At 42.9% G+C, this 72,089-nt stretch overlaps 1 protein-coding gene across 1 annotated transcript; it reads right to left on the reverse strand.

Annotated features, from left to right (window-relative positions):
• Nucleotides 1-23,674: 23,674 nt before the first annotated feature.
• Nucleotides 23,675-40,085, reverse strand: EDN2 (endothelin 2). Its single transcript, XM_033957339.1, has 5 exons — nucleotides 39,823-40,085; nucleotides 38,237-38,381; nucleotides 29,363-29,482; nucleotides 27,710-27,808; nucleotides 23,675-25,463 (listed from the first exon to the last, which is right to left on the reverse strand). The coding sequence occupies exons 1-5, from the start codon at nucleotides 39,905-39,907 to the stop codon at nucleotides 25,373-25,375; spliced, it is 540 nt and encodes a 179-aa protein (XP_033813230.1). The 5' UTR covers nucleotides 39,908-40,085; the 3' UTR covers nucleotides 23,675-25,372.
• Nucleotides 40,086-72,089: the final 32,004 nt, after the last annotated feature.

Below are 72,089 nucleotides of genomic sequence, written 5' to 3' on the forward strand. Positions count from 1 at the left end.
TGAGAAGTTTTGGCCAGTGAAGAAGTTTAGCAGCCAATACTCAACGAGAGCAAATTGCCCTGTTTGAGTGCCGCTTCTGAAGGCCACTTTAACAGGAAGTTTTTGATTTGCTGAGATGTTGTTCTGATATCGAAAGCTACAAGGATGCTCGGGTGCATAGGGAGGGGTATAGCCAGTAGGAACAAGGAGGTATTAATGCCCCTGTATAAGACTTTGGTGAGACCTCAATTAGAATATTGTGTACAATTCTGGAGGCCGCACCTTCAAAAAGATATACAAAGGATGGAGTTGGTCCAGAGGAAGGCTACTAAAATGGTGTGTGGTCTTCATGATAAGGCATATGGGGACAGGCTTAAAGATCTCAGTCTGTACACTTTGGAGGAAATGCGGGAGAGGGGAGATATGATGGAGACATTTAAATACCTACGTGATGTAAATGCACATGAGTCAAGTTTCATTTGAAAGGAAGCTCTGAAACGAGAGGGCATGGGATGAAGTTAAGAGGTGACAGGCTCAGGAGTAATCTGAGAAAATACTTTTTTTTTACAGAAAGAGTGGTAAATGCATGGAACAGTCTCCCGGAACAGGTGGTGGAGACAGAAACTGTGTTTGAATTCAAATGGACCTGAGATAGGCATATGGGATCACTCGGCGAGAAAAAGAGATAATGATTACTGTAGATGGGCAGCATTTGGCCTTTATCTGCCATCATGTTACAATGTTTCCATAACCATAAAGTTATATGACATCACAATACAGGTGTAAAGAGCCTTAACCTATAGGAAGAGGAGATGCAAATGTTAAGAGCCTTAGCCAATAGGGAGAGGAGGAGATAGTGGATGCTGCAGACTGGATGGGCCATTTGGCCTTTATCTGCCATCATGTTACAATGTTTCCATAACCATAAAGTTCTATGACATCACAATGCAGGTGTAAAGAGCCTTAACCTATAGGAAGAGGAGATGCAAATGTTAAGAGCCTTAGCCAATTGGGAGAGGAGGAGATAGTGGATGTTGCAGATGGGCAGACTGGATGGGCCATTTGGCCTTTATCTGCCATCATGTTTCTATTATATTTGACATAGTTTGATTTATGGAAGCCAGATTATAAGAACTGTGACTGAGTTTAAAGGCAACCGAATGAGGCAGCCAGCAAAAGGCTAAATATGCCACACTGGACTAGAGTTGTCAGATTTCCTCTTTAAAAAAGAGGACACCTGGCCCCACCCCATTCTGCCTCCAGCTCCACCCCATTCTGCCTTAGCCCCATCCCCATACGACCCTTCAGTTTCCTTCCCCGAGCTCGGGGCCACATCTGGAGGGCCCCTGTGCATATGCAGATGTCGGTGCGATGATGTTGCGTGCCTGCACTTGTGCGTATGATAGCGTCACATTAACTTCCGTGCATGCACGGTGGGCCTCCAGAACAAGCCCCGAGCCCGGGGACTTCCAAGACCCGGACATGTGCTCAATAGGTTCGAGCAAAGGTAGCAACGGGACCATTATAGCACTTTGTAAGTCCCGTACTGCCAGAAAAAAAAAATATGTTTTATACTTAGCTCGGTGTAGCTGAAACTTTGTAACAATTGGCGGTCTCCCAAACTACTGCTACTTTGTAACAAAAAATGACCTGCTCAAGGTGGTTTAAGTGGGAAGGAGCTTCTCCTGCTTGCTTAAACCATGTGGAATATTGACCCCTGGGTTACTTGGTGACACACTCTATGAAAAAGGTTTTGTTTGTACAGTCTAGTCTACCATGTGAGCCCAACCTTGTAACATGTCTGCTACCTTGTAAACAGAAGGATTTTGTTGAGAAATTGAGTGTAGCTGACTGGAACTAGCAAAACTGAAGCTGCCCATATAACAGCGGGATCTGAACATAAGAACATAAGCAGTGCCTCCGCCGGGTCAGACCATAGGTCCATCCCGCCCAGCAGTCCGCTCCCGCGGCGGCCCGAACAGGTCACGGCCTGTCTGAGTCTCCAGAAGGGGCCCCCTTGCCACCTTGGTTTCCCATTGAGTCCTATCTTCCCATCGAAGTCCTAACCCTCCGGTCTTGCACATCCACGACCTGGTTGGCTCTCTATACTTATTACCTGGTTAGCTTTCTATACCTGTGTTACATCCCAGAAACTCTCTCAGTATCCCACGATCCCCCTATCCCTCAGGAATCCGTCCAATCCCTGTTTGAATCCCTGTACCGTACTCTGCCTGATCACTTCCTCCGGTAGCGCATTCCAAGTGTCCACGACCCTTTGGGTGAAAAAAAAACTTCCTTGCATTTGTTTTGAACCTATCTCCCTTCAGTTTCTCCGAATGCCCCCTCGTACTTGTTGTCCCCTTCAGTCTGAAGAATCTGCCCCTATCCACCCTCTCTATGCCCCTCATGATCTTGAAGGTCTCTATCATATCTCCCCTGAGCCTCCTTTTTTCCAGAGAGAAGAGCCCCAGCCTATCCAACCTCTCGGCGTATGGGCAGTGTTCCAGCCCTCTCCTTTGGACTCTCTCAAGTACCGCCATGTCTTCTGGATAGTTACTGCTGCCACCCATACACACACACACTCTTCCACCTACGCAACCAACTAATAAAACAACACACAGTGATATGGAACATAGCCGCAGCTCTTTATTAATCCACAATATTAAATAAATTAACTTTGCATATATTAACATCATTAACATATTGACCTCAATTGAACAACATCAGCAAGCTCCTCCTGAGATATCCAGTGTAAACATCAACATTTGCCCCCCAACCCCGCCACAAACAGCAAGAGTCTGAGGGGGTGGCATGACCTCATGCCCCTTTAACCCAGGTCACCTGACCCCAAGGCACGGCTCCCAGCCGGCCCACCGCTCATCGCCGAATGAGCCCCAGCACCTCGGGAGACCCGCCCTCCCGAGCTACGAGATCACCCACACAAGGGCGGGCAGGTGGGAGAAAAATCGCCCTGGAGGATTCTAAAACTCAAGCCCTCCGAGGTCCCCGATTTATAAATTCTCCCGCGCCGTCACTCAACCCGCTGGCCCAATCCTTTTCACGCCTTTTGGCGCAAACCACTTCCCCCCCCCTATTTCCTCCCTACCTTTCCCTCCTGCAACTTTCCCTCCCCACCCAGCTTGCCTCGCGGGCGACCCAGGGGCCTCCCAGCCCTGTGTTATAATACGCCCTTCGAGACAAGCTCTCTGGCTCCTCTTTTCTGCTTGTTTCTTAAGACTTTTTTCTCTCTTCCTGAAATACCTCCAGCAATGTCATTCCAGTGAACATATGGACATACCTCCACCTATCCTGTCAGGCAGGGCCAGAATTGTGATCATTTTTTTCTGGATAGCTGGAGGTGAAGAAGTCACAGTGCTCTGAATATCTTGTGTAATCAAAGAACTAAGAATAGCTCTTATGTGATGAAAATTATTTCTCAGCTTTTTCAACCACGGTTTTCAAATGCGGTCAGAAACTCTCCCCCCAGGAGGTAGACTTAAGTGTCAGAAGTGAGTGGTTTGGGGCTGACGTGATGTCTTTAATGAAAGATCCTTGTTTGTACTTAGCCAGGTAGGAATGTGGTGGGAAACATTGGGGGAAAATTTTTCAAGCCTACTGTCCTGTGTGGTCAATCCAGGCCAAAGGTATCTCACACGGGATTACAAAGAGCAAAGACATTTCAGGCTGCCCATGCCAAGGTATAACCTCAGCAGCCTGAGGTTGTGGGCTCAATCCCAATACTGCTTCTCATGACCTTGGGCAAGACACTTAATCTTCCAGGTACTTAATATTTGTACATTTTGTTCACTAATCTTATAAAATTAATAAAAAATTAAAAAAACCTTCCAGGTACCATAGGTAGATTGTGAGCCCAACAGGACAGATAGGGAAAATTGTCTAGAGTACCTGATTAGATTATGAACTGCTCAGATGGTTGTGTTGATAGGAAGTATATTAAATATAAAAAAAAAAAAAAAAATACCTTGAAACTTTCCCCAAGTCTGCCTAGTTAAGACCAGTTTATAGACTTTTCTCCAATAACTTGTCCAAACCTTTTTTAAACCCAGCCCCGCTAACTGCTTTTACTACTTTGAGAAGGATATCTATCACTCATAGGGAAATAGGACTCTGATCCGAGTTCCTGATGTGACTAAAAATCTTGATAGGTCTATCAGGAGCTGCCGATCAGTTGACTTTCCAGAAACACCCAGCAGTGCGAAAGGAGAGAGAGCAGCACAATCAAGTCCCAGAAGTCTAAAGGAGTCCCACGATGAAAAAAAATTAAATGGGGGAATTCGGCAATTTACCAAAAAAAATAATAATAATATATACAAAAAGAAGTCCAACACCAGTCCAAAAGGACCAAAGATCCAAAGTCAGGAACATGAGAGCTTCCGAGAAAAGCATGTGCCCTAAGCAAGGACCGGGATTGGTTACTGTTGGAAGCAGGATACTGAGCTAGATGGACCATTGGTCTGACCCAGGGGTAGACAATTCCGGTCCTCGAGAGCCAGAGCCAGGTCAGGTTTTCAGGATATCCACAATGAATATGTATGAGATGGATTTGCATGCACTGCCTCCTTGAGATGCAAATTAGAGAATGACACGGTGACAAAATTCATCACCGTTCCCGTCCCCGCGGATAACCGCGGGAAATAATCCCATGTCATTTTCTAGTGTCTATTTCAACCTCGGTCCTTCTACACCAGCATTCTTCAAAGCAAAGCTTGAGGGTCAGTGGTTGTGGCCATTCATACTCTGATTCTTATGTGAGCTAAGGATAATGAAGCCATTGTGACATCACTGATGTGATTGGCTCTCAGGCACTGGTGGAATGAGGCATTATGACATCACAATATCTGCTCTGGATACCAGAGACTGTCATTCTGTAGTGTCTGTTTCAGCCTCAGTCCTTCTACACCAGCATTCTTCAAAGCAAAGCTTGAGGGTCAGTGGCTGTGGCCATTCATACTCTGATTCTTCCCTCTCTCCTTAAAGAATGACATGAAGATGGTTTCCCGCGGTTATCTGCGGGGACGGGAACAGTGATGAGTTTTGTCACCACGTCATTCTCTAATGCAAATCTATTTCATGCATATTTATTGTGGATATCCTGAAAACCCGACCTGGCTCTGGCTCTCGAGGACCGGAATTGCTCTGGTCTGACCCTGTATGGCTGTTCTCATGTTCTTATGTTATGTTCAGAAACCCCTATTTTGCTTTGAAACTGTATCTCCTGCATCTTCAACTAAAATTACTACAATTTACATGATTATACCTTAAAGTATCTCTTAAACTGTGTGCCCCGAAGAGATTCCAGGTTTGCCACGAGAGATTCCAGAATTTTACTTTATTTTTATAAATTCCCTTCATAAGTATACACTAGAATAGATGATATGTTCGTCACGTACGGAATAGTTTGTCAATGTTATGAGTGTCTGTGTGCCTAAGGATACAACCGCTCAGACAAGCATCAATCTGGATGTGATTTGGTCCTTGAAAACTAACTAGCAGTAGGCAATTTTAGTTTATTTTCTTCTGCAGTAGTTATCCTGACTTGAGCAACAATGCAAAGAAAGCTCTGCTATCATTTGGATCTTCTTATGTTTGTGAACTTGGATTTTCAGCTCTGACAGAAATTAAATAAAAAAAAAAAATGACTGCACATGGATGGATAATGAATGTGTGTTTTTGCTTGTCGACTATCGAGCCATGTTTTGAGTTAATTTGCACTCAAAAACAAGCATATCCATTGCATTGATTAGCAATTCTATTCCATCTACTTTGTTTCACCATTGTTACAATTACCCCCACATAGCTTAAAGAATTTTAAATAAATAACTCTCAAATTTAATTTTTTGTTGGTGAGGTGGTGGAGAGGAAAACGGTGACGGAGTTCAAAAATGCTTGGGATGAACACAGAAAATAATAGTAAATAGTGACGAACTAAGGCCAGTACTGGGCAGACTTGCACAGTCTGTGTCTGTATATGGCCGTTTGGTTGAGGATGGGCTGGGGAGGGCGTCAGTGGCTGGGATGGTATAGATGGGCTGGAGTGAGCTTCAGTAGTTGGAACCTAAGCACAATACCGGGAAGAGCTTTGGATTCTTGCCCAGAAATAGCTAAGAAGAAAAAAATTTTTTAAAAATGTAAATTGAATCAGGTTGGGCAGACTAGATGGACCATTCGGGTCTTTATCTGTCGTCATCTACTATGTTACTATGTTTTATAATTTCGATTATAAAGTGCTGTGAAAAACATTTGCTCCGTTTAGTGTGCCAGAGCTCAGAAGGGAATGCCAACAATTGTTTCTCCCGACCAATGCGCAAAACCTATGCTTTTGCCACATTCAACTTCAACTGATTTTCACACATCCAATTCTGAAAAACCTGAAAACAAATGGGAAGACACACTAAAGCTTCGGCCAGTGATTTATCTACAGGGATCAAAAACTGGAAATCATCCGCATAAAGTTGAAGTTTCGAGTTTATTAAAAATTTGTTGTACACGCAATGTCAAGTACTTATACCTAGTTCTCTCAACTTCTTACACAAAGGTAGCAAGTAGATTTTAAACAAAACTGCAGATAATGCCGACCCTTGCGGAATCCCGCACTTCAATGGAGACAAACTAGACTATTCCTGACCTGATTCCACACAAAACATTCTATTTTCTAAGAATGATCAAAACCAACCTATTACTACTCTTCCAATGTCCAAGGCACTCAATCTAACCAACAGAACATGGTGATACACGGTATCAAACGCCACAGAGATGTCCAACAAAATCATGACGTAAGAAACCCCCATGATCTAGTCCGGAACGCACAGTATCAAGAACAGAGAGCAACAATAACTTTGTTGAATACTTAGGTCTAAAACCGAATTGAAAACCATCCAAAATCTTACGGCTGCCCAAGAACTGCTGCAATTGGTTTCGGCACAACCTTTTCCAGGACCTTAGCCAAAATATTTAACGATGAAATTAGACGAAAATGTTTTAACACCGTCCCATTCATACAATTTTTTTTTTTAGCAACGGACGAACCATAGTTTTCTTGAAACGAGAAGGAACGCAATCTGTCTCCAATGATTGCACAACAGTCTGAAAGATTGTTGGCAAAACCCAAATCCACCATAGAGAACAAGGGTCAAGCAAACAAGTCGCCTCACTTAAACCATGAATGATAAATTTCACATCCACTTTTGATACAACTTCAAACTTAGACCACAGCATTTTCTTGTGGAAATTCTATCGATGGTAACTGCAGATTACCAAGCTCTGGTGGAAACCTTTTGCATCTTAAAGTAAAAAAAAACTGTATGAAATTTTGACTAGATAAAGTTCCACGTTGAAGCCACAGTAAGCCTCCTAATGGCTTTAAACAATTCTCATGCTGAATTAGCGGCAACCCCTATTTTACAATTTAAATACTCCTTCTTAGCGTCTAACGTCAGACTTGTAAACCTTAAGGAAGTCCTGAGTCATGCTATCTGGCTTTTTACGCCACTTACATTCTGGAAAGAGACTTGGGAGTGATGGTAGACACGACATTGAAGGCGTCGGCACAATGCGCCACAGCCTCGAGGAAAGCAAACCAAATGTTAGGTATCATTAAGAAGGGTATCTCGACCAGAACGAAGGAAGTCATCCTGCCACTGTACCGGGCTATGGTGCGCCCGCATCTGGAATACTGTGTACAGTACTGGTCACCGTACCTCAAAAAGGACATGGCAATGCTTGAGGGAGTCCAGAGAAGAGCAACTAAACTGATTAAGGGTATGGAAAACCTTACATACACTGACAGACTGAAGAGGCTGGGGCTGTTCTCCCTGGAGAAGCGGAGACTCAGAGGAGATATGATAGAGACCTTCAAGATCCTGAGGGGCATCGAAAAGGTTGACATGGACAGATTTTTCAATTTGAAAGAAACCACAAGAACAAGGGGTCACTCGATGAAATTGAAGGGGGACAGGTTTAAAACAAACGCAAGGAAGTACTTTTTCACACAGAGGGTGGTGGACACATGGAACACCCTTCCGGAGGCCGTGATAAGAAATAGCACAGTACAGGGTTTCAAGGATGACCTGGATAGGTTCCTGGAAGACAAAGGGATTGAGGGGTACAGATAAGAGCAGTGGAAGGTTTAGAGATAAGTGTAGAGGTAGGCAATAAAATTAGTCAGGGACCGCTGACCAGGCAATATGCCTGATGGGCCGCCGCGTGAGCGGACCGCTGGGCTGGATGGACCTCTGGTCTGCCCCGGCGGAGGCGACTACTTATGTACTTATGTACTTAAATCTGCGCAATTCTCGCTTTGATGTACAAAGCGTCTCTGAAAACCATGGTGCAACCTGCTTACGGCAAATGCATCTCTCCTTTAAGGGAGCAATTTCATCCAGAGAAGACAATTGTACCAACATTCAACTACCTCACCATTCTCAAGCCGAGCAAGAGCGTCTAATTACATAAGTCATTTAGACTTCAATTGCACCATATCAACCTCTTCTCTGATCTTATCTTATGCTCTGAAAATCAACCTAAAATACTAACCTAGACTAAAACACTTTTAATATAAAAAAGCCTAACAAAGACTCTGAAGGCCTAAACTGACTTTGCTGAAAAAGCAGAGTACTGAACCAAAAAAGTAAGAGAAGAAGAAGAACCTACTGAAGTCCAAGTTTTACCTTTTTTCAAAGTTTGAATGCCAGCAAGTAAGATATCCCCATGGAGTTTTTCTTCTCCTTAGCAGATCCTCACTCAGCAGATCCTCACTCTTCAGGATAAGAAGCAGTTGATGTTTGGGTTACCTCTTGGTTAGCTGTGCTTCTAAAGGGAAAGTAATGTCATCTACTCCTCCTGGACGAGTCACCATGCACCGATCCTGACCTTTTGACTTTTCCCTTTAATCAGACACTATTGTTTAACTGAAAAGCAACTTTTCCAGAGTTTAAATGCCAGCAGGTAAGATATTCCTCACCCAGCATCTTTTCAGGACAAGAAGTTGAGATCTTTGTTACCTTTTGGTTAACTGTGCTTCTTTTACCAAGCTTGAATGCCAGCAGGTAAGATATTCCAACGCAATTTTTCTTCCTCTTAGCAGATCTTCATTCAGCACCTCTTCAGAATCCTATACTCTGCCCCGGGAACTCCTTTCATTGGGCAAGTCTCTTGTCTGTACCCCTCTCCTCTACTTCCAACTCCCAACTCTGTCCCTTTTGCCTTGCTGCACCGTATGCCTGGAACAACCTGCCTCACTCAGAACATCGGGCTCCATCTCTGGTGGAATTCAAATCAAGGGTAAGAAAACACACTTTCTCGATGCTGCGTTTAAGTCCTAACCCTACCAACTGGTAAAAAAACGTATTTGTCTATCAAGCCCTCTGTAGTCCACTAGCCTCTCTACCCCTTCATCCCTTTGAATTTTCCTACATGAGCAGCTCATATCGATTCACCATTTTGTCCACTGTTTCTGTCATAATTAGATTGAAAGCTCTTTCAAAAAGGGACCGTCTCTTGCGTGTTTAATGTACAGTGCTGCGTGCATCTGGTAGCACAATAGAAATAATAATTAGTAGTAGTAGTAGTAGTAGTAGTAGTAGTAGGTGTTATGTCATAACAAAATGAGAACGAGAGAGCACTTGCTAAAGTTAGAAGGGAAAAGATTCCGTACAAAGGTAAGGAAGTTTTTCTTCACCCAGAGAGTGGTAGAAATCTGGAATGCTCTTCCAGAGGCTGTTATGGGGGGAAACACCCTTCAGGGATTCAAGAAACGGTTGGATAAGTTCCCACTGGAACAGAACATACTTAGGTAAGGCTAGACTCAACTAGGTCACTGGCTTTGACCTAAGAGCCACCGCGTGAGCGGACTGCTGGGCACGATGGACCACTGGTCTGACCCAGCAGCGGCAAATCTTACATTCTTAGGTTCTATAAAAGAATAGTTAACATGCCTAACATTTAGACACAATCACTTACACCAACCATAGAACTGGCATGACTATGAATGCCTAAGTGACAGAAAAAGGAACACAGGCGGGATAGTACGCCTTAGAAGACCGGACGGAAGTTACGTGGAAGCAGATTCCGATAAAGCCGAACTACTGAATGAATACTTCTGCTCAGTCTTCACCTGTGAGGCGCCGGGACACGGTCCGCAGTTGAAGGCAACACAAAGCACAGAAGACCCGTTTCGGAATTTTGAGTTCACACCAGGTGAAGTTTACAGTGAACTGGCAAGACTCAAGGTGGACAAAGCCATGGGACCAGACAATTTGCACCCAAGAGTGCTCAGAGAATTGAGCGATGTCCTGGCGAAACCGTTGGCTGAGCTATTCAATCTCTCCCTAAGTAAGGGGAAAGTTCCCCTGGACTGGAAATTAGCTAATGTCGTTCCTCTGCATAAAAAGGGTTGCAGGGCAGAGGCTGCGAATTATAGACGGTGAGTCTCACATCAATAGTGTGCAAACTCATGGAAACACTAATTAAAAGCAAATTGGACACGATCTTGAATGAAGGGAATCTTTGGGATCCCAGTCAGCATGGATTCACCAAGGGTAGGTCCTGCCAATCCAATCTCATCAGCTTCTTTGACTGGGTAACAAGAAAGTTAGACTTGGGAGAGTCTTTGGACGTCGTGTACCTGGACTTCAGTAAAGCTTTTGACAGTGTCCCACACCGCAGGCTGCTAAGCAAGATGGAATCGATGGGGTTAGGAGAGACACTAACTGCATGGGTCAATGATTGGCTGAGTGGCAGACTTCAGAGGGTGGTGGTTAATGGTACCCTTTCTAAAACATCAGAGGTGACCAGTGGAGTGATGCAGGGCTCGGTCCTGGGTCCACTCCTTTTCAACATATTCATAGGGGATCTGACTCAAGGGCTTCAAGGTAAAATAACACTATTTGCCGATGACGCCAAACTATGTAATATAGTAAGTGAATGCAGTTTATAGAATTATATGGCGTAGGACCTGCTTACATTGGAAAGTTGGTCCTCAACCTGGCAGCTAGGCTTCAATGCTAAGAAATGTAAGGTCATGCACCTCAGAAGCGGAAATCCATGCAGGACGTACTTCTTGAACGGAGAAACTTTAACTAGGACTTCAGCAGAATGAGATTTAGGAGTAATCATCAGTGCAGACATGAAAACTGCCAATCAAGTGGAGAAGGCTTCATCTAAGGCAAGGCAGATATTGGGTTGTATCAATAGAAGTTTTGTCAGCCGAAAGCCTGAAGTCATAATGCCGTTGTACAGGGCCATGGTGAGTCCTCATCTGGAGTACTGTGTGCAATTCTGGAGGCTACATTACATGTGCGCAGAATTGAATCGGTTCAACGGACGGCCACCAGGATGATCTCGGGGCTCAAGGGTCTCTCGTACGAAGAGAGACTGAACAAATTGCAGCTCTACACTCTTGAGGAACGTAGGGAGAGGAGAGACATGATCAAAACATTTAAGTACCTCACGGGACGTGTCGAAGTGGAAGATGATATTTTCTTTCTCAAGGGACCCTCGGCCACAAGAGGGCACCCGCTCAAACTCAGGGGCGGAAAATTTCATGGCGACACCAGAAAGTATTTCTTCACAGAGAGAGTGGTTGATCATTGAAACAAGCTTCCAGTGCAGGTGATCGAGGCAGACAGCGTGCCAGACTTTAAGAATAAATGGGATACCCATGTGGGATCCCTACGAGGGTCAAGATAAGGAAATTGGGTCATTAGGGCATAGACAGGAGGTGGGTAAGCAGAGTGGGCAGACTTGATGGGCTGTAGCCCTTTTCTGCCGTCATCTTCTATGTTTCTATGTTTCTAAGTGTGGCAAGGATGCACTAAATTAGAATAAAGTGGAGTCCCATTTGTGGTGTACGCCCCTTTGCAAGTACATGCTGCGTAAGTTATGTGAGTATTTTCAGATAGGATTTAGGCAGCATGCTAGTATTTTTGCATGTAAGTGCACACATATGCAGGTAAAAGCTACATAAGAATAGCCTTACTGGGTTAGGCAATGGTCCATCTAGCCTAGTCTCCTGCTTCCAGTAGTAGCTAATCCAGATCACAAGTACCTGGCAGAAACCCAGAGTCCCAAAGAGTAGCAAGAGTCTATGCTACCAATCCCAGGAACAAGCCATGTCCAAACCTTTTTTTAACCCAGATATGCTTACGGCTGTTGCCACATCCTTCGGTAATGAGTCCCAGAGCTTAGCTATTCATTGAGTGAAAAACTATTTCATCCAATTTGTTTTCAAAGTATTACCATGCAACTTCGTTGAGTGCCCCCTAGTTTTAGTACTTTTGAAATAATAAACAATCGATTCATATTTACCCATTGTACACCACTCAGGATTTTGTAGAGTTCATCCATATCTCTCTCCCCTCCCCCATCTCTTTTCTAAGATGAAGAGCCCCAACCTTTTTAGCTTTTCCTCATGAGCTTTATCATTTTAGTCACCCTTCTCTGAATCTTTTCTAATTCCATTATATGTTTTTTGAGATATGGCGACGAGAATTGCACACAATACTCAGGTGAGGTCATACCATGGAGCGATATAGAGTCATTATAGTATTCTTTGTCTCATTTTCTTTCCCTTTCCTAATAATTCCTAACATCCTGTTTGCTTTTTTTTTTTAGCTGCCACCACACACTCGGCTGAGGATTTTAGCGTACTGTATTATCAAAGATGACACCTAGATCTTCTTTCCTGGGGTGCGGCGAAGTGGTTAAAGCTATAGCCTCAGCACCCTGAGGTTGTGGGTTCAAACCCATGCTGCTCCTTGTGACCCTGGATAAGTCACTTAATCCCACCCCAGGTACATTAGATAGATTGTGAGCCCACCGGGACAGACAGGGAAAAATGCTTGAGTACCTGAATAAATTCATGTAAACTGTTCTGGGCTCCCTTGGGAGAACGGCATAGAAAATTGAATCAATAAATGGTGTGAAGAGTTTCAGCCTCTGATAACCAGAGCTGGTATTGTGACATCATAATGCCTCATTCCACCAATGCCTAAAAGCCAACATTATCAGTGATGTCACAATGGCTTCATTGTCCTATACTTGGCTCACTTCTACTACCTTTTGATTTCTAATTTTGATTGAGCTCCCCTAGGAGAATGGTATAAAACATTGAATAAATAAAAATAAAATAAATAACATCGGGTAACTATAATTTGGATTGGTTTTTTTTCCAATGTACATCACTTTGTATTCTAAACATTTATGTGCATGACACACATATAAATGTGAGCACCTAAATCAAAGAATTGACTTGAATATTTGCTTCGAGTAGTTTCAAAGAATGTCTTCTCTTGTTCCAGTACAAGACATCTGCACAACAGGCACATTCCTTTGGATCCTAAAACAATAAGACAGCTCCTCTTTCACTGTTCCATCCCTAATCGGTCCGGTTTCCAGTTGAGATAAGGGAGGCCTGTGGGTGTCAAGATTTGCTGTGGGCAAAGCAGGGTCTCTTGGATTCTCTTAGGCAAATCAGACAAATGTGTCAAGAGGGAGGAAATGTTGCATTTGCAGCGTGGAAATAGTCTGTGATAATGAAGCTGGAGAGAGGGCAGCCTCAAGGGAAAAGAGTTTCCTGTTTTCCATTACTCATTTGGATTTAATTACTTGTCTTATCAACCTCAAGTTCAAGGCAAGTCCCATTTCGGGTATAACAGCTATTCCCCTGCACCAGAGGGCATAAAGCCTAAGGGCTAGTAACATGAAGTGCAATATACCCCCGCGAAGTCACGGTTCAGAGTTCGTGGTCTCAGTCATTCATGGATTTTCCCTTAGAACCATAACTAATCATTTTTTTTGCAGAAACCGTAACTATTCTCCACAATTTATTTTTTCTTCCATCATGTTGCTATGTTTCTGCTCCAGCCCCTCCTTTCCAGGCAGGAGGTCAAGAATAGAACTTAGAATGCTCTACTCCCTAACCCTGTCCCCCTTCTCCTGCTGCACTGTCCCAGGCCACCTGTCCTCTTGTCTCTGAAGCTGCACAGTTCCAATTCCTTTTTTTCTACAAATTGAGCCCTGCTTCTAGCCTTTTTCCTCCTATAAGGAGTATATCCCATTCTGAAGAACTCTCTTTCCCACTGTTTGTAAAAGAAAAAAAAGGTAGTGATTTCACTGCATGAAATCCTGAAAGATCTTTAACCAAAGATCATGAGGAACACTACCCACCACACCTGTGATGGAAAAAAAAGTGGAAGTCAAATAGAGTACACTCAGTTTCTAGTTATGACGCAATCCCTCTGTTGCAGCAATCAGTTATAGTAGAATCAATGCAAAACAAAAATCTTTGAAAAACTGAAGACCATATACTTAGATTTTGCCAGAAAGCGATCCACCAATTCTGCACCTTGTGTACAATTCAAAAAAGATATAGGAGGTTGGTTCAAAAAATTCCAGGATAATTTGAGTTGCATGCTAATTTTGAGACACGCTAGATGGCCTTGAGTAGCTTGAAACCTCACAAGTAACTTCCTTCTTTCTGTTTGTTGATATCTGTCTTTGTCTCTGAGCTACAGCAGTTTTTATGAAAGTGTTTTCACGATTGGCTATTTTTCATCATGTGTGACCTCAGTGAGCAGCGCTGCAGCATGAAATGTTGAAAGTAGCTTACAGAGAATATGTCATGAGTCATGGAAGGTGTATTGAATGGTATTCATACTTCAAAAGTGGTCATGAATCAGTGGAAGATGATTCGCAAACTGGAAGACCATCAACGTCAACTGATGATGATCATGTTGATAGTGAGGGTTCTTGTGTGCGCTAATCGGTGATTGACTGTTAGAGAATTGGCAGAAGAATGCGACATCTCCATTGGTTCATGCCACAACATTCTAACAGAGAATTTGAAGATGTCTTGTGTTGCAGCAAAGTTTGTTCCATGGTTGATGACCGACGACCAGAAACAACCACCATGTCTTGATTGTCAGAATCTTCTTGAGCAGGCAAATGAAGATGAAACACTTCTTGATAAAGTGGTAACTGGTGATGAGACAAGGGTCTACAGTTATGACTTAGAAACCAAAGCTCAGTCGTCTCAATGAAGAACCAAAACATGGCCAAGACTGAAACAAAGCTCGGCAAGTTTGGTTAAACATCAAAGTGACGTTAACAGATTTTTTTGAGAGTCGTGGCATTGTTCACTATGAATTTCTGCCACAAGGACAAACTGTCAAACAAAATTACTATCGGAAAGTGTTGAAACGACTCTATGAAAGAATCAGGAGGAAGCAGCCTGAACTTTGGAAGGAGCAGTCGTGATTCCTGCATCACGACGCGCCCGCTCACACCACTGTCAAAATTCATGAATTTTGCACAGAAACCTAATGACAGTTCTTCCCCAGCCACTTTAATCTCCTGCCTTGGCCCCTGACGATGACTTCTTTTTTCTAAACTTAAATCCACACTGAAAGGAAAGCGATTCAACACTATTGAAGACATAAAGCAAAATTTGACACAACAACTTTTGGCTATTCCTGAAGATGCGTTTAAGGACTTTTCCCAGAAGTAGAAATGACGTTGGGAAAAGTGTATACATAGGGAAGGGGAGTACTTTGAAGGGGACCCAATGGAATAAGTTGTAAGATTGTTTAATACATTTTTATAAAATCAGTCCCGGAATTTTTTGAACAAACCTCGCATCAGAACTAGAAAAGGAACAGAAAAGGACAATTAAAATGAAAAGAATGGAACAGCTTTCCTATTAAATGTAAATAGATTAGGGATCTCCAGCCTGGAGGAGAGACAACTGAGAGGAAATATGACCAAGGTCTATAATCATGAATGCAAAAACACAAAAGAGGGAAAATACCCTATGCAAAATGTAACCAAATAGTACACAAGTGAAGTAAAAGAAAGAACCAATACTGTCTTCCAGTCAGTTATTTCTTTGTTCCATCAGTATATATATGAAGAATCATGTGGTTATAAAAACGAATACCTGGCACGACTGTGTTTCGGCAAAACAATGCCTGCGTCAGGAGTCCAATTACTCAGGAAATGGAACGTTGAGCACAGAAAACGGATGATTAAAGAATAAACCCCCCAAACATTGATTCTGGTAAATAAAACAGACAAGCGTCTTACCACTGCGGAAGAACCCACGGTAAAATAAAATGGCTCTTGTTTCAATCTATTCACACTAGGGTTGACTAAAAGGTTGACCATATTGCCGGACTTAGAGGATGCCATGTCAACAGGAAATCCTGTCTACCAGGAGTTCATTAACTCCACCCCCCTTTTTTTTACTAAGCTATGGTAGAGGTTTCTACCACTAGAATGCCTATGAGCATTGGAGAATTTAGCGCTCTGTGCCATGGTAGAAACCTCTACCGCAGCTTAGTAAAAGTGGGGATTAATGTTAATACAATTAAAAAATTGGAATTATTTTGCAGGAGCTCTTCCCTCAAGTTGCCATCATGCTGGAGATCACAAACAACCCCCCTCCTGCCCCCCCCCCAAAAAAAAATCCATTCTTTAGTTCTCACATCCAGAGATAAGTGGTGGATATCTTAAACTTTGCTCCAGTATTTTATTTAAACTCTCTTTAAACCCGGCTTTGCTAACTACCTAGTTCACATCTTCTGGCAACAAATCCCACAGCTTAATTGTATATTGACTGACTATCGGCCCCAGTAACACCAACAAAACAATATCTCGATAAAGGGAAAATTTGAAAGAAATAGTTCTCTACATGTTGTGGCTTACAGAAGCATATTTTTTTTTAAAATGGGCAGTTTTCCAGTGAATAACCACCATTTGATTCTCCCTCTATTCGATTGGGTGCTGCTCTGCAGATTGCTACACGCTGAAATGCTTGCTGAAGTAGACCTGGAATGCAAGAGAAAGGTGAAGCTTTAAAAGGCAAAAGAAAGAAAAACAGGAAAAATAATACAAGGCAAAGTAATGCCTTAATTCCTTTGGCTGTTGTGTAGTGTTAACAGCAGAATGACCCTCATTGTAGAGTGGGCCAGCATGAGAGGAAGTGGAAACAGTCATTAAAGAAGGGATAAGATTAGTCCCAGAGCTGCAATCTAACAGCAGATGCAAACAGAGATGACCCTTGACCCCCTACTCGTGTTATTATTATTATTTCCAGTATTATTATTTTGGTCTTTGTTTGGCTTCCTACCCAAAAGGGGAGACAGACTCCAACCAGGATGGAATATACATGAAAACGGTACATAATTAAGAGGGACATGGGCCAAAAGACCTGAGAAGCCCAAAACTGTAGATCTGGAGAGAGGCCAAGGTGTAGTAGGAGGGCTTCAGCCAGAAATGGAAGAGAAGGGGAATTCTGAACTCGTTTCCCTTCTATTTAGACTCATTTCCATTTGCTACATAAGCACATGGCCATTAAACGGAAAATTGGCCATCTTTTTCTGACTGCAAGAAAGAATAAAAGCTCAACTATGGCTTTTATACTTTTTTGCCTTTTCCTGTGTTCATCCAAGTATCATATTTTTGATCCACCCTTTGTGCTTTTGATTCCAAGGGGGGGGGGAGGAGGGGGTCCCAAAGGTAATCTAAAACCCCAGTTACAGAAGCAGGAAGGAATAATGGGCTCAGGTGAAAATAGGCCAGAAGGCAGCTTTCCTCTGTGCGGTCCACACAACAGACCACACCTGTTTCAAAACGGTTTTCTTCATAAGTCACTGCCACCACACCACCTTTGGTCTCAAATGTGGGACCAGACTGACAGCAGAGAGTGAAGGACAGAGGCAAGATTGGGGGGGGGGGGGGGTGTCAACCCTGGCTCCCTGCTGATCCCTAGCAAAGTACAGTCCTGCAACTTATTGCAAAACTTTGGAAGCCCCAGCACACTAAACCAAGCTGGAAGATTGCTATGCAAATAGCACTAAATCACTTTATAGCACTGAAAATAAAAACAGAGACCATGACAACGGTACCAGACTGACGTCCTTAGCCAAAGCGATAAGGACCTACAGAAAGTCACAGAATTGTCCTTTTACTAAAAAGCATTATAAAATGAGCTTAGCATATTTTAATGTGGGACTTTCATGCAAGCGAAGGGGACAAATTTATAAAGGGCACCCGACATCTGGACTTTGAGATGCCATTATAGATTACTGTCTGTCTTTGAGGCATAGCTAGACCTATTGGGGTTGCAGGGCATGTACAATGAATATGCATGAGATAGATTTGCATGCACTGCTTGAATTGCATGCAAATCTAACTCATGTATATTCATTGTGGAGATCCCAAAAACCTAATGAAACCAGGTGTGCGCCAAGGACCGAGATGAAAATGGCTAGAATAGAGCTAACTTGGCATTTGGGCACCAATATTTATGGACTAACATGTACACCATGGGCTCCTTTTACTAACCACTAAAAGATAGTCATATAATAAATCTCCCTTCCAGAGATTTTAATTTAGCAGGTATCAAAAAAAAAAAAATACGGAGAAAAGACCTCAGTGTTCCAAGAGAGAAAAAAAAACCTCAAGGAACCACTAGGACAACTGCAAAATTGTCATAGGAAACGCATCCTTTTGTCTTTGTTTTGTTCTATTTCTATCATTTAAATTTCTCCAGAATTCTACTGTTCAACGGTTCCCCCTTCTGCTTCTATTCCTTTCTCTCCTCTCTTCTACCTTCCAAAGTATTTAGATCAATGCTGTCTTGTTAAAATGTTTATTTTATTTTTATTTTTCCTCTAACTCTACTTTTCACTTCTCTATTACCCTCCAGGTACTTTAGTTAGATTGTGAGCCTTCGGGACAGTAAGGGAATTTTTCAAGTACCTTTCTTATTTCTAATCTTAATGTATATTTTCTGTAAACCGCTTAGAACCTAACGGATGGAGCGGTATATAAGAAATAAATTACATTACATTCTTGGTCTAAGAAAAACTCTGTTCAATAAACCCAATATACAAAAAAAACATATTTCCAAAATTCTTTTAGGTGAAAAACCTGCACTTAATTTTAATGGCATCTTTCTGTCCTCTGGTGTGGGCAAAAATCGCTGCAGGTTTATTGAACTGAGTTTTTCCTATGACAATTTTGCAGTTGTCATAGTGGTTCCCCGAGTTTTGTTTTGTTTTTCTCTTGGAACACCGAGGTCTTTTCTCCGTATTTTTTTTTTGATACCTGCTAAATTAAAGTCTCTGGAAGGGGGGATTTATTATATGAATATCTTTTAGTGGTTATATATTCTTTTTTGAAATTCGGCTTGCGAATAAAATTACCGTTTCTCCTTTTACTAAGCCACGTTTAGGGCCTTAACGCACGGAAGAGCGCGCACTACATTGCCGCGTGCTCTAGACCTTAACGCCAGCATTGAGCCGGCGGTAGTTCTAGCCGCGTAGCGTGGGTTTAGTGCATGCTAAAAAGCTGTGTGCGCTAAAAACGCTAACGCAGCTTAGTAAAAGGAGCCCCGTGTCAATGGCAAGCGTTAAGTGTTGGAACCTAGACGCACAACTTAACCGCATTCTACGAGTTTGGTGCCTAAGGCCCTCTTTCACTAAGGTGCGCTGACCGATTAGTGCGCGCTAATCAACTTACCGCACACTAAACGCTAACGCATGCATGTTAGTCGATGGACACATTAGTGATTAGCACATGCTAATCAGGTAGCGCAGCGTTCTTCAAACCGCCGGTCCACAGGGCCAGCACGTGCATCAGGCCCAAAACAGTGTTCTTCAACTGCCGGTCCACGGTGCGATCGATGCGGCGTTATCGTCGAGCCAGCTCCCTCTTCCTCACTAATTTAGTGCACAAAGCCACGGGCAGCGGCTCCTACGGGCGTCCTGCGCCTGAACCAGACGCCTTCGCTCTGACGTTGCAATATCAGAGGAAAGGCTTCCAGATGAGGCACGGGATGTGCAAGGTGCAATTAGTACTATTGTGGGGGCGGGGTCTGCCCATGACTTAGCCCCGTGTTCTTCAAATGCCGGTCCACAGAATAATTCTTTTATTTCTACCGGTCCATAGGTGTAAAAAAGGTTGAAAAACACTGGGTTAACGCATCTTAGTAAAGGGGGCAAGTGTCTGGCCCACCCATGTCCCTCCCCCACACGTACACCCCATTTGCAGTTACATGCCGAAGTTCCTCGCTAGGCGCTGATTTTTAAAATAGCACCCAAGTACAGTTATATGTCTAACTGCCGTTTACCCCCATTTGAGTGTCCAACTTCTGTTTGGGCACCTAAAGCTTGTCATCAATTCGGAGCCTAACTTGTGGCGCACTACATAGAATTAAGGGGTAAGCCCAGTGGTGTAGTAATGGGGCAGACCATTCCGGCTGCCATCTCGGTGGGGGCGCTGGTACCTCTCCACCTCCACACACGCATGCCTTCCCTTTTGCTCCCCCACCCCACACACACTTCTTCACTGGCAGGGACCAGGAAGTGACATCACAGGAAGAACCGACGGCAACACCTTGAAGATGCTACTTGCACCGGGGAAAGTTAAAGAGGTACAGGGGAAGGGAAGGGGTGCACTCTGTGGGGGGGGGGGGTGAAGGTGGAGGTACCACCGTTCCAAGCACCTCCCCACCCTCACTGCGCCACTGGGTAAGCCCATTTCTAATATGGTCCAAATATAGGGGTTTTTTTTCCCTTTTTTGCAGGTCCCACATTCATTTTTCATTAGCCTGAGAGACCTCCACAATTATTAACAGGTAGTACGGCCCAGATTGTATATACACGGCATCTGAAAGTTAGGCACCTATTCTATCTAGGTGCCTAATTTAATTAAAAAAAAATTTTTTTTAATTGGCGCCATTAGTGGAAAGTACCATTTAAAAAACAAACAATTTGAAGACAATTTAAAAAAAAAAAATGAGTTGGTAGGCGTCTACCACTTCGAGCTAATGTCAACACTAAGACACCTACCAGCAAGTAGGCATAGTTAGGGGTGGAATTGGGTCAGATTTGGGGTATGGTTTTGACATAGGTGCCTGTAGGCCCTTAACTTAGGTGCACTCATTTAGGCCACGTGATCGTAGGTCTACCAGTGCCTTAAGATCGCTTTGGCCTGGATTCTCATTGAGACGCTGAAAGTTAGGCGGCAGTAGGCGTCCGACCGCTGCCTAACTTAATTGTTGTAATTGGTGCTAAATGACAAGGCAAATCGACCATGTTGTTTGAAACATATTATAAAGTAATTGCAAAAAAAAAAAAAAAAAAAAAAAAAAAAGCACTGCTACGCAGCCTTCAGAACTGGCAGCTAGCGGCGCATAGAGACGCCAAAGCCCGGAAGTGGGCATGGTTAAGGGCGGCGCCGGTTTTCAGCATCACTACGCACCACTGGCTGCAATCCTGACGGGATCCTAGGTGCCGGAAATGTAGGCCTGTGGAATCCTAGCCTACGTTTCCGGCGCCTAGGGTCCCGTCAAGCCGCGCTCCTGGAAGCGGTGCCCCATCAGTGATCAACATGCAGCGGGTGCCCGTTTTGTAGGCGCCTGCTGCGACAGGTGCCGCTTACAGAAATCAGCCCCTTCGGTGGCCTCTAGGTGCGATTCTATAAATGGCGCCTAGCAGATGATTGGCAGTTGCGCAAAGCGGCACCTAGCAGTTAGATGCCATTTATAGGATCAGGGCCTAAGTCCTCCCACGTTAAGTTTGTGCTATCCAGTTAGTGCAGGTTAATGCAAATGCGCTAGCTGGATAATGCTTCCATGTCTATTCCCCCCATCTAAGAAATGCCCCCTCCTAAAAAAAAACAAAAAAAAATAAAATAAAATAAAATGGCCGATTAGCGTGCACCACACTGAAAATGTTCCGAGTCACCTAGTATTTTATTCCACATTTTGTGTCTGTTGGGGGGGGGGGGGGGTGTCCTTTTATTAAGGCACGCTACAGATCATCGCGAGCTAAACGCTAAGGGCCTTAGCATTTAGCTCACGCTAAAAATCGGTTAGCACGCCTTAATAAAAGGACCCTTTTTATTCAGTTTAAAACAAAATGACGCACGCAGTTAACTCTCGTTAAGAAATTCCAATGCAAAACCAGCAAATGTGTGCTCACTTTTTATTTATAAATTAATCCAGAATCTTTTCTTTAAAAATGCTTAAAATAAATACATTACAAAAGCTGCTTGCAATAAATTATTATAATCTATTCATTTCCATATAAATACATTCAGTATATATATACACATTAGGACAGAAATGTTCATGCTGTACTTAACAGGTGAAACAGTATGGCCATGAAGATTACATGTGCACAAAATTTCCTTGGGACGAGGAGATCCTGGGCCTCTTTTGGAACATTCTTAAGACAAATCAGTTTCTCTGCTCACTCAGGAATCAATATATTTCAAATAAATGCATTAAATATTACATAAGAGAGGAGAGTTAGGAGGCAAGGGGAAGATATTTAAAAGTGTTAACATGGTTCTCTTTCCCTCTAGTAGGGTAGAACCCCCCCCCCCCACCTCAATTTGTCTGTCAAACAAGCAGAACAGATTCTGAATTTATTCAAATGATGCACTCTGATCCAGCCCTTGCTTTACCAGCAGAAAAGAAAAATCTAGTTCATCTCTCCCCTGTGACTGGTGTTTGGGTGTGAAAAAGAGACGGCTGAGGGGAGATATGATTGAAGTCTACAAAATCCTGGAGTGGATTAGAACGGGTTACAAGTGGATCGATTTTTCACTCTGTCAAAAATTACATAGAGTAGGGGGGAGCACCCAATGAAGTTACAGGGAAATACTTTTAAAACCGATAGGAGGAAATTTTTTTTTTCATTCAGAGAATAGTTAAGTTCTGGAACGCATTGAATCAGGTTGGGCAGACTGGATGGACCATTCGGGTCTTTATCTGCCGTCATCTACTATGTATATTGTGGTAAGAGCGGTTAGCGTAGCTGGGTTTTAAGAAAGGTTTGGACAATTTCCTGGAGGAAAAGTCCAGAGTCTGTTATTGAGAAAAACATGGGGGGAAGCCACGGCTTGCCCTGATTCGGTAGCATGGAACGTTGCTACTATTTGGGGTTTCGGAATTTTGCTGTTCTTTGAGATTCTGCGTGAAATCGCGATACTCTTTGGGGTTCTAGAATCTTTTGTTACTCTTTGATTTCTGGAAATGTTGCTACTCCTTGGATTTTGGCCAGGTACTAGTGACCTGGATGGACCATTGGTCTGACCCAGTAAGGCTATTCCTATTTTTTTAATAGAAGTGAGATAATCAGGGATTCTACACAATGTTTCTGAACATTGGGAGCACTCACAGATCACTGTGAGCACAACTAGATAGGAAAGAGGTTTAATGGAGGATCAAAAGGGAAAAGAGAAAACCAACAAAGATTTTTCCCTACATACTGTAGCAGTGGACCATCAGAGAGTCCTGGACTCCTGTTGTTGTTAGTTACTGGTTTTTAAGCAAACAAGGATCTTCCAGTTTTCAAGAGATTCTGCTCACTGGTTTGACAACAGTTTGGTTCTAATTAAATGTCACAACAGGCTGGATGTAGCAGCCTCTAACTCTTCCAATAAAGCTGCAGAACATTATAAATATTTTAATTGAAATTGACTTGTTAGGGAACTCAAGTGCTTAGTGCAATGGTAGCTAGGTTAGTTAAAAAGCACTTAGCACGTCTCCGTAGTTCCAAAAGCATTTAGCAGTACATAATTTAATTTTTTTTCTGTTCCCTTTACTGGAGATGGTGCTTTCCCACTGGATCCCACATGCAGAAAAATGCCAAATATTTTTGGAGGATGGCCAACTGTCTCTCGCTCTTTTTTTTTTTTTTTTAATCCGGCCTCAGTATCTTAGGCCTGATACTTTTGGATATTTAGGGGACCTTTTATTAAGTCGCTAACTGATTTAGCGCACACTAAAATGTTAAGGCATCCATTATATCTTATGGGTGCACTAATCTTTAGTGCGCATTAATAAAAAGGACCCCTTATTTAGCTCACACCTTTTCACGGGTAGACCCAGAACAGTTGTAGTCAGACATAGCAGGTATTTTGCTGGCCCTACAGACACTGCTCCCTTTAAGCTAAGCAGGAGTCCTCCACCTTCAGGGGGTGCTGTTTCACCATCACATTTTCAATAGTGAGGGACAGGCAAATTCTGTCAGACTCCAGGGAACCTGCCTCTAGTTAGGTGCCCAGAGGGTGTGCATGGAGTTTATTCTACAACAGAACCTAGGCGCTTATGTTCCATTATAGAATACTTGTGTGACCAGCTTTCAATACACCTAAAAGTTAGGTTTATGCACCAATGCCATTCACAGAGCTGGTCTAAGTGCGTGCGTCTAAATGTAGCAGGGGCCCACATCAGTTACAATATTCTGTTAAGTTATGCATATACCTGCTTATGTCCTACCCCTGCTCCACCCCTGTGCACACCCATTTGCAAAGATGCACTGATTGCAGAATAGCACTCAGGTTCCATAATTGCATTAGCGTATGTAAGTGCACCCCCCCTTCCCCAATCAATGCATGTGAATGCTATTATTTAAAACATTTACAGGAGTAACACAGTTAAAATGTTAGCACCTTATAGAATTACCCTCAGACCTCACCAACAAAACCGTGAGCTAGATGAGGAGTGTTCATCAAGCCACCCAACATCATCCCTTTACCACACTCAAATCACCCATCTAAGGCTAAACCTGCATGGCCCGCTACTGGCTTTCATTTTTGGCTAATGCAAGTCAAATCAGCAATATCACCTTTAGTGCAGCAGAGTAAGAGACGTAATAGACAATTCCCTATGTGCCGGGAAAGGCAAGATGTCCTACAACACGTAGAGTTCATTGCACATTTGGAAAAGTGCTGAGATACATTCGACAGAGAGGACAAGACTAGAAAAGTGCATAGAAGAAGCAGGCATCGGCCCCGAAACGCACTGCTAGAGTTCTGGGCTTTATACAGTATGTTTCAGCAAGAGTCGGTTCCACCCACTAAAAGTCATTACATTTGTCTCTCTTAGATGTGGCCTCCACCTTAAAAGGCCAGTGTAGCAAATGTTGAATACGCCCCCCCCCCCTCTGCATCCCCCATCCCCTAACTCAGTCTTCTGAGATGCCAATGACATGGTCAATTTAGTTCTTACTTCCAAGATGCTTGGTTGAGAAATGTCCTGAGAATGCCGATGGTCTGCCAAATCATGAGTCAAATGCCAGAATCTTCTACTGGTTTCTAGGGCCCAGGGACTCGGCTCACTCCAGCTATATCACACTCCCACCGAAAGGAAGGGGAAAGGTCTGAGCATATCCCTTCTGTTTCCTATAGCAATCTTTTCCAGAAAGCCATGCAACGTTGGATGTCTTCATCAAGGAAATCTGGTTCTGCTCATCTTCTCTTTGCTACGGTTGCTCTCCTATCAAGGCCACCCATGATAGGAGCTATTGGAGCCCAAAAGGGAACTCCGCAATCTTCATCTGAAAAGACTGCTCTCCGTTCCTTATCTTTTCCTCTTCCAGCTCGTCAGGTTGGAGTCTTCTGCAGACCTTAATTGCCACTTTGTGCGAAGAGAGTTAGAAACGACAACATCCCTGCCATGGAAAAAGAGACAAGCGAATGAGGTTAGAGGACAAAGATTTGTCTACTCTTAACTTGCAGAGAGCTTCCTATTAATCAGGGGTCTCAAAGTCCCTCCTTGAGGGCCGCAATCCAGTCGGGTTTTCAGGATTTCCCCAATGAATATGCATTGAAAGCAGTGCATGCAAATAGATCTCATGCATATTCATTGGGGAAATCCTGAAAACCCAACTGGATTGCGGCCCTCAAGGAGGAACTTTGAGATCCATGCTATTAATCAAGGAAAATGACTGCCCCCCCCCACACACACAAAGCTTGTATATCTCTCTTCTTCATCAGATCTTTTTAATTTCCTTATATACAGTATGTGTATTAATTATAAAAATTACAATGTACTTATTACCTTCAAGACACATTTTGAAATGGTGGGCACAGTCCTCTATGTACAGTGTACACAGTTTCTATCTTTTCACAGGCTATACAGTAGTACTGAACACCTGGAAGCAGTGGCGTAGCAAGGGCGAGAAGTGCCCGGGGCGTTGGCGCACCCCACCCACCTCCACACGCACTCCTTCCCTACCCCGTCCTGCCACATGCAAGCTGCTTCCCTTCTTCCATACCTCTGTAATGTTCCTGGCACGAGCAGCAACCTGCAAGCTGCTGTTGCGCTAGCATTGGCTCTTCCTCTGATGTCACTTCCTGAGTCCAGGAAGTGACATCGGAGGAAGAGCTGATGTTGGCACAACAGCAGGTTGCTGCTCATGCTAATACTGTTACAGAGGGATGGAGGAAGGGAAGCAGTGCACATGTGTGGCTGTGGAGAGGCAGAGGAGTGGGGGGGGGGCATTGCCTGCATGCTTACCAAGATGGCACCCAGGGCACTGCACTATGCCACTGCCAATAGGAAACTTCAGTAGATGATAGGGAAATAGCGGTGTGTGTATGTGTGTGTTTTTAGTTTGTTGGTTTTTTTTTTAAGTCATAGGTGCTAGCTCTGAGGGTGCAGTGTGTACCGAGCACCCAATATTCAGGCTCCTATATTGTGTCCAGGGAGGGATAATTTGTGCTGTGTTTTTGAAACATGGGTGCCTATTTAAGAAATGATCATTAAAAGGAAACAAAGCATGAAGCCTTTCTGTCAGGGTCCATTTATCTCTTCTGATCTCCAGGTGTTTTAAGTGAACATCCAGGAGGTCTGCCCGTCACTATTCAGAACCCAGCACACAGCAGTCAGACGTTGAGACGTCACATCCGAATGATGGTCATTCGGAGTTCAGGAAATAACACGTAGGAGATTCAGGTATGCACTTGTAACTGTGGGGGGAGGGGGGCGAGATGCTCTCATCTAGTGTGGTTTTTCCTCAACTCAGTCCTCAGGGCACACCTAACCCATCAGATTTTCAGGGTATCTACAATAAATATGCACGAGGTAAGATTTGCATACTAAAGAAGCAGTGCATGCAAAATCTCTCATCTATAGTCATTGGGGGTATTCTGGGTGTATTTTTTCCCTTTATTATCTGCAAGACAGAGATTTTTGTAAGCTTTCCCAGAGTGGTTTGGGATTGTCTGCATTGACAAGTATTGTGGAGTTTTTTTTTGGGGGGGGGGATTTTTTTTTTTAATGACCAATGATTAAACTGTGCTTATTTGATTTGGATAAGCACAGCTTAATCATTGGTCTTTAAACATGTGAGCGAAGAACACTGCAGACAAGCTAAAGTAGCAAAAAAACAAAACAAACAAAAAAATAAAACGCGTTTAAAGACAATAGACTGTTTTCGGTCCAATTCTTTATATGCGAGTTTGCAAACAATTGAACCCCTGAGGAAGGCGTGTTCGCCGAAACACGGACCGTGTAGGGTCCGGTTGGATTTTTACCACTGTATTTTTTTATCATTGTACTATTTTCATTGAATTTTCATGTTTTTATGTCAGTGTATAATAAATTATCTCCAGAACATCTGTATCCACAATACGTTTTCCAGTCATACGCCCCTTTAAGAAAGTGAATATGGAATTTATATACAGAAAATATATTAAGAGAAAATGTGATACTCGTGTGGGATCGTTAAGGGAGTAAACTCAGGGGGGAGGGATACTTGGAATGGGCAGACTTGGTGGGCTATAGCCCTTTTCTGCCGCTTTTTTCTATGTTTCTAAACAGCATTGTTGGAAGCGGCTGTACAACAAAAGCTGAGATCTTTCTAAATGATTTTGTGACTACACTCAAATGCAGCAGAACCTGTGCGGGACTTACCTCAACACGCTCAAAAGACCTTGCTGCTTCCTTTCCCTGTTTAACCTCCCTCTTGCCGCTAGCATGTCAGTTTTCCAAATGGTGCTGTTCCTGCTGTACCTACAGATTGAAGCACACCCCCGTTAAGTCAGCCTGAAAATAGGAATCAAGTTTAAGATCAGAAATGAATGAAAGAAAGCAGATTAAAAAAACTGCCCTTAAACTCCCTGCTCAGGTGCAAAGTTTATGGGATTCTGTGTAACCACAGGTCTTGAACTTAAATTTACTCAAGGAAGGCACTCGTACCCTTCCTTACCTGTTTTTGTTGTAAAAGGTAAAGTTTCAATGGAAAATCCAGCCATAACACTAGAGAATGACATAGGGACAAATTTTTCCCTGTTAATTTTCCCGTCCCCACTCCTACAAATTCTGTCCTCATCTGCACAAGCCTCAAACACTTTAAAATAATAAGTATTCAAGGCCTGTACAGTTAAGGCAGAACTTGCAGGAATGGGACAGGGATATTGAGATCCCTGTGTCATTCTCTATGGAGGGAGGACAATTTTCAAACAGGCCTTGATAAACCCCTATTTATATCTGGATAAATGGCTTTGAAAAAAAATTAGCCTTCACATGTCCGTTTTTTCTATAGCATCAGAGGTTGCATACTGTCAAAATCTCTTTTCACTTTACTTATACAGTTTACTAGCAACAGACAAAGTTCTCTATAAAATATTCTTCCTTTGAAACAAAAATTACAATTAAAACATTTTAAACAAATCATGTCTAGGCAGGTCAGTTTATTTACTACCTGGAGCCACGAGTGGCTATTAAGATCAAAAGATAGGAGTGAGTCAGGGATTAATATTCCTTACATCCTTCCCAGAAATTCCTGAACTGCAGCCGTCTCTAACCGAAGATCTTAGAGATTAATCTGGCAAGTGATAGGGAGATTTCTATTTGGGACTTTTAATGAGACTATTGGAATTAGGGGCCTAGAATGGGGCAACCTACCCAATCCAGGTGACTAACTTAGGCTGGGTTTTACTAAATGGCGTTAAGAGGATTTTAGCACAGGTCGGCGAGGTAAATGATCCGATGTTCATAAAAATTCTAAGAGCGTTGGAGCATTTACCTCTCCGGCTCGTGCTAAAAACCTCTAGTGCTATTTAGTGACAGGAGCCCTTAATTATTTAAAAAGCTTATTCAGTGCCAATGATGAGCAATAATGAGCTCGTAACTGGTAGAAGTTATATTAATTGGGAGGTAGGCATGTAACTCAGTAAGCGCCTATGACTTTCAGATAAATGTCTAGTCCAAGGTGCCTACCAGAAAGTGGACGTGGTTAGGGGACAGCTCGGGGTTCGTGGTTTGCATCTAGACATCTAAACTGGACTTGGATGCTGGTATTTAGGCCACGAAAACCCCCAAGCATAAATAGGCACCACTAGGTGCGATTCCATAAACACCCAACTCAAAATTGACAGGCACTACGCACCACTGTTTATAGAATCGGGGTCTCACTGTTATAGAATAGTGCATAGGTAGATCTATGCATAAGTCCTAATAGTGTCAACACCAATGTAACTAGTTTCCACATGCATCCGAGATCCACGCCCAAAATTTAGAGGCCCAGACTTTGACAAGCTACACAGAATCCAGGGGAATATCTACCTTGGCTTTGACTGGCAGAAAGTGGCACAGGAGCCGTCTCTGAAGCTGGAGCACTCGCACCGGGCCAGAGACCTCTTGCGACGTTTTGGAGGATTTCCAAGTCCATATGGCATAGTTTGTCTGGTAATGGGAAAAGCAAATGTCAAAAAATAAATCAAAAAATGAGACTCTAGGCACCCAAATCACCACTTTTTGAAAGAAGAGTATTCCCATATAACATGCCCATAAACAGTAAGAAGTAATCCTACTGCTGTACAGCACTTCTTTCAGAGTAACTTCACTGTTATATTTAAGGTCCTCAGCGGGCCACCACACACTCAAATCATTTCATAGTGTGGGGCTTTATGCTCCCATTCGTCACTGGACCCTTAACTATGATTATAATTTATGTTGAAAAAGTTTATTATTATATGTTATTATATATATATAAGTTTTTTTTCGTATATGGCGTGATGGCGGGAGTAAATTGACTATAAACGGGAGAGGGAGCCTTGATAAAGCCCTAGAGTCACACGGGCGAAACATGTTGGTGGCTGATGTTTCTGAACCCTCCCGGCTAACGTCAAAACCATAAGCTAAGTAATTTTAGCATTAATAATAATAAAAAAACTTTTTCAACATAAATTATAATCATAGTTAAGGGTCCAGTGACGAATGGGAGCATAAAGCCCCACACTATGAAATGATTTGAGTGTGTGGTGGCCCGCTGAGGACCTTAAATATAACAGTGAAGTTACTCTGAAAGAAGTGCTGTACAGCAGTAAAAAATAAATCAATGCACTTGTACAGTATCAGCTAAAAAATGAGCCTAAAGCTGTCTGTCTGTCTGCAGCTAGCCACGTACCATTCACACAGACATGGGGATCAGATGCAGAGCTGGGAGACTCACAAAACTTCTAATCTGTGCTTAATCTCATTTGGTTATCTGTTAAGCACCCCATATATTTTATGCAATAAAATATAAATGAAAATTGACTCATCTAATACTACAAGAGATTAGTTTTTGACTATATAAACATACATGGAAATTTAGTTTAATTTAGAACACTAACAGATTTTGTATGTACTAGTGATTAAGACCTGCTAAATACTGTAAAGCCCATTTTACGAAGGGCCGGTGAAAAGTTCTCAGCCCAATCAACAAAGCCGAGGCATTCTCCATTGAGGGCTACATACTTAGTCCAGTGATTTTCCGCTTTTCATTCCATCAGAAAAAAGCGGAATGAAAAAAAAAAAGTGGAAAAACTGCTTGACTATGGGGCTCGTAATTGAAACAGAAAAACGCCTAAAAACCAGCCTAACTCGGCACTTCGACTATCTAAAAGACAAAGTTGTCAGAGTGCCGATAATCAAACTGGGTTTTAGACATATTTTAAAAAAGACCTAGGCCTTCACAGTGCTGCTGAACGATCAGAACTAAAAAGGGGCGTGTCAGGAGGAGTGTCGAGGGCGGGCCATGGGCCGTCCTAGACTTGGCCGTACTGCATGTATAACCAAAGGTTTTACTACACTGCCTACACAGAACTTGTGACTTAGGCCATCTAAAACCAGGTCTAAGTCCACAAAAGGTATCCAAAGTGGCCAGATAAGTACTGCAGACAAAGTACAGACCCCCAAACACAGCCCCAATGATCACTGACCCCCCCCCCCATAAAAAAACATAACTTTACATATCTGCCTCCAGAACATCAGCTCCTGGCAGCCTGGCATAGGAAAGCCTAGTAGAGCTGCACAGAGGTGACTTAAGTGGTCTTGGGGGTGGGTTAGTGAACCATGGGGAGGAGGACCCAGGCCCATAACCACTCTAATCACTGCATTCATGGTGAAAAATGTGCACCCCCCCCAAAAAAAAAAAACCCCAAACCCTTTTGTACTGCCATACAAGTGGCTCCTGCAGCCATAAGGGCTATTGGGGTGGTAGATAGGTGGGTCTAGTAGATTCTGGAGGTATTTTGGGGGGGGCTCCCCATGAACTATAAGGGAGCTGTAGTGAGATGTTTATGTGGGACCCTCTTTGTGAAGTTTACAGCAGTGCCCTGTAAGGTACCCCACTACTCTGGTGCCATGTCCGGGAGTCCAGTCCATCACTTTTCTGGCCCCTCCCACGCCCACAAGGTGTTTTCCTAGACGCTTGTGACTTGGATGAATTTTTGGTCAAAAATGGGGTATAAAGATGGATGACTTAGCGGTCTGGGCGATCAGACGGCTGGATGTACAGTTGGACGATTTAAAAAAAAAAAAAAAAAAAAAAAAAGTTGGACATTTTTCGAAAATTGACCTTTTCCCGTGACTGACTTAGGCCCAAAACGGACTTAGACGTTTCTTTTGATTATGCCCCTCCATGTGTATAGCCCTCAATGGAGATTGTCCCAACTTTGTTGGCCGAGCTGAGAACTTTTCAGCAGCCCCTCGTATACTTACAGTACAATTAGTGCTAATAATTAGCGCAGGCTAAATCCGTTAGTGTACCTTAGTTAAAGGACCCCTTTGCAAAGGACGGTATAGCAAATTTATAAATAAACTAGACTAGTACAGCAAGGGCCAGGTTCTATAAATGGGGCCTAGGCTAGGTACCGCTAGGCACCCTAATCATGGATGCCTAACAAATTCATGTTCAGTTTTTTTTTTTTTTTTTAATTGGCTTAACTGGTATGGTAATTAAAAACTGGACTTAAAAAATTAGTTAGTTATGGCTGCACTTGGAAAACCACGCAGCATCTTCCGGCACCTAATGGCATCTACTTGAAAAGTAGGCATGATTAGGGGCGGAGAATAGGCGTGGTTGAGATAGGCAACCCTGTTACTGGCTTAATATACCAGCGTCTACCACAAGGACGCCTAAGCATGCCCCCTAAGTGCCACTAAGCACAATTCTATAAGCAGAGTTTAGCCTGCAGGGATGGGCAATCTCGGTCCGAGGGCAACAACCCAGTCAGGTTTTCAAGATTTCTACAATGAATATGCACAAGATTAAAATTTGCATGGACCGCTTCCGTTGTACGCAAATGAACCTCACGCATGTTCACTGGGGAATTCTTGAACACCCGACTGGACTGTGGCCCTCAAGGACCGCGATTGTCCACCCCTGGTCCAGCGGTCGATTGTTAGGCATGGTTAGGTACCATTTTTAGAATCAGGCCCCAAAGTAATTCACAAAATGATATGCAATGATAAAAAAAAAAAAAAAGGAAGAATTAAAATACACTATGAGCTGGCACATGACGGATGAAGAACCTCTGGCCTATCCAGTCTACCGATCCAGTGGTGTAGTAAGGGTGGGAGTGGGCGAAGGTGGTCCGTTCAAGGCACCATGTTGATGTGGGCGCTGGCAACCCTCTTCCTTTCCACCCCTCTTCCCTTCACCATGCACACGTGTGCCCCCCCTTCCCCCATACCTCTAGTTCACTGTCGCAAGCAACAACTTCAACATGCTCCTCCAGATTGCGTCATCTCTCCTCCTGAGATCACTTCCAGGTGCCGCACATTAGAAGTGACATTGGGAGAGCCGACGAAGTCGCAAGGAGCACAATGAAGTTCTTGTTGCTAGTGGCAGTGAAAAGCTAGAGGTACAGGGGAAGGGTAGGGGAGCACGTGCAGCAGGGGGGGGTAGAGGGGAGGCAGAGATGAGGGTGGAGGAGGGGGGTGCCACTGACCTGGGCACCTCTCACCCTCGCTACGCCACTGGCTCAAGCACCCACAACACCTACTGAGCTAGCACCTATGATGACGGATGAAGACCCTTTGTTCCATCCAGTCTACCCATCTATACCAACTAACAAATTCTCCAATTTCTTCCTATTTATAATCCTCAAAATATCAACCTGCCAGACTCAATCCTAGGTCTCCTTCCCATTTTCTTCTGCATTCCTTCACAATAATATGTTGAGCCCTTTTCATTTGCAGTTATCTTAAAAGCTAAATACACTTCTCCAGCATGAAGGATCTGGATCTGCTAGCTCCCCTTCAGATGGGGGATCACTGCAGATCCACAAACCAACCTATGAAAACAAAACTGGTTTGCAATAAATAGGTTTAATTCAATGAAATGAGTTTCCAAAAATGTGTTTCATGCACATTATATTTCAATAGTACTGTACTTTTCTTTTTGCCAAGTCTGAGTGGATTATTTCTCAATGGAAGCCGATAGAAGCTTATAAGCACATGGTCCAAGGGGGTTAAAATATTTCATCATTTAAAAAGTCAAATGGTAGGTTCTTGACTAAAGTTGCAAAATCAGCTGTTACCCTCTGGCTCCCCCTAGTGCTCCAAATGAGTGAGAATCTCAGCTCTGGCAAGCCAAAAAAGGACAGCGCTATCCAACTGACAGATTTCTGAACGGAAATACTGAGGTGTCAGATGCAATTTAAAGGTCCATCTCTGGGCATTCTTTAAGCTTTCATAAAACAAAGAAAGCCAAATCACAAGCAGAGGTTGATAACGTTTTATTCCCGATCACATGTTTTGTGGAACTGTATAAAGTGGCGCGGCTCCATCTTTCTGTCTCCCTCCAGCTAACCCACTGCCTTTATTTTTGGTCTGTCGGTTTCTTCTTGCTCGGACTCAGCCCACATGACCTTTCATTTACTACTTGTATTAAAATTACTTAGTCCAATCAGATTTACAATTATGATATTTGATCCGCAATCACAGACCATAGCTTTCTACAAGTGACGAATAAAAGCTGTGAAGGCAGGGTTGTGCTTAGAGAGAGAGTGTGGCACACAGGTTGAAGCTATAACCTCAGCCCCCCGAGGTTGGGAGTTCAACCCCATGTGACCCTGGGCAACTTACTTAATCCCCTTATTGCCCCAGATTGTGAGCCCACCAGGACAGACAGGGAAAAATGCTTGATTACCTGAATAAATTCAAGTACAGTGATCTGAGCTCTCCTGGGAGAACGGTATTGAAAATTGAATGAATAAATAAGATACAGCTAAGGATCTCATATTACAAAGGGGCCTCACACCTCACTATAAAAATGCATTTGTAAATAATGAAAGTTAATTATATAAAATAATTGTTTTTTCTACGCTTTATATTTTATTTACTGTCTATTAAACCTACAATTTACTTCCTACTTCATTTCTAGCCTGGATAAATGGCGCATTCTCCACCCTTAAAAGCAGAGGCCACAGCTGGGATTTGAACCAGCATCACAATCTAAGAAACTTTCCATCAGGCTAGTGCCCTAATGCTGCCTTTTTTCCAGTGGATGGTGCATCCCTGGTGATCCAGTTATTAGGAAAATCTGTTTTCACACTAAGGAAAAAAAAAAAAAAAGCTAAATAAAACACCCTGCCTTTGCTATCTACCTGTTCCAGAACAGGCATCAAGAGGTCAATAGTTTGTTCTGGTGTTTTGTACAAGCTTGCATTAAACTTGTTATATTTACATCTTGAATCACTGGCAGGTCCCTCCTCCTTTTCAATCAGATTTTTTCAGAACTTTTAAAAGGTGTTCAGACATGGATTAATTATGGCAATAAAGTAATTTAATACCGCATGTCATCATGCCTTTTATTCCCCTGTCAGCCAGCGTTGTTCTGAATCTGTCAAGCCAACGGGAGGATTGTTTATAGGTATGCAGATTTCAGACGACCCACATACTTGCTCATGGCAAAAGCAGGTGCCATCAAAGTCAACAAATAACATGGATTACCCTCGATATATAGCTTCAATTACACTTATAGCAGTTCCAAAGTTACACTTCATACTAACATGTTCTATCCCCGCCCCCATTGTTTTCATTTTTCAAGAAACCCAGCCTCTCCGCCTATCTTTGCAAGATCGCAGAAAATAGTCACAGGTGCACTTAGAGCTAGATTCACGAACCTGCCCGATGAATTCAGGAAACCCTAATATGCAGATGGGGGCGATAGGAGGAACACCCCCATCTGCCTGCCCAGATCGCTCGATAGCCTGCACATGCGCTGGACCTCTGGGCCCGGCAGATTTTTTTTTTTTTTTAAGTATGTGCACTGCGGGGAAGGGTGGGAGAGTCGGGGCAGGCAGGTGTGTGTGTTCGGGCCGTAACTTTTTTTGTTTGTTTTAACTTTTTTAAAACTTGGTTTTAACCCGCGGGTTTAAACCAAAGGCTCGCAGTGCGGGGAAGAACAGGAGCAGGCAGGAGACACAGATCGGGGCTTCTATAGAGCTGGAGAGTCGGAAAGACGTTTTCAACTGGTCTCCAGCAGTCGCTTCTTGGGTTGATCGGCCAAGCCCAGTCGGTTTTAAATTTTTGGTTGATGAATCGCGTCACTGTCCAATTTGCATGCATTTCTTCTCATTAGCATGCATGGATTTGAAGCGGATCGCAGGAGAGGTTAGTGAATAGTGCGGGAGGGAAATTTGGTCGCAAAGGGGGGGGGGGGGGGTGTCGCAAACCATTCGGTTTGCTTTGTGAATCTAGTCCTTAGGCTGGTCAGTCCTGCTGTAGCACCACTCCAAGCTGGCTCAGCTATTAGACAGATTAGGCGTTTCCCTAAAGTGGCATCTTTGGGGGGAGGGGCAGCCTTTTGTGCTTTCCCGTCCCCATTCTTTTTTCCTGCTGTTCTTATTTTGGATCATATGTCATTCCCCCCTGTTGTCTTTATTCGTGTTTGTTTTCCCTTTATTTTTTTATGATTTTTATTTTAACAATAATTTTATGTAAACCACTGAGGAATTTAAGCGCTATAGAAAACCATAATAAACTTGAAAGTAAAATAGGTCCTAACCACTGCAAAAAAAAAAAAAAAAAAAACAACCCAAAAAAACAACAACTAATCTGCAGAGCGAACGCAGTTTTCAACTAGCCTATATATCCAACTTTTAATTAGACATCGTTCTCATTATAGACATATATGTGAACCAAAAGTTTTAATATTTAAAGTATAATATTCAATTGTGTTTCTATAGGATTCTTGTAGAGGGATGGTGTTGGGGCTATCACGAATGCTGAATTTCATCATCACTTTTTTTGGGAGGGGGCTAGGGACCTAAAAGTTAATTTAGTGGGGGAGAGGAGAACAATTTCATGCTTCACCCTCACTTCCTGGCACCCAAGCATCCTGTGCATTCATTCCAAGCTTTCTTGAATTTTGTAATCGGTTTGGTTCCCACTATATTTATCCCAGCCACCCACCCTCTTCTCTGTAGCTGTCTTTTCATTGGTTTTCTGGGGTTGCGAAGGATTTTGAAGTTCAAAGTTACCAAGCTCCTTTCTGTTCACTTATTAATTCAAAAGTAAGTAGCACCTTGAAAGATCATATAATGAACCTAGAGGGGCAAGAAAGCAAATGTGTGCCCCACTTCATTGCTTCAGATCCCATCGTTTTCCTCCCCCCCCCAAAAAAAAAAAATAGAAGCTACTACCAGTTCCCACACTGAGTTATCCTTAAATAATTGCTATCAATAATACTTTGAGGTGAGACGAGTAAATGAATGAATAAAAGACCTAAATCTTCAAAAGCAGGCTTAAATACATTACATAAAGAAAAATTGTCCAATTTTTTTAACCAATACAAATAAAAAATAAATAGGAGGGTGAATTTTCCCAAAGTAATTATTCCAGGTAAAAAGGCTTTTACAGTAACTGACAAAGCATCCTAAAAGGGCAAAGATGGAACCAGCTTCTAAGGCAGGGGTAGGGAACTCTGGTCCTCGAGAGCCGTATTCCAGTCGGGTTTTCAGGATTTCCCCAATGAATATGCATTGAAAGCAGTGCATGCAAATAGATCTCATGCATATTCATTGGGGAAATCCTGAAAACCTGACTGGAATACGGCTCTCTAAGACCGGAGTTCCCTACCCCTGTTCTAGGGGGTGCTGGAAAGTTCTCAGCCCAACCAAGAAGAGGATGGTATGGAAATGGTTCAATCAATGATCTGAAACAATGTCAAAAAACATAGAATTTCATTTTTGCAAATTGACACTCAACAGCTTCAGTGGCACAATAATGCTCAGAATTTTAAGACGAAGTCGATTGGCTGGCCTGAGAACGTTTCAGCGCCTCCTTATATGTAATAAAAGTATGCCAAGTATAGGACAATCAAGCCATTGTGACATCACTGATGAGGTTTGCTCTTATTGGTGGAATAAGGCATTATGACATCACATCATCAGCTCCAGTTAACAGAGACCAACTCTTTAGACTACCAGGGGGTTCTGGAAACTTCTCAGCCCAACCAAGAAGAGAATGGCATGGAAATGGTTCAATCAACGATCTGAAATAATGTCCAAAAACAGAGAATTTTGTTTGTGCAAATTAGCACTTAACGAACCAAGATAACACTCTTTTCAGCTTCAGTTGCAAAATAAACACTCAGAATTTAAGAAATTGGTTGGCTGGGCTGAGAACTTTTCAGCATCTCCTCCTAATCCCACTTTCAATATGACTAATTTAAACAGAAGTGCTGCAATAATCTAATATGGTATAATATTTAGAGAACCAAGCATCATGCAGAAAAGCCATATACAGTACTTACGTCCTAGCCTAAAAAAGCAGTTCAAAACAATTCTCTATGAGGCAACATGGCATTTGTTTGGTGTCTTTCCAATAGTTTGAATAAGTTTCTTCCTGTACTGAACGCTGCCGTGGTCTCCTTTTCCAGAGATCAGAAAATGCACCCACCACACTCTCATCCTCTTCCAATACCAGACATTCCAGGGGGAAAATCATTCATTTACCAGTTCCCAGTGGTTATCATTTAAGGGCTAAGAGCAAGTGGTGCAAATTCCAGCCTGAGCTCAGGGAAGTAGGTGACCCACTTACAGCTGTTCCTGCATTTGCCCCCTTCGCCATCCTGCTCCGACCCACATGATCTTTTGTTTGGAGTGCCCTTGACGTGAACTTCAGACACCGACCAAACTGACCGCTACCCAGTAAGCCACTCACCCTGGAGTGTTGATCCAGATGATGTCCAAATGGCAAAAGTAGATGCATTCCTTATCCAGCCAGCTGTTGCACGAGCATCGCTTGCTCCTCGGCAGGTGTTTGCTGGCCGCCGCCAGCCGGGGGTCCAGGGCGGCAGAGCCCTCACCTGCAGCAGAGAAGGGAGGCGGAGAGCATGAGGCTCTGAGCTCAGTACCTCAGGAATGTACGGCCACACTGCACATTACACCTCATTCTCGGGGATTAGGAGGATTACAGAAGCACAAAACTTTCTGCTAGGTGCATTCCTGCAGCGTAATATGGCTCAGCAAACAAGATATCCTCCCCCTTGTTATGACCTTTTACGGCAAAAAAGAAAAAAAAAAAAAAGTGCAAAGACAGGCCCACACGTCAAACTACAAAGCAAAAGAAGACAGAAAGATTGAGGTGACATTAGAGATGTGCATCAAACCAAAAGCAAAGAATGGAATGCAATCGATTAACACAGGGGTGTCAAAAGTCCCTCCTCGAGGGCCGCAATCCAGTCGGGTTTTCAGGATTTCCCCAATGAATATGCATGAGATCTACGGATTTCCCCAATGAATATGCATGAGATCTACTTGCATGCACTGCTTTCATTGTATGCTAATAGATCTCATGCATATTCATTGGAGAAATCCTGAAAACACGACTGGATTGCAGCCCTCGGGGTTGTCTCTTCTAAGGGTTACCCTTATTAAATGCACAATTCATAAATTTGAAATAAGCCAGGAGGATAGGACGAGCGTGTTAATCCAGGGGTGTCAAAGTCCCTCCTCGAGGGTCGCAATCCAGTCAGGTTTCCCCAATGAATATGCATGAGATCTAAGGATTTCCCCAATGAATATGCATGAGATCTAAGGATTTCCCCAATGAATATGCATGAGATCTACTTGCATGCACTGCTTTCATTGTATGCTAATAGATCTCATGCATATTCATTGGAGAAATCCTGAAAACACGACTGGATTGCGGCCCTCGAGGAGGGACTTTGACACCCCTGGATTAACACGCTCGTCCTATCCTCCTGACTTATTTCAAATTTATGAATTGTGTATTAATAAAGGGAACCCTTAGAAGAGACACCCCCCCTTATTACCACCTCTTGCCCCCTGAAACAAGCCAAATAAAATAATTGCATGCAAAGAATCCAAAATCCATCCCATGCCATAGAAAACGCTTCGTTTTCATGCCCTTTGCCATCGGTCTCTTTGCCCAGTAGGAGAAGTTAGGGAGAGCTCGCAAATCGTGCAGGGGGGGGGGGGGGGGGGGGTCTTTTCCGTGCAAGATCCGCGCGCGGGTGCAGTGATCACCGCGCGGAAGGAGCCCAGCAGGCAAGCAAGTGAACGCGGAGGAGAAGAGCAGTGAGTGAACCCTCGCACGTGTCATGTGCCGCAGCCCCAGAAAGCCAGTGAACCCACAAAGTAAGCCCGCTCCCCACCGCTTTGTAGAGACGTCTAAAGCAGCGCTAAATAATCTATTGCAAAACATAATAATAATTTTTTCAACGCCCTCCTAAAAAAAAAAACATAAAACCTCGATTTTAAAAAAAGTTGGCCATACAAGTTTACCTTCTTGCAGCACTAGGCAGAGACAGAGGGCGACGGAAAGCACGCCGGCCGATCGCTCCGCCATCTCGGGTTGCTTTTTGGCCATCGAGCTGCTTTCGGACGAGCGTTCCGGCGCCGATTCAGAGCCACAGGTGCTCTGAGCCACCAGCGACGATTCAGCGGGCTTAAATATGCAGAGCCGGCCCCCGAGCCACGCCCTCAGCGTGCACCGGGCTCGCGGCCAGCTCCTCCCTTGGCAGGAGTCCAGCTCCCTCGCCCTCTGGTTTACCCTCCTTCCTAGGAACCGCTTTATCTGCTCTGCTCATTTATGGTATGGTTCCCCCCGCCCTGTGTCTATATTTGGGGGCGGGGAGGGTTATTAGATACCTGAGGATGAGAAATAGGGGTGGGGGAAGGGGCTGTGCTGAGGGATTCCGTCGTTGCCAGCAGCCAGCTAAATACTTTGGCGTCCAAGTGGGATGTTGTAATGTAGTTGGACTCTGTCGGCATCCTCCCTAGCTGTCAGCACATACCTGTGTTGCTCTGATGAGAGAAACTTGTAAAGCACGGAGACCTGGATTCCAGTCCCACCGCTACTGTGCCCCAATGCAGTGATTCCCAACCCTGTCCTGGAGGACTAGTAAGCCAATCGGGTTTTCAGGCTAGCCCTAATGAATATGCATGAGAGAGATTAGCATATAATGGAAGTGAGAGGCGTGCAAATCTCTCTCATGCATATTCATTAGGGCTAGCCTGAAAACCCGATTGGCCTGCTAGTCCTCCAGGACAGGGTTGGGAACCACTGCCCTAATGCGAGCACTTAACCTTCTGGGGCCAGGGTTATTGTAAGGCAGTGATTAATCTTTATGCAAGCCCATTTCCATTAAAAGTAATATTTTCGTAAAGCTATATTTATATTTTTATTAGTAATCTTTCCCCTACCGTTTTTACTTTTTAGCTCAGGGATCTCAAAGTCCCTCCTTGAGGGCCGCAATCCAGTCGGGTTTTCAGGATTTCCCCAATGAATAGGCATTGAAAGCAGTGCATGCACATAGCTCTCATGCATATTCATGGGGGAAATCCTGAAAACCCGACTGGATTGCGGCCCTCAAGGAGGGGCTTTGAGACCCCTGTTTTAGCTCAAATGGAATCTGTTTCATCTTACAGTGGTTCCCAACCCTGTCCTGGAGGACCAACAGGCCAATCGGGTTTTCAGGCTAGCCCTAATGAATATGCATGAGAGAGATTTGCATATGATGGAAGTGATAGGCATGCAAATTTGCTTCATGCATATTCATTAGGGCTAGCCTGAAAACCCAATTGGCCTGGTGTTCCTCCAGGACAGGGTTGGGAACCACTGCTCTCATGCATATTCATGGGGGAAATCCTGAAAACCCGACTGGATTGCGGCCCTCAAGGAGGGGCTTTGAGACCCCTGTTTTAGCTCAAATGGAATCTGTTTCATCTTACAGTGGTTCCTAACCCTGTCCTGGAGGACCAACAGGCCAATCGGGTTTTCAGGCTAGCCCTAATGAATATGCATGAGAGAGATTTGCATGTAATGGAAGTGAAAGGCATGCAAATCTGCTCCATGCATATTCATTAGGGCTAGCCTGAAAACCCGATTGGTCTGGTGGTCCTCCAGGACAGAGTTGGGAACCACTGACTAGGACAGGGTTCTCAAAGTCCCTTCTTGAGGGCCAAAGTCGGGTTTTCAGGATTTCCCCAATGAATATGTATTGAAAGCAGTGCATGCACATAGATCTCATGCATATTCATTGGGGAAATCCTGAAAACCCAACTGGATTGTGGCCCTCAAGGAGGGACTTTGAGATCCCTGGACTAGGACTATAACACCAAGAACCTTTTGGGACTACAAGAGTATTTTGACCAGGTTTTATTTCTAAGCCCTCCTCCCTTTAGGACAGCGGTCTCAAACTCAAACCCTTTGCAGGGCCACATTTTGGATTTGTAGGTACGTAGAGGGCCGCTGAAAAAATAGTTAATGTCTTATTAAAGAAATGACAACTTTGCATGAGGTAAAACTCGTTATAGTTTATAAATCTTTCCTTAATTGCTTCTGATCAGTTCAGCTATACACAGCTGAAAGCAGTGCAACATGGAGAAAGTGAAGTTTAAATAGTTTTTCACTTTCTGCATGTTGCACTGCTTTCAGCTGTGTATAGCTGAAATTATCAGAAGCAACTCAGGAAAGATTTATAAACTATAAAGAGTTTTACCTCATGCAAAATTGTGATTTAGATTCTAATCTAAAGTATCAACTGCAAGAGACAAGATTTTGGTGTAATCCTAGGCTTTTTTGTAGAGGGGAGAATCAATATCTGACTTGTGCCTGGAAAACCTGTGCCTTAAGTGTCCGGTGGTCGCGTCCACAACCCCCTTCAGCTCTCACCTCCTCCAGCACCGGACACAACCACCATCATACATCAAGCAGTCACCGCCAGGAGAGGTGCCGAATATCACGAGCGTTCACGAGATCACGTGCACACGCACAAGCCGCACTGCCTCCGATGGTTACCTTATGCTCCGCCTCACTGCTGTAACCTCACGCAAGTGTTTTCCTGCGTCTGCACCCGATTGGCCTCTCCACTCCACCTCACCATCGCGTACAGACACGGGAAAGCGCTTGCGTGAGGTTACAGCAGTGAGGTGGGCAACGTTCCAGAACAATGGTAACATACCGATGGTACTTGGCGGGCTGCATGTGGCCACTAGGTTTGAGACCACTGCTTTAGGATCTATTACAGTGATACTTTTTGGAATCCAATATTTTGTATTTTGCTATAGATTGTTATCTCTGAGGTTAGAACATAAGAACATAAGAAGCGCCATCTCCGGATCAGACCTTCGGTCCATCAAGTCCGGCGATCCGCACACGCGGAGGCCCTGCTAGGTATACACCTGGCTTATTTTATAGCCAACCATATCTTTATATGCCTCTCTCAAGGAGATATGCATCTAGTTTGCTTTTGAAGCCTAGGACTGTCGATTCCGCAATAATCTCCCCTGGGAGAGTATTCCAGATGTCAACCACTCTCTGTGTGAAGCAGAACTTCCTGATATTAGTCCTGAACTTGCCCCCCCTTAGCTTCATTTCATGTCCTCTTGTCCGTGTCAAATTGGACAATGTAAATAGTTTTTTCTGCTCTATTTTGTCGATTCCTTTCAGTATTTTGAAGGTTTCGATCATATCCCCACGCAGTCTCCTTTTCTCAAGGGAGAACAATCCCAGTGTTTTAAGTCGATCCTCATATTCCAGTTTCTCCATACCCTTCACTAGTTTAGTTGCTCGTCTCTGCACCCTCTCCAGCAGTTTTATATCCTTCTTTAAGTAGGGAGACCAATGTTGGACGCAGTATTCCAAGTGGGGTCTGACCATTGCCCTATAAAGCGGCATTATAACTTTCTCCGATCTACTCGAGATTCCTTTCTTTATCATGCCCAGTGGTCTGAAACTCGCGGCCCGGGGGCCACATGCGGCCCGCCAGGCACTATTTTGAGGCCCTCGGTATGTTTATCATAATCACAAAAGTAAAATAAAACAGTTTCTTGATCATATGTCTCTTTAGCTATAAATGACAATATTATTATTAAGACTTGGCCAAAAGGAAAGATTGATAAACTATGAAGAGTTTTACCTCATGCAAAATTGTCATTTCTTTAATAAGACATTAACTATTTTTTCTGAGGCCCTCCAAGTACCTACAAATCCAAAATGTGGCCCTGCAAAGGGTTTGAGTTTGAGACCACTGCTCTATCCCATCTGACGCTGCTTTTGATCATTCCCAGCCACTTCCATCCAATGAAATGAAACCAGGTCTCCGACATGGAATGCCCAGCACCTTCAGTGTCCTATTATTCTGCCATTAATTATTAAATCTCCCGGTTAACGACCCAGTCATAGCCAAGATTTTAAAAATTATGGAAGTTATTTTAAAAATGTGCTTAATGAAACAATGTATCATTCCTTCTAACAGAAGCTCCCCAACCCTGAGATGTCTGTCTGTCTAAATTAGATTGTAAGCTCTTCTAAGCAGGGTCCATCTATTGAATGTCAAATGTACTGTGCTGCATATATGTTTTTCAGTGCTATTGAAATGAGAATTAGTGGTTGTGATAGTAGAAACATGAAACTAGTACTGCCACAAGCTGTACTAGAAGTCTGGGATAAAAGACCTTTGGAGTGAGGGAGGGGAGGGGAAGGATAAGAACAGACATATATAGATCAGTGTTTCTCAACCTTTTCAAGCCAAGTACCCCCTAAGTCTAACACATTCAACTGAGTACCCCACCCAAACTCCGCCCCAGACCTGCCCAAACTCTGCCCCTGACTCCACTTCCATAATAATACTAATTGTAATGCAATTTTTTCCATCCATTTTTCATATACACACAATATAATCTTATTAATACATAATGGTAACCACAAAATAAAAAAAGACACAAAGCACACTGTATGCAGAGAAAATGTTAATTATCATTTAAATTTGGGGTGTTTTCGAAGATGTCAGGCAGATGACTTTAAAATATGCAATGTCACCTGTAACAACTATAGAAAAATAGACAAATATAGTGCAAAATATAGACAGCAGATATAAATTCTCAAAACGGACACATTTTGGTCACTAAATTGAAAATAAAATCATTTTTTCCTACCTTTGTTGTCTGGTGATTTCATGAGTCTCTGGTTGCACTTCCTTCTGACTGTGCATCCAATATTTATTTATTTATTTCTGCCTCCTGCATGCTTCTTCTCCTCCAGACCTCATTCCATTCCCCAACCAACATCTCTCTCTGTCCCTCCATGAGTCCAACTTTTTTTCCTCTCTCATCCCCCAGATCATTTTTCACCACTGCCCACCAGCCCCATGCCCATTTCTCCTTCTATCACCCCTCTCCAACACCATGCCACATCTCTCCCTCCATCACTATGCTCAACATTCCTCCCCCTTGCATCCCCTTCAATCTATCCCTCTCTTCCCTCTCCACCACCATATCCAACATTTCTCCCCCTCATCCTTCTATTCCCCATGCATCTCTACCTCACTCCTCTATCTCTCTCTGTGCCCAATTTTCCTCTTCCTTTCCCCATGTGCACCATCTTGTTCCCTCTCACTCACACACTCAGATATGACAAATGTGATATCACAGATATGACATGAACCGCACTTAACATGGCCCTCTGTTGTATCCTCAGTCGGTTTGTGTTCTATTATATCCAAAGGATTCAGCAGTTCTTTTAGATTTCTTTGACGTGTATCTCCACATCCTGAGGCAGGGCAAAACGCTGGCCACCATCGATATAAAGCTTGTTCACTTTTTTTTTTTTTTTGTAATATGTGTGTGTGTAGTATGATTATGAGTGAATGTGAATAGTATGATTTTTTAAAGGTATTGTATTATATTATTGTGACAGATTAAGGGGTTTTCCCTCCCCCATGCAAATATTATACCCCCAGGCAGCAGGAGATGCTATAGGTCCCAGCATGCACTGTGGTATGGAGCTCAGTGTTGAGTCACAGGGGCAGGACTCACAGGAGAGAGGTATTTCTACCTAGGTCAGGTTCATTCCTCCTGAGGGAGAAAGAGGAAATTTCAAGTTTTCCCTAGATAAAGGCGGAGGCAGGCCATGGGAAAACAGACTGATGCCTGTAGCAGCTAGCTGAGGTAAACCCACCGCTATATTCTTTGATTGGTGTGAGGCAAACATTAAAGCAAAGTGTTTTTGTTTCTATGAAAGGTGTTTGTGTGCTAATTGCTCCTAGCAAGCCAAACCAGGCTAGTCTCTCACAATTTTATTGATTGTGAGTGAATGTGAATAGTATGATTTTTTGAAGGTATTGTATTATATTAAGCTTATTTATAAAATCATGATATAGGGCTAGATTCACTAAGCAAACCGATCATGTACCGATTAGTTTGCGACCCGATTTCCCTCCGGCCCAATTCACTAACCTCTCCTGCGATCCGCTTCCGATCCGCGCATGCAAATGAGGGAAACGGCATGCAAAGTAGGCAGGGACCCGATTCACCAAACAAATTTCGCGATCCGACTGGGCTGGTCGATCAACCCAAGAAGCGACTGCTGGGGACCAGTCGCAAACATCCTTTTTGACTCTCCAGCTCCGTTGCTGCCCTGCTCTGCATGTCCTGCTCTCTGCTGCCCGAATCTCTCCTGCCTGCCGCCCTGCTCTCCCCCGAATAGCCAAACTGCTCTCCCCCGAATCTCTCCTGCCCTTCCCCGCACTGCAAGCCGGTGGTTTTAACCCGCAGGTTCACTGGGCTATAAAAGTAAAAGCATGAAAGTATGGGTTTCTGCCCTTCCCTAGGAGAGCAGGAGAGTCGGGGCCTGGGGAAAAAAAAAAACGGACACAAAACGCATTCGTAGACCATCTGCAGGAATAGCAGAGGGTCTGTGCATGCATCAGGATTGCACACCAGCGATCCATGTGGGCAGAGAGGGGCATTCCTCCGATCGCCCTCATTAGAATTTTTTAATGTTGTGAATTGGTCGGGCCTTCTGGAATCGGCCGTGGATCGGCCACAGAAATTAGATTAGTGAATCTAGCCCTTAATAAATTTATTACATTTAGATAATAACTACTAGCTTTTCTTGACTTTTACTCTTGGTGAAAGCTATTTTTGTATTAGTCCCAAAGTATTTTTGGTATTCTATAAAAGGCATCATTTTTTCCCAGCGCCAATTATAGATTCCCCCAAGTGTTTTATAAAACAAGCTAAAACTAGACATCGATATACCTTTTTTTATTTATGTAGTCAAATTTCTAGCCCGTCCTCCCAGAAAAGCCCAGAATGGGTTACAAGTTTACACACACGGTAGAAGGTTTAGCAGCAAGATTACAACTTCATATACAGCTGATAAACTGAACAACTAATGAAAAGGATGAAGAGCAGTAGTAGAAATTCCTATATATATGTTTGGGGACTGGCAAACGATGGGCAACAAGGATGCAAATTCACATATAAGATATTCAGAACAGCAGGTTAAAGGGAGGAACAGCAGCAGAGGGATACAAGATTTGGGGGCTGAGCACAGTAGCATGGCAACCGATAGGCCCTGTAAGTAAAGCAGCTAGAATTACAATACATTCGAAGTATAGGACAGTTTTGGGCATTTATGGTTTGGGTACATGGAGTAAGGGAGATAAGAGCTTGCTTAGTTTCGCACCGAGTGTGCGCCTCGAGACTTAGGGCTCCTTTTTACAAAGGTGCGCTAAGCGTTTTAGCGCACGCACCGGATTAGCGCGTGCTAGCCGAAAATCTACCGCCTGCTCAAAAGGAGGCGGTAGCGGCTAGCACGTGGGGCGATTTAGCGTGCGCTATTCCGCCCGTTAAGGCCCCAACGCGCCTTCGTAAAAGGAGCCCTTAGTTCTGCCTGTAAGTCAAGTGGAGGGCGCATTAACAGGAAGTGACTTGTGTAGCCATCGAATAAGGCAAGGGAGTTTCAGGAAAGCTCGGTTTTTCGCCCCGATCGTGGCTTGTCAGTAGGCGATCAAGGTAGCCGCATGCCCAACTTTAAGTCACAATAAAGCCTCTGCTCTGCATTTCTTACAGACTAGATAGGTCATAGGTCAAAGCTATTTAAACCTTTTTTTTTTGTTGTTGTTAAGATTTAACACAATCATGATATTATTATAAGTCATCATCGTGATCTTTTAGGGTGCATCGAGAAACAGGAATTAGGAATTTTTGAACTCTACTTTGGATATTGATCTTGGGATTTGTGATTGTAGAGTTTTACGTCTGGGTTTTGTGTAGTGTGTGTTGAAAGCTATTTAACTGGCCCCAAATGGCCATTGATCAGTTAAACAGTGTTTAACCGGCTAACCACGAATATTCAGCACAAGCTAACCAGTTATCTCCGCTAAATATGCAAGGTCAGCAGATAACAGTAAACCAGCTATATCACACAATAGCTGACAATATTCGCTAACTGGATAAGTTTAGTGGGCAAATCAGACTGCCTAAATAGCGGTCCTATCTTTGCCTATTACAACTTAACCAGTCATTGATGGATATTGACTTAACCGGTTAAGGGGCCCATGTGTTAACCAATTTAGCGCGCCCTAAATGCTAAGGCCCCCATTATATTCTATGGGCACCTTAGCATTTAGCGCACGCTAATCATTAGCGCGCGCTAAATCAGTTAGCGCGCCTTAGTAAAAGGACCCCTAAGTTATATACCGCTATACCACAAACAGTTCAAAGCGGTTTACAGAGGAAGAGACTGTATACAAACAGCGGTGTGACAGTAAGGGCTCCTTTTACAAAGCTGCGCTAGGGCCTCAACGCGCGAAATAGTGCGCGCTAGCCGCTACCGCCTCCTTTTGAGCAGGCGGTAGATTTTCGGCTAGCGCGCGCTATAGCGTGCACTAAAACCACTAGCGCGGCTTCGTGAAAGGAGCCCTAAGCTTTTCGAAGTTACATTAGTGGGTTAAGATTGGTCAAATTTATCTGGAAGTGGTCTAGAAGTGCATCAAGGCAGGAGTGGGATCGGAGAAATTTATCAAAGAGATAAAGTTTTGATTGACTTCCTAAAAGTTTGATAAGAAAGTGCGTTTGAGATAAAGTTGGTTAAACATTCGTTCCATTTGCCTGTTTGGAATGATAATGTTCTGTCAAGGAATCTCTTGTAGATACAGCTCTTCAAGGATTGAAAAGGGAACAAGTAGGCACTTCGGGGTAAATTCTCTATAATACGTCTAACTTAGGCGTGCTTTAGAAGTCCATAAAACGCAAATGATACTTAGGCGTCAGGTAGATGTCTGTACAGATAGACACCTAAGCGCAGGATAGACAAGCGTTTCTTACGCCTACATTATAGACGATATTTAGACGCAGTTTGCCGCCTAAGTAGCATCTAAGTAGTGCCTGCCCATCACCACTCCCATGTCACGCCCATATCACGCCCACATCTACATATGTAGACGAGACTATGTCTTACTTAGACGTCTATCGTACGTCTATCTTTTTTGGACGTCTACCTGCCGTCTAGCTACGTATAAGTCCCAATTAATGCTTATTAAGACCCTTAACACCGTAATTATTCAATTACTATGGACGTCTAAAGCGCGCCTAAGTTTAGACGTATTATAGAGAATTTACCCCTTCGTGTACAGGTTGTGCCTGGAAATTCAAAATGATGAGACAGATAGATTGGGGATGATCCTGTTAGTTTTGAAGCAAAAGCAAGCAAACTTAAAGATGATAATAATCAATTTATATACCACAAGGCTGGTTTACAGTAGTTAAAAAAAAAAAAAAAAACAATAAAAGAAGTTGAATAGAACTAAAAAAAAAGTTAAAAGCCAACTATTAGATTAAAATAGTGCATAATACATTTTTACAAATTAACTGCCTAAATACTTCGAAAATCATCCAATACTTAAGCGCTCATAAACAGCTATATGGGAATTCAGATTCCACCATTTCATGCGAAATTGGTAGTAATGGTATTCTTCATTCTTCCCTTCAAGGCTGAGCGTTTATAGCCTTTCAATATAACTTATTTTTATAACTGATTATTTATATGGAATTTCATTCCAACTCTTTTAAATCTTTATATCAAGATAACTTATCTTATATCATCGTTGGTTCCCCGTCCCGACGCGTTTCGCTGACCTTTATCAAGGTCGGGGGAACTATAATAAGGGTTATAATACTATAATAAGACTTTTCCCATTTCTGTCTGCTGTTGACCCTTTATTATAGTTCTCCCGACCTTGATAAAGATCAGCGAAACGCGTCGGGATGGGAAACCAACGATGATATAAGATAAGTTATCTTGATATAAAGATTTAAAAGAGTTGGAATGAAATTGCATATAATTAATAATCAGTTATAAAAATAAGTTATATTGAAAGGTTATAAACGCTTAGCCTTGAAGGGAAGAATGAAGAATACCATTACTATCAATTTTGCATGAAATGGTGGAATCTGAATTCCTATATAGCTGTTTATGAGCACTTAAGTATTTGATGATTTTCGATATTAGAGAGTCAGAAAAGTTTGGAAGATGGCTAACTACGTCGAAAACAGATGTTTTTAGATGTCTCCTAAATTTCCCATAAGTGTCAGTAAGCAAAAGCAATTATTCTAAATCCTTACTCCATAACGCTGCTTGATATGGAAAAAGATTTTGATGATGTTTTTTAAGTTTACATCCTCTAACAGGCGGATAAACATAATTCAGATGTGAGTTTCTCTTATGTCTGTTGGTTGCAAAAGAGAAAAGCTCAATGATATATTTGGGAGCTAAACCAAATAAAGCCTTAAAACAGAAGCAACCAAACTTAAACTTCACCCGCGCCTCCATTGGCAGCCAATGCAGTACTCGATAGGATCATATTTCTTCAACCTAAAAATCAGCCTGACCGCCGCATTTTGTACTATTTGCAATCATAGCATATTCTTCTGGGAAATTGCCAAATAGGCAATATTGCAGTAATCAAGCTGGCTTAGTATAAGAGACTGTCCCAAAACTCTAAATGATGAAACATCAAAATACGCCCTTACGGATCGAAGCTTCCAAAGAGTAAAGAAACCCTTTCTGACCAAAGAGTCCATCTGGTTCTTCATAGTCAAGCCCTGGTCCAGTATTATTCCTAAAACATTAATGGTAGTTTGAATAGGATAGCTGGATTTATTTATACACAATGATGTTTTAGTATCAAATGGGCGCGGTGAAGCTACAAAAAACTTTCTTTTTTCTGAGTTAAGCTTCAGTCTAAATTCAGTCATCCATTGCTCCATTAGACCTAATACTTCTGTTGCTTTAGGAATAACTTCAGAAAGAGAAATAGCAAATGGAATAATGATCGTAAAATCGTCTGCATAACTAAACAGCTTTATCCCGAGCTGGGATAATTGCGCACCTAATGATAACATATAAATGTTAAAGAGCAATGGGGACAATGGTGAACCTTGCGGAACGCCAGATGAATTATTCCAAATACCTGAAAGATCATTATTGAAACTAACTTGATAGGTGCGAGACATGAGAAAGCCCCTAAACCAGTGGTTCTCAACCCTGTCCTGGAGGACCACTAGGCCAATCGGGTTTTCAGGCTAGCCCTAATGAATATGCATGAGAGAGATTTGCATATAATGGAGGTGACAGGCATGCAAATCTGCTCCATGCATATTCATTAGGGCTATCCTGAAAACCCGATTGGCCTGGTGGTGCTCCAGGACAGGGTTGGGAACCACTGCCTTAAACCATTCTAACACCTCTCCTCTAATACCAACAGCATCCAAACATTGCAGCAATTTCCCATGGTCCACTAAATCAAATGCAGACCTCATATCAAATTGCATGATCAAGGCATTAAGACCTTTACTAAACAAAGAACGTAAATTGTCCAAAATAGCTGCAGTTACTGTCTCGGTACTAAATAAAGGTCTAAATCCAGATTGAGATTCATGCAAGAGAGAAAATTGATCAAGATATTCCATTAGTTGAGAATGGACCAATCCTTCCATAATTTTTACAAAAAATGGAATGGATGCTACTGGTCTATAATTAGTGATTAATGCTAACGTTTCTTTGGGGTTTGGGGGGATTGGAGTTATTATAATATGACCATTATTAGTGAGGAATTTTCCAGTCTTTAAATTATCAGTCAGATAATTCAACAAATTCAGTTTAAAATCTAATGCAGCTGATTTCATAATTTCCGGTGGACAAGAGTTTAAAACACAATGGGGTCCTTTTATCAAGCTGCGGTAGGGGTTTATTGCACGTTAAACCGCCTGCCGCGCTAGCCGCTAACACCTGCATTGAGCAGGCATTAGTTGTATATCCAGCCACAGGGGTTAGCGCGTGATGAAATGTCTGCGCTAACCCCGCTAGCGCGGCTTGATAAAAGGACCCCTATATGATTTAGCATATTTGTTATATAATTTAACATAATTATTCCATTCTAAATCATGAAAGGAACTCCAAATCATATCCGCTTGTATTACATTTCCTTGCATATTAGGCATTTGATATTCACGAGTATCATTTATCGAGCAATTATTTCTTAGATTTTTAAATTTTAAATCAAAATGCTGAGCTAAATCATTTGCTAAAGGTAACATAATATTATGTATAGATTGAGTGTGGCGTGTGGTATCAAATAAATTTGTAACCAGATTGAACAGTTCTTTTGTATTGATACCCACTGAACCCATATTAGATGGATCAATTTTAGATGAATAAAATGCTTTACATTTTTCTTTTATCAATTGTTTATCAATTTTTATGTTAGATCTCCAATTATTCCGATATAATAATTTTCCTGATTTTTGCCAGATCCTCTCCAATCGTTTTATTAGTTGTTTCATTTTTAGGAGTTCTTTATCAAACCACTTATTATGTTTATTCGAACAACGTTTTCTTTTTCGTTTAGGGGCAATTTTATCTAAAATAGATGTTCTTGTTTCTATCCAATGGTCCCAAAACTCAACCCCTTCACCCAAGCTCCGTTAACAACTCATATTGTGGCCAATATTCCTCTGGATTAATATGGCCCATTATAAGATGTTCTTTTTTATTTTTGAATGATTTTTAAATTTTAATTGCTTCCAAACTAAATTAAAATAATAAGTGAAACGATTGGACCAAATATCTTGACACCAGATACCATCAGTTAGAGAGATAGAAGGATCTAAAGTCTCCTTTAAGGACATAGCTACCACATCTAAATGATGACTTTTTTCATGTGTTTGTGTAGGTAAAGGAAGACTATAATTAAGCAAAGATATGGGCTTACATGGTCCGATTTCTTAAGGTCATAAATGAGACTAACTGCAGCATTTTGAACGATTTTCAGTCAGTTGATGGTTTTCTTGAAAGATCCCAAGTATATAATATTGCAGTAGTCTAAGGTACTTAAGATCAGAGACTGGATCAGCAACTGAAAAGAGAAGAAATCGAAATAATGTTTGATGGTACGAAGTTTCCATAGAGTGAAAAAAATATTTTTTAACCTGAACGTAGATGTTGATCTTAAAGTGTTCCCTCTAAGCTGAGCAGGTGTCCTCCAGCTGCATTGCTACCACTAGGGGGTGGAATATTTTCAGTCGCTAAGGACAGGTATGTTCCCTGGAGTCCTGCAGAACTTGCCTGTCCCTCACAATTGAAAAATGTGACAGTAAAACAGCACCCTCTATTGGTGAGACTGTGGGTGGAGGACTCCTGCCCGCCGCCAACTTCTTCTCCTGCTCCTCAATTGGAGCTGGGATCTGGTATGAGGAACATTCATTCACAATGCCTCAGAAGTTTTTCCCCTCTTTCAGTGTCTCCTCTTGGGACCAGATGCTCCATTATCACTTGTAAAATCCAATGGACCACCTTTGCGGCTGTCAATGTAACAATTTCAAAAAGACGAGTCATTCTCAAAGAACCATGCATGCAAATGAGGTTCATGGAAGGTCACCAAATTTTCATGAGATGAGTCGCTGGTGATAACGATCGACACATGTATAGAACAGTCGACAGAAAGAGGCGTAAATGTGCGCATGTGCTGGGAAAAGCTATGCCATAGGCACGTATATCGTGGGCACACCTTATTGGAGCACAATATATGCACCCGTCATAGGCATGCATCGCATGCAGCTTCCCATGTGTGCTTTTGAGATTGCGCTTGGAGAATCATCCAGCAATAATAGAGAATCGTCCAGAGCGCTCGTTTAAAAATGAATGAGCCCGCTCATTCAGTATTTTTGGACTGCCATCGTCTCCTATTTGGGTTCCTTGTGGGATAGTCAGGTGGTGGGATCCCCAAGAGGGGCGATATTTGGTAAGGCTGCTGCATGCGGGGACTATGGTCAGGGGTGGCGCCTTTTATTTCAGAAAGCCTGCATTGTGGGCCATAAATGTATTATGCAATATTGGGTGCAGACAGAACCCCCCAGTTTTTGGCATTGGAGGAACTAATTGCATCGTGTACTTTTGTTTGAGGTTTGGGAGGTTTGCCGATCTCCCAGACGTAACCTGCCTATTTATGCAGATTTGGGACCCCTACATTCAATCTCTCTCACCAAGAGCTTGCAGTTTAATTATCAGTGATTTATGTTGAAGGTTGGTTTATGATCCCTCCACTGTTTTCCCATGGCCCACATTTCTGAGTCGCCTTCCATCCTGGGGTTGGGGAGGGGGAGGGAGGCTGGGTGAGGGGGGTAAAACAGGGGGGGTCTGTTATAATAAAATATTGAAGGAATGTTGGATTCTTATGGTTGTATGACGTGGAGCCTTCAGAATTCTGGCTCCCCATTGACGATGATTGTTTAATCTGTATTTTTTACCTTGATGTTTTTTGTTGTTCTTATATACTTCTTCCTTCAATAAAAACCATTTGAACATAAAAATGAATGAGCCCATTTTACTACCATTTTAATATTAATGACCTCATTGTAATACATTTGCATGGCAAATTCGGAGGCTGCTAGAAAGCTCAGAAAAGACCACAGTGAGCCGTTCTGACAATACTGACACTCTAAACTAGCTGGATCCAGTTTAGCGACAATCATTAAAGGCTCGGTAAGTTTTGAGAATCCAGTCCTTAGTTTTTACTTTTAGTCTACTCATTCTACCCACAGTCCTTAGCTGGATGCCAGGTGCCCTAAACCTGGGGCCTATGGAGGAACAGTCTAATGGTCAGTGTAGCAGACTGAGAACCAAGGAACCAGGATTCAAATCCCACTGATGCCTATCATGGTTTTAGGCAAGTTGCTTCACCCTCCATTGCCCCAACTATAAACTTATACTATAAGTCCTCAAAGGACAGAAAATACCTTTTGCACGTAAATATAACTTGCTTTGAGCTTCTACTGAAAAAATGCATGAGCTAAATCCAAAAATTCCATCCCATTATGTGATGACAATGGCTCCCTCTAGAGGCGGTCAAACTACATCTTCCATATTGCAGCCAACAACCCAGAACACAGAAGACCTGAGCCAAGAATGAAACCCAGATCCCCCTCACATGGCACTGGCAGAGCACCATTGGAGTGACGCACACAATTTACATACATTCTCTTGTTTAACCTTATTCCATTGTTTGCTGTAAACCTGAAAAAGCACAATGTCGTCTAGTACCTCCAATTCAACTAGCAACCTCAGCAAAAACTCTGTGCTGCCAGCGTCGCACCTTGCCAAGGAGCCTCCTTGCACAGCTAGGAAATGCCACTTGGACAGATAACAGCCTGTACATGGAGTCCACGTATTATATATATGCAGGAAACAGGTGAATTACATTAGGATGCGGAGAGGTTTCCAGGGCTTCCTAGAGAAAATGCAGCATAAGCAGAATCCGTCAGCTTGCTCACAGCACGCGCTCAAACATCTACTGAGAGAAGGATCCTCCCTTTGCATCTCTGCCTCCACATTGATTCACTACTTTCCATGGCTATATCACAATTGGTTTTCTGTTGGACTATGTTATCTTTGCTTCCTCCCCTCCCCCAGCCCCCTTTCTCTGTACATATACGAAACCTTGCTTCAGCTATGAAATTAATACCAAATTTGGACACCTCAGTCACCGTGAGGGAAGAACATGCTGTTGCAGAATTCTTGAGATCAGAGTTTGGTTCAAATATAGGTAAACGAGCTTATCACTGGATATTTCTATTTCGCAAGTATATATATGCAGCCTTTCCATAAAAGAGACCTTCAAAGAAGAAAACAATAAAAAAAATTGAAAACTCAATAAAATATCATAAAATAATTAAAAACAAGAAACAATGAATAAAATATAACAAATAGTGAAGTAGCATGCTAAAAGTAGCATCAGTCAAAAAAAGTTACAAAGTACAAGCAAAAGACTAATACTATCAACTAGGAGTAGAGGAGTGGCCTAGTGGTCTTAGCACCCCAAGGTGGTGGGTTCAATTCCCACTAAAGCTCCTTGTGACTCTGGGTAAGTCACTATGATACTTCATTGCCCCAGTACAAAATAAGTACCTGTCTAAAATATGTAGACCATCTTTATTGTAACCACACAGAAAAAGCAGTATATCAAGCCCTTTACCCTATACAATCAAGCTATTGTGACATCATTGATGAGATTGACTCTTATTGGTGGAATGAGGCATTATGACATCACAATCTCAGCTCTGTTTAGCAGAGATTGAAACTCTTCACATTAAGGGGGGATATTAGCAACATAGGTCACTGGGAATGGAGGAATGGCTCGGTGGCTAGAGCACCCTGAGGTTGTGAGTTCAACTCCCACTGCAGCTCCTTGTGACTCTGGGCAAGTCACTTGCCACTTTGTTGCCCCAGATACAAAACAAGTAAATGTCTAAAATATGTAGATCATCTTGATTGTAGCCATACAGAAAAAGCAGTATATCAAATCCCACCCACTTTATTGCTTCCTTTGGGAATGGGCCACCTTGAGAGTCATTTTCAAAGTCAATTTCCTGTTCCAGGGCAGAAGACTGGCAGAACACAAAAATGTGGAAGGCCACAGATGGAGCAATGAAGTGGAGCTTTATAACCAGTGAAGCAATTGTATTTGAAAGGACCCAACCCGGACCATGTTTTGGCAATTACCCGCATCAGAGGTTAATATATAACGCCAGAATGTAAAATGCAATATAAAGGGTCTTTTTTCAAACAAATGTCAGCATACAAGTGCTGCTTCCTGCACCGTGTACCCCTGATGCAGGCAATTGCCGAAACATAGGCCGTGTCCACTCTTTGAAATAAAATGGTTTCCCTGGTTGTTTGGCTCCACTTTGTTGCTCCATCTGTGGCCTTCCACACTGTCATTCCACGATCTCTTTCATTGCTGTTTTCCTCTGATCTGCTCTGCCCATCTCCTAAATAGGAAGCAGTATGTGTTCTTATGGCAACTTTTATTTATTTATTTTTTTTACAATGGTCACGCTTTAATGCAAATAGCACATTGCCAGAAAAAAGTCTACTAGAAAAATGCCTCTTTTCTGGTCGTGCTAGAAAATAGTTTAGAATGGGGGAAGTCCCGCTTAAAGGCACACTAAGCCTACTTTTTAGTGCAGCTTAGTAAAACAGACCAATGGTTAGCTATGCCGCTTTCGGTGGGTAGCTGGGCCTTAATGAGAAGCCATTAAACTTGTTTGGTAATGTCCCCATTGACCAATCTACAGTAAAGGCACTCAGTGGTTTTATTCCTAATTGCAGTGTAAAGAACCCCACTGAAAGCAGAAGAAAGAAGTTTAACTACCGAACTTAACCAAGAGGATAAGAGCAAAAGGGGATGGCGAGTTTGGAAAAAAGGGGGGAGGGTTAAATGTTTTAAAATTACAAAGTTGTAGCTTCGTACCAGATCTCCTTGATTTTCAATTTTAAAAAAAAGAAGTGTGCTAGAGTTTGATATGCAGTATTTATAATGTCATGGTAAGAACCACCTTAAATCACAATGTATAAGCAAATTATATGCAAATATATACATTTTAAAAAAAAATTCATTTCTAAACATGTCCAGTGTTGAAAACAAGAGGTGTCATGAAAAGTATGAAGAGGAGAAGTAAGTAGGATGGATGCAGGGGGGGGCTGAGTGGGTAGAAGGTAGACAGGCAGGTTGAGGGATGGGATATTGGGTGGATGAAGGGAAGATGGAGTGAGGAATCCCAGACCTGGGTTCCTGGTGCAGGGCTCCCTAACTTAAAGAATCCAAGTCTGTAGATAGGTGAGGTTTTTTTAAACTTCCATTTACTTACAATGGAAGTTAAATTTTACTTCACTTCTAGGCCGGTTGTAAAAAAAGAAAAAATCAGTGCTTATGAGGTGCCCTAATTCCGGAATATTGTTTTAGTTTGTTTTTGGTATGCTCAAAACCTTCCTCCATCAGAAGTGATTGAAGAGTACCAAAAACATTTACTAAATTGGAGTAAAGGGCTACCATGTCTAACTTTATGAATCTGCATTTCTCAAAAGGGTTTTCTCCAGTCACAAAGAGGTTTGGTCAGCCTTTAATCGTTAAAAGATTCATCTCCGGGTGAATCTTCATCAGCCACTGACCTCAAATAACCTTTAACTAAAACAGACCACTAGTTATAGTAATATTTCTTTTCACATAGTGTCAATTGAAGTCAACAGCTTTCTAATGAAATTGCAGGCTCCCTCCTCATCCGAGGCGGCAAGGATCAGCAACAGGATGGGAGGATGTCTGGCTTCATGAGTGACTAGATGGACACTATATTAAGGGTGGAGATGTGACGTGACTCTTCTCCTTTCCTGTAAGCATTTTTATCAGATCCTTTCTTGACTGCTTCATTGGTGGATGCAGGTGGATACTACTCTGTTTTAATGTGATGGGTCTTTCATGACATGATTGAGTGATGGAATGAGTGCTGAATATGATAAAATCTTTGATTGTGGTTTGTGGTGAGGGCCATTATTAGAAGAATATATTAAGGTGACCTTTATAAATAGCTTCAAAATTTTTTCAGAACATACTAAGAAAGGCATCTAAGTCCGACATCTAAGAGCAACTTTGAACGTTCTAAGAAAAATGTCCAAAAATTGAGTGGAGAAAATGTCCATTTTCAAACTCACAAGACATCTATCTTTTTTTTTTTTTTTTTTGAAAAAGGCCCAGCTAGATGTTTTGTCCAGCTAGAACATAAGAATTGCCGCTGCTGGGTCAGACCAGTGGTCCATCGTGCCCAGCCGTCCGCTCACGCGACGGCCCTTTGGTTAAAGACCAGTGCCCTAACTGAGACTAGCCCTACCAGCACTCGTTCTTGTTCAGCAGGAACTTGTCTAACTTTGTCTTGAATCCCAGCCTCTGGAAGAGCGTTCCAGCTTTCTACCACTCTCTGGGTGAAGAAGAACTTCTTTACGTTTGTACGGAATCTATCCCCTTTCAACTTTAGAGAGTGCCCTCTCGTTCTCCCTACCTTGGAGAGGGTGAACAACCTGTCCTTATCTACCAAGTCTATCCCCTTCAGTACCTTGAATGTTTCGATCATGTCCCTTCTCAATCGCCTCTGTTCGAGGGAGAAGAGGCCCAGTTTCTCTAATCTTTCGCTGTACGGCAGCTCCACCAACCCCTTAACCATCTTAGTCGCTCTTCTCTGGACCCTTTCGAGCAGTACCGTGTCCTTCTTCATGTACGGCGACCAGTGCTGGACACAGTACTCCAGGTGAAGGTGCACCATGGCCCGGTACAGCGGCATGATAACCTTCTCTGATCTATTTGTGATCCCCTTTATTATTCCTAGCATTCTGTTTGCCCTTTTTGCCGCCGCCGGCATTATTGAAAAAAATCTGGTCCAAATTAAAAATGTCCAAAACAAGCCATTTGCATGTAGGGGGGGGACAGAATTTTTAATGAACTGGTCACATAGACATGCCAGCAGAGCAGTGGGGCAAGCTGCGTCGTTATTCCTCCATCCAGTCCGGCTGCATCTGAAGGGGATCTGTTTGTGGACACCAGCACAACAATAGGGTGTCCTGGAGTGGGCACATAAGAGCTTTTTCCCAAGGAACCACTTCTGTGGTTGCTGACATTGACCACAATATATTGAGATAGTGCCATGCCATAGGCTGGATCTCAGCGCGGCATTCGACACTATTGACCATCCTTGCCTCGTTGAATGGCTCTTTGAAATTGGAATCTGAGATATCCCGCTAAAATGGTTCATTTCTTTCATAACTAAAGATCCCACAGCGTTCTACTCAACAATGTGCTATCGAAACTGAAACTGATCAAATACGGTGTTCCACAGGGGGCTCTGCTACCCCCCCCCTTATTATTCAATCTCTACATTAGCCCACAAATATGAAATACAGATTCACTCCTTCGCAGATGACATCCAACTGTAGCTACCACTTGGAGAAGCCCGTGATGCCCAGATTGCAAAACTCCTAAACTGCCTCTCGGAAATCAAAAACTGGATGTCTGTCAACAAATCACAAATAAACTCCTTTGGATCCGCAAAGAACGCTGCAACCACGGCTGTCCCTTGCTATTCTGGGACTCGATTACTATAACTGGAAAAGGCCAAGCGCACAGCCTAGGAATACTCTTCGAGGGCAACCTGTCACTTTTGGACCATATCTCTCAGGTGGTATCATCCTTATTTTACTACCTATGACAACTCTGAAAAATAAGGAACTACTTTTCAGAGTCCAACTTCACCCAACTACTCTATGCCTTAGTACTCTTCCCCTCTTCCATCCTGTTTCAGTCTGTTTTTGTATGTCCGTCTGAAATTTATCCATGTATATTATTGTCCACCTCCCCCCACCCCCCATTTTTAGAATTGTAATCGCTTTGAAATATTTGACAATGCAAGTAAATCAAATTTTAATTAAAACTTGAAACTTGATTATTGCCATGCGCTATTCAACGGTCTCCAGAGCGTTCAAAAAGCAGCGATCAGGCTTCTATAAAACCTCCGTGCCCGCAACCCTGTCTCCCAGGCTCTAGCGCCAGCTCACTGGCTGCCCATAGCCAAACATTTGGTCTTTAAGGGCCTCACGCTAGCGTTCAAATCCTTGCATGGCATGGCAGCGGGCAATGTGATGGCTAAGCTTCCTCCATACCTGCCAAACCAGTCCCTCCACTCCCAGGATGAAATATGCCTCAAAACGCCCCTTAGTCATGCCCTTCAACTTCAGGCCGCCATACGACTTTCCTACTCCCACTTCATACCGAGCCACTGGAATCAACTGCCCCCGCAGATCAGATCCCCGGAAGGACTCCTCAACTTTAGGGAAGCGATAAAAACCTACCTCTTCACCTAACCCCTGCCCTTGACCGATGGATCACAAAGAAATGAATATTGGTACCAGAACTCAGTATGTATCACGGAACTATGTAAACTGTCTGTGTTGTCAATTAGGATAAAACTTTTACTGGAAAACTATGGTAAGGATAACTATGGTAAATTGTAACAGTAAACTGCATACATTAGTATTAGACCCTAGTATGTGTTAATTTAGAAGAATAACTTGTAATGTAAACTTAGACTGAAATTATGGCAAATCCAGTACAAATCGTAACCTGTTAACTGTATACTATGTATGTTTAATTCGTAATCTATTCTGAGCTCTTTGGGGACGATGGAATAGAAAACAAATTAAATAAATAAATAGATAGATAAAATAAACCTGGGAGCGGGTGACAGAATTAGAGCTTGCAACCTTCTCAAATTTCTTAACCGCCTATAACTAAGCAGTTTACAGAATAAAACATTCACAATGATTCAAAGAGCCAACATATAACAATACTTTCAGTGCACACATTTAACCCACTAAAAATAGCAGGGAACTAAAGTAGGACGACACACAGTGGTCCGAGCATATCGGCTCCCAAGCCTTCCAATAAGCCAACAGTCTCCTGCCTCTCTGTGGAGATATAACTGCTGACCTGGCATCATTGGGATTTCTTGGAGGCTGCTGTAGTGCGAGAACCAGAGGATTGAGGTCACCTAGCACAGTGGTCCCCAACCCTGTCCTGGAGGACCCCCTAGGCCAACCGGGTTTTCAGGTTAGCCCTAATGAATATGTATGGAGTAGATTTGCATGCCTGTCACTTCTAGTATATGCAAATCTCTCTCATGCATATTCATTAGGGCTAGCCCGAAAACCTGATTGGCCTGGGGGTCCTCCAGGATAGGATTGGGAACCACTGGCCTAGCACATCTGTAGCTCTGTCTAGATCCTTGATATGATCTCTGGCTAGAGACTCTTTCCAAAAGCTAATTAAATCACCGAGAACCTCGAAAATTAGCTTAATCTGACCTTCTAGGGCAGGGGTGTCCAACCCGCAGTCCAGCAAGGTATTTCGTGCGGCCCAGCTTGAAATGTTACGCGGGCGATGCCGGGAGATCACAAAAAGTTGAATCACCCACATTTCACAGGATTAGTACCGCACTAGGGCTATTTTTTTTTTTTTTTTTTCTGTAATTGGGCTATTTTGGGCGGGTAACGGGGTTTGTTGATTTTTTTTTTTCATTGGTTCTGCTGCAGCACAACGGGGAAATCACAAATGACCTTAGAAACTCTGAGGTCGTTTGTGATTGGTCCATTGTGCCCCAGCTGAACCAATGAAAATTAACGCGTTTCGTCGAGACCGCTCCAATGGAAACAGCCATTCTGAGCGATCCTCCACATGTGCTGCTGACAGAGTTTCAAGTTTCAAGTTTATTAGTAAATTTGATAAATCGCCTATTAGAATCACTAAGCGATGTACAAAATAAAAATAGTATATAATAAACGAAACAAACATTTAACAAAGTTCTTTAGTCATAAACAAACATGAGTTGGGTGGGACAGGAAAAAAGTTACAATTTTAATTGGGGTAGAAAAAATGGGAACAAACAAAAGGAGAAGGGAAATAAGGCACAACATAATTTAGAATCTCACTGAACATTTAAATATCAAAAGCGTCTTTAAATAGGTAAGATTTTAAAAGTTTTTTAAATGTTATAATGTCCTTTTCATTTCGAATGTATTGAGGTAGGGCATTCCACCATAAAGGTCCCATCACAGAGAATATGTCTGCTCTTCTTGTACCGATGATTTTCAAAGAGGGGACTGTAAGAAGGTTTTGACCGGAAGAGCGAAGTGAACGTTGGGAAGTGTGAGGTATTAATAGTCTGGATATGAATTGAGGTTCGTCAAAGGCTAGCGTTTTAAATATGAGCAGTATTATTTTAAATGTGATTCTGTGACCAATTGGGAGCCAGTGTGCATCTATCAGTAGTGGTGAAACATGATCATATTTCTTAGCATTGTATATTATTTTAATAGCGGTATTTTGAATCAACTGTAGTCTCCTTTTTTCTTTCTGTGAGATATTAAGGAAGAGCGCATTACAGTAATCGAGTTTTGCTATTATTAGTGAATGGATTAGTATCTTAATAGAGTTAGGACTCAAGAATTTGGATATCGACCTGATAAGACGTAGTTTGAAAAAACAGTTTTTAACCGTGAGAGAAATATGATCATGGTAGAGCAGTTTATCGTCGATTACTACTCCAAGGATTTTGACTGTAGGGACTAGATTTAGTGGGGTATTATTGAGGGTAAATGAGTTTATCAGGGTTATGTCTTTTTTCCAAGTAAATAACATGGATTTAGTCTTCTTTAAGTTAAGGGCCAATTTATTTGTGTTAAGCCAGGTTTGTATTGTTTCTAGTTTATGATTAATGGATATAATTTTGTTATTGTTTTTTGGATCCAAGGGGTGTATAAGTTGTATGTCGTCAGCATAAGAGAAAGGAGTGAAACCTATAGATTGGCAGATGCTTAGCAGTGGGGAAAGGAATATATTAAATAGAAGAGGAGACAAAATGGATCCTTGAGGGATTCCGAAAGTAGAGGAGTAAGTCTTGGACATTTCGTTATTAAACTTAACGGAAGAGGTACGATTAGCGAGATATGAAGATAACCAATTTAAGACATTCTCTGTTATGCCTATTGATTCTAACCTTTGTAACAGTAAATCATGGTCTATGGTGTCGAAGGCTGCCGAGATATCTAGTGAAAAAAGAATGACAGATTTGTGGTGATCTAAATGATATTGAATGTTTGAAGTTAATCCTATTAATGAATATTCAGTATTATGAAATTTTCGAAATCCTGTTTGGTTAGGGTGTAATGCGTTAGTGCTTTCTATAAAATCAGAGAGCTGATTAAATATGAGTTTTTCTGTTAATTTCGCCAAGAATGGTATATTAGCTATCGGCCGATAGTTAGTAGGTTCATTTATGCTAATTTTATGATCTTTAAGGATAGGAGTAATAATTGTGGTTTTCCAGAGGGGGGGGGAATGGTGGCTGTGATTAAACTCTCCAGAATTAGTGAATGGATAAAAGGTCCAAAGTGAGAAAAATATTTTTTTAGATAGTAAGGTGGAATGATCTCAGTTCCGGAATTCTTTAGGTTAACTTGTTGGAAAAGAGATTCTATATCAGTAATTGAAGGAAGTTTGAAATTTGAACATCTAGCTGTTGGAACAGATTTTGTTTGGCTAGTATTTATTGGATTGTTTATTATGTTTGAGGTAAAAGAATTACAAATATTGTTAATCTTTTGTATGAAGGTATCTGCTAAGTCTTGTGCTTTTAATGTAGATTTGTGAGTAGTATTATTTATTTTATTTTTTGAATCTATTGTTTTTAGAATATTGTATAAAGTGGAAGAATTTTTGGCTTTGTCAGTTTTATTGGAATAATATGTCTTTTTTGCTTGGTTTATTTTTTCTTTGTATAACATGACATTGTCCTTATATATTTGGAGATTGGATTGGGTTTTGTTATGTCTCCATTTTCGTTCTAGTGAACATAGTTGTTGTTTAATCACACGGAGTTCTGCCAAGAACCAAGGGTTTGATAATTTACGAACTGAAATGATTTTAGTTGTTAGTGGAGCTATGTTATCTAAGAGAGATGTCAGAGATAGGTTCCAAGTAGATAAGTGGTTTTCTATGGAATTGGAAGGAGGAGTAAGAATAGATGAATCAACAAAAGAAGTTATGTCTATGTTATCTAATTTGGAATAGTCTCGGGCAGAAATGTTTTTTGTTTTGGGTGCTGGTTGTAGTAGTCTTGACTTGCTTAAATCCAGGGAAAAAGAAATGAAATAGTGGTCTGACCAGGGAACAGGAGTAATAGTCAGATCAGATAAAGTAAGATGGTGAGATAGTGGAGCAAAAATCATATCTAAAGTGTGATTTGCAATATGGGTTGGTTCTTCTATTTTTGGATATACGTTAAGAGGTTTTAGGGTATTGAATAAATCTTTGGTATATGAGTCAGTAAGATTGTCAAAGTGAATGTTAAAGTCTCCCAGAGGAAGCCTGGTTCTCCCTTTCAATTCTATTACAGCTACGGTGAGCCTCTTCAGAGGCAAGCCTCATCAGAGCGGAGATGCTGAAGCAGCTGTCAGCGGCGAACCTGGAGGATCACTCAGTCAGGGTAAGTATTATTGCTTTTTTGGGTTCCTCTCCAGAGTGTACCTTTAAAATTGTTTTTGATATATATATATTTTATTTTTTATTTTTTAAGTAGTATCTCCTTTAAAAACAGATATAACATACATAACGGAGGTGCAAGCCAATTGGCAATTTCATGTTATACCCCCCTCCAGTCAGCATTTCATCCCTGTACCCCCCACCCCCAGCTAGCATCTCTCTCATCCCTGACCCCGTCCAGCCAACATTTCTTACACTCTTTCTTAAACCCCCTGAGCCAGAATTTATCACCCCATCACTCCCCAGCCAGCATCTCCTACTGTCTCTCCGTGAAGATGAGCTGAACATGTACGCAGTGAGAGCTTATGTTGCTGTTGATTGGTCTGAAGGTGGTCACGTACAGGCTTAGAGTAGGACTCGGAGATGCTGGAGGGAAAGCTGCAGAGCCGGTGGCAGGTTGCCAGTGAAATCAGCATTGCTTCAAGGAGAGACGATAGGAGATGCTGGCTGGAGAGTGATGGGGTGATAAATTCTGACTCGGGGGGATAAGAAAGAGTAGGAGTGCCAGCGTATTTGATTAGGTTAATCAGATCGCTCTACTATAATCAAGAAGCTATAGTGTGAACCAGATATGGAGATACAGCCGCAAATTTTTCTATCGTACGAGGAAAGGCTGAAAAATTTGCAGCTGTACTCACTCGAGGAACGTAGGGAGAGAGGAGACATGATCGAGACGTTTAAGTATATTACCGGCCGTATCGAGATGGAAGAAGAGATTCTCTTTCTCAAAGGACCCTCAGCCACAAGAGGGCATCCGCTCAAACTCAGGGGTGGGAAATTTCATGGCGACACCAGGAAATATTTCTTCACCGAGAGAGTGGTTTATCCTTGGAACGAGCTCCCGGTGCAGGTGATCGAGGCAAACAGCGTGCAAGAATTTAAGAGCAAATGGGATGCCCATGTGGGATCCCTTAGAGGGTTAAGCCAAGGGAACCTGTCACTGGGAGTGGGATCCCTAGGATAGTAGACTTGGGGGTGGGTCAGTAGAGTGGGCAGACCTGATGGGCTATGGCACTTATCTGCCGTCATCTTTTATGTTTCTATGATCAAAAAGGGTACAAGACAAGGATGCCTCTGTGCAGAAGTAATCACGAGGAAGCTGGACTTAGATGATTTGAGTGTTGGGGTGAAAATAAGCGGAAGAACCATCAGCAATCTAAGATATGCAGATGATATTACCCTGCTGGCAGAGAGTGAGAAGGACCTCATGAAGCTGATTCTGAAGCTGAAAGAAGAAAGCGAGAAGATGGGACTTTACCTGACAGCTTTGTTTCCCTTAAGTCCCTCATTGTTCACAGTGGCAGTTTAATAGCGGAGATCAAGCGTCAATTAGCATTGGGGCGTGCAGCCATGGTGAGCATGGACCAAATATGGAAGTGCAAGGACATCTCAGTCACCCTCAAACAAAGACTGATCGCTGCCATTGTGTTCCCAATCCCAACATTTAGGCATTAGGCGCCATAAAGCACCTATGTATGCATGATTCACGGCAAAGATAGGCACCAGAAATGTAGGCCTTGGAAAACCCTGGCCTTACATTTCCAGCACCTATCTTTCACAGAGGCGTGATTCTCTAAACAGCGCCGTCGCATGATTGACAAGTGATCTGGGCCATTTAGAGAATCTGGCAGTTAGGGCTGATATTCAGCCCTTAACCACATAAGATAACTGTATAAACTGGGCTACATAAAAAGCAGTCCTGTCTTTATGTGGCTCATCTTATGCACAGAAGGGCTGAATATCGCACTTAACTGCAAAAGCTTTAGCGGCCAACATATAGGTAGATATTAAATCAACTAGTCTTTAGCCCGTTACGTTAACGGGTGCTAGAATATATGTCTGTCTGTCTTTATTTCTGTCTCTCTCCCTATCCCTGTCTTTTTATTTTTGTTTCTTTACCTCCTGCTTTCTTTCTTTCTGTCTCTCTCCCTGCCCCTGTGTATTTCTTCCTTTCTTTCTGTCTCCCTCCCGCTGTCTGTCTTTCTTTATATCTGTCTCTCTCCCTGCCCCCTATGCAGCAGCAGCAGCAGCATTCCCTCCCCCTCCATTTCCCTGTGCAGTTTGGGAGGTGTTTTTTTTTTTTTTTTTTTTCAAGATGGTGCCTGGTTAGGTTTTAGGTTGTGTTGCCCTTTTTTCTCCCCTCCCTCTGCCTCTCTACTACTACTGCTACTATTAATTATATCTCTCTCTGCCTTACCTTCCATGCGCGAACCGAGCTCACGGCTGGCAGCTGCAACCTTGCCCAGTGTGCCATTTCCTCTAACAGCTTCCCAACCAAGTACTGCCGTCATGCACCGCAAGGAGGGATGCAGACTCTGGCTGCCAAGGAAACCACACGCTCCCTCTGCCTAGCACCGCTGACTGATACTCGACCCGTGCTCCATGGCGCTGCTGCATGTCGCACGGAGGCACCGGCTGCCACGTGGGCCAGCAGACCGCTCGCTCTCCACAGCCGTGCACTGCTGACTGTGCCTCAACCCTGCCGCTCCCGCCGGTCTTAGCCCTTTTTGGCGTCTGCCCTCCGCCGACAGCCCTCCTCCCGGCAGCCGCCACTCCGCGCGTCCTGAAAGTGCGCATGCGCATTCGTGCTGCCAAGAATGTATTCGGATATCGCCTGGCCCACCTACTCCGCAGGGCTTTAAACTAGGTATGTTGGGGGAGGGTACATACTTATATCCCAAAGCAGTAAGAAACCACCCTGAGGAAGCGAGTCACACCCACACTTCTAAGTCAAAGGTAAGTATTCACGATAATTTAAAGGGAATTAGCAATAAAAATTTAGGAATCTCTCTAACCCAAAAGGTAATCTCTTCACAAATATGGAGGGCTATGTACGTCAATGCACACAGCTTGGGCAACAAAATTCTAGAATTAGAGACTGAGATAATAAACGCTGACCTAGACGTGGTAGCAATATCAGAAACCTGGTTCACGGACTCGCATGGGTGGGATATGGTTATACCAGGCTATAACCTACTACGTCGCGACAGAGAGGGCAAGTTAGGGGGAGGGGTAGCACTATACACTAAGGATAACATCAAAACTACCAGAATCACAGATATTAGATACACTGGGGAATCCCTCTGGGTGAATCTGGCCAGAGGAAATGAAAAATGCCTATACCTTGGGGTATTATACAGACCTCCAAGACAACAGGAAGACAAAGACATAGAACTAATCGAAGACATAGAGAACATCACTCTACGGGGAGACACAGTGCTGTTAGGAGACTTCAATATGCCCGATGCAGATTGGAACACACTCTCCGCGACTACATGTGGCAGCAAAAGAATTTTGAACTCCATAAAGGGTGCACAACTCAAGCAAATGGTACTGGAGCCCACCAGGGACCAGACGATACTAGACCTGGTACTCACCAACGGAGACAGCGTCACGGATGTCTCAGTTGGAGATCAACTGGCCTCCAGTGACCATAATATGGTATGGCTTAACCTCAAGAAAGGTTTCTCAAGGTCAAACACAGCAACGAGGGTTCTCAACTTTAGAGGCACAGACTTCGACCGCATGGGAAGTTTTGTCCATCAGGAGTTACAAAAACAAGCACAACCTAACAATGTGGAGGATATGTGGTTGACTCTGAAGTCCACCCTACATGAAGCAACAAACCGCCACATAAGAACAGTAAGTAAGCGCAGGAGGAACAAAAGATCCCAATGGTTCAGTGCAGAAATTTCGGACCTCGTTAAAAAGAAAAAAGAAGCATTTATCACCTACAAACATCTAGGAAAACAAGAGGCGGAAAAAGACTATCTGGACAGGTCAAAAGCTGTCAAAATAGCAGTCAGGGAGGCCAAACTCAGAATGGAAGAAGATCTAGCACGGAATATTAAGAAAGGGGATAAATCCTTCTTCAGCTATATTAGTCACAGGAAAAGGAACAAAGATGGGATAGAACGCCTGAAGAAATCAGACGGTAATCTTGTAGAATCAGATTCTGCCAAGGCAGAATTACTAAACGAATACTTCTGCTCAGTCTTCACCCGTGAAGCGCCGGGAGCTGGTCCACAGATTCAAATGGGAGACAGCCATAAGGACATATTTCATGACTTCGAGTTTACGCCCAGTAGCGTCTACTATGAACTATCAAGACTCAAAGTAAACAAAGCCATGGGACCGGACAACCTGCATCCCAGAGTGCTCAGGGAATTGAGAGAAGTCCTGGCAGAACCACTATCTGTTCTTTTCAATCTTTCCCTACGCACAGGAAGAGTCCCCTTGGACTGGAAAACCGCCAACGTTATCCCACTCCACAAAAAGGGCTGCAGGACAGAGAAGGCAAACTACAGACCGGTGAGTCTCACGTCTATAGTGTGCAAGCTCATGGAAACACTGATCAAACAAAATATTGACACAATCCTAGACGAGGAAAACCTACGTGATCCCCACCAGCACGGATTCACCCAGGGCAGATCCTGCCAATCTAACCTAATCAGCTTTTTTGACTGGGTTACTAGACAACTTGATGCCGGAGAGTCACTGGATGTAGTATATTTAGACTTCAGTAAAGCTTTTGATAGCGTCCCACACCGAAGGTTATTGAACAAGCTGAAGTCGATAGGATTAGGGGACACTCTAACTACATGGATTGAGGATTGGCTGAGTGGTAGACTTCAAAGGGTGGTGGTAAACGGTACCCCATCCAAAACGTCAGGCGTGATTAGTGGAGTGCCGCAGGGGTCGGTCTTGGGCCCGATTCTATTCAACTTATTCATAAGAGATATGACCCAAGGACTTAGAGGAAGGGTATCACTGTTCGCTGACGACGCCAAACTTTGCAACATAGTAGGTAAAAACACCTTGCCTGATAATATGACGCAGGATCTACTGCTGCTAGAACGGTGGTCAGCAACATGGCAGCTAGGCTTCAATGCTAAAAAGTGCAAGGTAATGCACCTGGGAAAGAGAAACCCGCACAGAACTTACATACTAAATGGTGAGACCTTGGCCAAGACCACGACGGAACGTGATCTAGGGGGTGATCATTAGTAAGGACATGAAGGTTGCTAATCAAGTGGAGAAGGCTTCCTCCAAGGCAAGGCAAGTGATGGGTTGTATCCGTAGAGGTTTTGTCAGCAGGAGACCTGAAGTAGTGATGCCGCTGTACAGGTCCATGGTGAGGCCTCATCTGGAATACTGTGTTCAATTCTGGAGACCACACTACCGGAAAGATGTGCTGAGAATCGAGTCGGTTCAACGTATGGCCACTAGGATGGTCTTGGGGCTCAGGGATCTCACGTATGAAGAAAGATTGAATAAACTACGGCTGTATTCACTTGAGGAACGAAGAGAGAGGGGAGACATGATTGAAACATTTAAGTATATCACGGGCCGTATCGAGTCAGAAGAAGATATCTTCTACCTCAAGGGATCCTCGACCACCAGGGGGCATCCGTTAAAAATCAGGGGAGGGAAGTTCCATAGCGACTACAGAAAATACTTTTTCACTGAAAGAGTAGTGGATCATTGGAACAGACTCCCACTGCAGGTGATTGAGGCCAAGAGCGTGTCAGATTTTAAGAGACAATGGGATGTTCACATGGGATCTCTAAGGGAGTAAAATCAGAGGGGCGGGAATTTGGAATGGGCAGACTTGGTGGGCTATGGCCCTTTTCTGCCGTCTTTTCTATGTTTCTATGTTTCTATCTCGACAGATCAGATCTCAGGGAACACGCGGCGCGAGTGCGCATGCGCGCTTAGTGTTTTATTATTATAGATGCCAGTGCTTAGACATGGCCCAGCATTAATATCTAGAAATATAACTACTGGCAGTGGCCAAAAAAAAAAAAATACTGACCGCCTCCGGATGAATATCAGCCAGATTATGTTGGCCAAAGCTTCATTTTTGTCCACATAAATTACTATACAGCCACAAGTTAAGTACTGAAACTGGGGTAGGATTTAGGACAGTCCAGGGACCAGCTGTAAACTCATACATATAGGACTCCTTTTACGAAGCCGCAGTAGCGGTTTAACGTGCGTAATAGTGCGCGCTAAACCGCCGTACCTCCTCTTGAGCAGGTGGTAGTTTTTTGGCTAGCACGGGGGTTAGCGCGTGATTAAAAGTCACGTGCGTTAAAGCCGCTCGCTGCTTCGTAAAAGGAGCCCATAGTCGCAATATTCAGGTCAACGTATTCGCACCACTTGGATGAGGAGTCCAGAAAAAACGGGTTTGGCTTAGAGTGAGTGATTTTTATTTTTAATGTAGGATATGATCAATTTTATTCACCAAAATTACTAAACAGGCCTCTTCTTTGTGGCAAATTTTGTTAAGTGAAAAATAAATTGGTCCCTCGATTAGCAACACTTGTTTCAAGAGGCTCTGGATTATTCAGAATTAGCAGCAGGCTCTCTCTTGGCCTATTGAACCAGGGCACATGGCTAGGGATTGAAAACATTGTTATCAATGACTTGGAGGAAAGAATGCTTTCATTATCACTTTCTCTCACATGGCAGACTATGAATATAAATGCTATGAATCAGGAAGGGAGCTCTACAAGCTGACAGAGCTTAAAGAGTTATCAATTTTATGACAATAGGAAAGAATTTATCTTGCTTTACAATCATAATGGCATGAAAACAGTGCTCAGAGAACACTTTTTATATCTGTACTGTAGCAGATGAACTAGGGTTACCAGATATGTCCTCTTAATAGAGGACTGTTCAGGTGCTCGGAGGGATTTCTAAAACCCAGCAGTTTTGTCTGGGTTTTGGAAGTCCCCGACCTCAGGGCCATGACCAGAGGGCATCTGTGCATACACGGACATCAGTGCAATGACATCATACGCAGACGCCCTCCTGATGCTGGTCTGATCTTGGGGAGATTAATTTGGGGCGGGGCAGGAGGCAGAGCTGGAGGCGGAATAGAGCGGGGCTGGGGTCAGAACGGGGTGGCAGCAGGTGTCCTCTTTTGTAATAGAGGAAATCTGGCAACCCTATGATGAACCTGCAAAACATTTGTAGTCAAATGGGTATTTGTATCAAAGCACTCCTCATGCTCTGCCCCACCTTCTCCTATTGCCCCTTACCGATCTCTCCTCTTCTATTTTTCTTTCTTCCTTCCTTCTAACCTCCCCTCCTCTCCTACCATATCCACCTTACCTCTCTCATCCCTCAAATACAGAGATGCCAAGTCTTACTCAGACGTGTGGTTACATTCATCTGAAGGCTTTCTGACACAGCTCCTTTTCTCACTAAGTGGTCTCACCTCTAGGATAGGGTTACCAGATGTCCAGATTTACTCAGACGTGTCATCTTTTTAGAGGACATGTC

This window comes from Geotrypetes seraphini, chromosome 8, assembly GCF_902459505.1.
Source record: "Geotrypetes seraphini chromosome 8, aGeoSer1.1, whole genome shotgun sequence".
NCBI classification, from domain to species: Eukaryota; Metazoa; Chordata; class Amphibia; order Gymnophiona; family Dermophiidae; genus Geotrypetes; species Geotrypetes seraphini.

Excerpts from the sequence above, each read along its gene's own strand:
- EDN2 (XM_033957339.1), bottom strand. The coding sequence starts at position 39,907 with ATGGCCAAAAAGCAACCCGAGATGGCGGAGCGATCGGCCGGCGTGCTT. Across the intron at positions 29,483-38,236 it reads ATCTGGATCAACACTCCAGG|ACAAACTATGCCATATGGAC; the intron begins GTGAGTGGCTTA and ends TCCCATTACCAG. Across the intron at positions 27,809-29,362 it reads TTCTGCCAGTCAAAGCCAAG|GTACAGCAGGAACAGCACCA; the intron begins GTAGATATTCCC and ends TTCAATCTGTAG.